The 72,089-nt window shown below is 43.2% G+C and overlaps 1 protein-coding gene across 1 annotated transcript; it reads left to right on the top strand.

Moving 5' to 3' along the window:
- The first annotated feature begins 26,973 nt into the window (after window positions 1-26,973).
- epdr1 (ependymin related 1) lies at window positions 26,974-55,279 on the top strand. Its single transcript, XM_078539779.1, has 3 exons — window positions 26,974-27,310; window positions 49,210-49,418; window positions 54,412-55,279. Exons 1-3 carry the CDS (start codon window positions 27,033-27,035, stop codon window positions 54,600-54,602), a joined length of 678 nt encoding a protein of 225 aa, XP_078395905.1. The 5' UTR covers window positions 26,974-27,032; the 3' UTR covers window positions 54,603-55,279.
- Window positions 55,280-72,089: the final 16,810 nt, after the last annotated feature.

Consider the following 72,089-nt stretch of genomic DNA (forward strand, 5'->3'; position numbering starts at 1 on the left):
GGTATTAGCTTAACACCTAAACCCTGAGGAAGAAAAGTGTAATCCAGAAGGCATGCAGGTTGGCTTAGCTAGGATTCAGTTGCAAATGAAACAGGTGGAATTGGAGAAAGAAATGTAAAAAATTGAATTTGAGAAAGAAAGAGATTTCAAAACTTGAACTTGAAAAAGAAATGGAAATATGAAAACTTTAACTTAAGTTCAAGAGTAAAGAACAGGAAAACTAAGTTTCAAAGAGAAAGAAAAAGAGAAAAATTAGAAATCGAAAATCTTAAATTCCAGAGAAAAAAGGAAGAAAGGAAATTTGATATTAACAAAGAAAAGCTTAGATTACATGAACAGGAAGTTGATTGAATTCCTAGTTTTGATTTGGCAAGGAATATTTGCCTAGTTCCTAAATTCAGTGCGGAAGGAGTTGAAATGTATTTTGTGTCATTTGAGAAATTTGCTACAAAGCTATGTCTACAGGAATGCTGGACAGTTTAATTGCAAAGCATATTCGTGGGGAAAGGGGTAGAAGTGCTTTCAGATGTGCAATCTAGGGATTATGATACAGTGAAGAATGCTGTTCTCAATGCATTTGAGTTAGTGCTGGAAGCTTATAGACAAAAGATTAGAGATCTGAAGGAGAAACAGAATACGCCTTTTATGGAATTTGCTATAGAAAAAGGAGATGACATTTTATAGGTAGTATCGGGCTACGAAGAATGAGCCAGATTTTGAAAATCTTAGAGGGATGATCTTAATGGAAGAATTTAAAAATAGTGTCCCTTTTGGAATAAGGTCCCAACTTAATCACTGAAAAATTTCTAAGATAAGGACCACTGCAATTATGGCTGATGACTACGAATTATCCCACAAACATGTAAGTAGCAGTAGACCATTGTTTGCAAATCCATATAGAAACTGAAGTGTTAAAGGATCTGATAATGAACAGAATAATGGTTACAGTGAGGAAGATAGCAGAAATGAAAAACAGATACACCTCAGAGTATTGCTGAAAAAATAGACTGTCCTGCATTCGTCAGAATACCAATATAAGGGGGAAACAACATTTTATACTGTATGTGAAGAGAGTGCTGATTGGTTGGCAAGTGGCATTCCCATGAAGAATGCACCACTGATAGTGACTGACAGTTAACTGCAAAGAACAGGGCCCTGTGTATTAACATATGTAGCTTCCAGTACACAGAAATGTGCCACATTGCAAGCCTGACTGATAAACTTAAATTGGCTGTCAGCATAATTCTTAGCACATCGAGGATTATTTAGCAAATGTTGTTCAATCGTGGAATCACATCTAACGTTGGACACTGTGTTTTGAGTTTTACAAGGACGGGCTAGTTGGATATGATCTGTATCCTGCCCATTGCAAACAAAGGATGGGACCTGCTGTTTGATACGATCTGCCAGTCTTTGGGACGTACAGCCTACATACCTAGCATCACACTGGCACTGAAATTCATACGCCACATTACTCATTTGTGTGATAGGCAGAAGGTCCTTTTGGCTTGGCAGCACAACCCTGTTAGTGGCGAATACCACTCATGTTGTTACTGCATAGTAGCAGTGTGAAACAGCTAGCTTCACCTGTTGCTCAAATTTTTGGGTTACCTTGCTCTTTCAGGGTAATCTGAGGTAAAAACAAAAAGCTAAAAGCTACTGCGGATGCTGGAAATCCAAAACAAAAACAGAATTACCTGGAAAAACTCAGCAGGTCTGGCAGCATCGGCGGAGAAGAAATCAGTTAACGTTTCGAGCCTTCATGGCCCTTCGGCAGAACTGGAGCATAGTTAGAAGAAGGGAGAAATATAAATTGGTTTAAGGTGGGTGGGGGGGGGGGGGGGGTGGGGGTGGTGGGGAGAGACACATTGAGGGTGTGGTGTGGTGATTGTGGAGATGAGCAGATAATCAAAAGATGTCACAGACAAAAGGGTCAAAGAGGTGTTGAAGGTGGTGGTATTTGTCTGAGAAAAGTGCTAATTAAGAATGGAAGACAGGATATTCAAAGTACAGCTCTAGTGGGGGTGGGGTGGAAAGACTAAAGGTTTTAGTTTTAGATTTAAAAATAATGGAAATAGGTGGGGAAAGAAGAATCTATATAAATTATTGAAAAAAAAGCGGGGGGGGGGGGGGGGGGAAGAAACGGGGTGGGGATTGGGGGGAGGGGGAGTTTAAGATCTAAAGTTGTTGAATTCAATATTCAGCCCGGAGGGCTGTAAAGTGCCTAGTCGGAAGATGAGGTGCTGTTCCTCCAGTTTGCGTTGGGCTTCACTGGAACAATGCAGCAAGCCAAGGACAGACATGTGGGCAAGAGAACAGGGTGGAGTGTTAAAATGGCAAGCGACAGGGAGGTTTGGGTCTTTCTTGCGGACAGACCGCAGGTGTTCGGCAAAACGGTCGCCCAGTTTGCGTTTGGTCTCTCCAATGTAGAGGAGACCGCATTGGGAGCAACGAATGCCGTAGACTAAGTTAGGGGAAATGTAAGTGAAATGCTGCTTCACTTGAAAGGACTGTTTGGGCCCTTGGACGGTGAGGAGAGAGGAAGTGAAGGGGCAGGTGTTGCATCTTCTGCGTGGGCATGGGGAGGTGCCATAAGTGGGGGTTGAGGAGTAGGGGGTGATGGAGGAGTGGACCAGGGTGTCCCGGAGGGAACGATCCCTACGGAATGCCGTCAGGGGGGCGTGAAGGGAAGATGTGTTTGGTGGTGGCATCATGCTGGAGTTGGCGGAAATGGCGGAGGATGATCCTTTGAATGCGGAGGCTGGTGGGGTGATAAGTGAGGACAAGGGGGACCCTATCATGTTTCTGGGAAGGAGGAGAAGGCATGAGGGAGGATGCGCGGGATATGGGCCAGAAACGGTTGAGGGCCCTGTCAACGACCGTGGATGGAAAACCTCGGTTAAGGAAGAAGGAGGACATGTCAGAGTAGCTGTTTTTGAAGGTAGCGTCATCAGAACAGATGCGACGGAGGCGAAGGAACTGAGAGAATGGGATGGAGTCTTTACAGGAAGCGGGGTGTGAGGAGCTGTAGTCGAGGTAGCTGTGGGAGTCGGTAGGCTTGTAATGGATATTGGTGGACAGTCTATCATCAGAAATTGAGACAGAGAGGTCAAGGAAGGGAAGAGAAGTGTCAGAGATGGACCATGTGAAGATGATGGAGGGGTGGAGATTGGAAGCAAAATTAATAAATTTTTCCAGGTCCTGACGAGAGCATGAAGCAGCACCGAAGTAATCATCGATGTACCGGAGAAAGAGTTGTGGGAGGGGGCCCTTCACTTCCTCTCTCCTCACCGTCCAAGGGCCCAAACACTCCTTTCAAGTGAAGCAGCATTTCACTTGCATTTCCCCTAACTTAGTCTACTGCATTCGTTGCTCCCAATGCGGTCTCCTCTACATTGGAGAGACCAAACGCAAACTGGGCAACCGTTTTGCGGAACACCTGCGGTCTGTCCGCAAGAAAGACCCAAACCTCTCTGTCACTTGCCATTTTAACACTCCACCCTGTTTTCTTGCCCACATGTCTGTCCTTGGCTTGCTGCATTGTTCCAGTGAAGTCTAACGCAAACTGGAGGAACAGCACCTCATCTTCCGACTAGGCACTTTACAGCCCTCCGGGCTGAATATTGAATTCAACAACTTTAGATCTTAAACTCCCCCTCCCCCCATCCCCACCCCGTTTCTTTACCCCCCCCCCGCTTTTTTTTCAATAATTTATATAGATTCTTCTTTCCCCACCTATTTCCATTATTTTTAAATCTAAAACTAAAACCTTTAGTCTTTCCACCCCACCCCCACTAGAGCTGTACTTTGAATATCCTGTCTTCCATTCTTAATTAGCACTTTTCTCAGACAAATACCACCACCTTCAACACCTCTTTGACCCTTTTGTCTGTGACATCTTTTGATTATCTGCTCATCTCCACAATCACCACACCACACCCTCAATGTGTCTCTCCACCCCCCCCCACCACCCCCCGCCCCCCAACCCACCTTAAACCAATTTATATTTCTCCCTTCTTCTAACTATGCTCCAGTTCTGCCGAAGGGCCATGAAGGCTCGAAACGTTAACTGATTTCTTCTAAACTGAGGTAGATTGGGTACTTTTCAGGGCCAAAAGTGACGACCTTAGACCTGTCCATGAGTTTGTGTGATATACAGCACGAAATGATCTGATCAGGGTAGCCATTATACTGCAGGATGCCTTGATTCACCCTATTTCAGCATCAAGCTTACATGGTAAGCAAATGGCTCAGGCCCTATACACAAGGTTGTCGATAAGACCAATCTAATAGCATGTGGAACTGTAAGAATCTCAACATGTATGTTGACCAGTGAAGGTAGGCTTGCGGTAGATTTCTCAATTTGTATGCCAAAGGAGGGGAGTTCATTTGACTGCTCTATCTCATAGCGGAATTTGAGCACATGATGGAGCCCATTAAGACATGTTAGGAAATTGTTACGTGTAGCTACGGATTTAAATATAGCAAACGTATCATCCACATATCGGAAATATACGAGGGGTAGGAGGCCAGATCATTCCATCGAAGACACGTTTCTCATGGAACCCAACAAAGATGTTTGTGAGAGCTGGGCCTAAAGGGGATCCCATGGCAACACCATCTATTTGGGCAAACTTGGTGTCATTAAAACTGAACTCAATGCACAAGTTACCAAGTTCATAAGTTCAATAAATACTGATTCATGCAACGGTTGGGGGTGGGGGGTGGGATGGGGTCTACATCGCCATGATTTAGTGCTGCAGTGCAAATATTTATGGTCTCCTTAAGTGGAACATTGGTGAACAGGCTAGCAATGTCAAATGAGCATATGGATACAGCATTGCTATTGATATGCAAGTCCTGTATGGCCTTCGCAAATGTGAAGGAATCCTTCACCGTGTATGTGGAAAACTTGGTAAAACTGGCTGTAACAATTCATCCAACTATTTGGCCAATTCATTTTGTGCAGAGCTGGTCATAGATAAGATGGGGTGTAGAGGGACATCAATTTTGTGTCTTTGGCAGCCCATAAATACATGGTCATAGCAAACTGTGAGGATGAACCCTGTCATATATATCACATGGTAGCTCATCGCTCATACACAAGTACAACAAGCATTTTTTTTAACACAAAACAAAAATTGCTGGAAAAACTCAGCAGGTCTGACAGCATCTGTGGAGAGGAAGACAGAGTTAACGTTTTGAGTCCGTATAACTTCTTCAGAACAGCATTTTTTTTAGATTACTTTCAAGCAAGGCTGTCTGGTCATGCTAAGTGGCAAGTCCAACGGATACGAATTTGGACCTGTCCTTAAGAATGGCGTGCATTTTGTTGATATAGTCACGCTTGTTTCAATGACTATTCCCATCCCTTTGTGAGGTTTACTGATGTGTCTGTTGAGTTGGTCTTAAGGCCTCGCAACGCTGTAAGACATTCGCGGTGCATGTGAAAGTCGGACAGTTTGTTCGGAATCCCGGAATATGCATGCGCTAGTAGATCAGCTAGGCGCGCTTTCAAGGATTCAGCATCTTCAATGGACGCTGGTTTGTGGCGGGATAGTTGACAGTTGCTGTTTTCCCCCTTATATTGGTATTCTTGCAAGTGTCCTAATGAGTGCCAGACAAAAAGCTTAGGCATGTCTCTTTTTTCAGCAATACTCAAGTTCTGTGCTACCAAACGACTACGCCTCAGGCTCATAGATGTTTACAGCCAGAAGGAGGCCATTCGGCCCATCATGTCCACGCTAGTCAACTAAGATCTGACTACACTAATCCCATTTTCCAGCGTTTGGCCCATAGCCCTGGAGGCTATGGCAACACAAGTGAGCATCTAAATATTTGTCGAATGTTATGACACTTTCTGACTCAACCACCCTTTCAGGGAGTGAGTTCCAGATTCTCACCACCCCCTGGGTGAAAAAGTTCCTCCTTAACTCCCCTCTTAGCCTTCTACCTCTTCCCTTAAATCTATGCCCCCTGATTATTGACCCCTCTACTAATAGAAAAAGTGCCTTCTCAACCACCCTATCAATGCCCCTCATAATCTTATACACCGCTGTCAGGTCCCCTCTCAATCTTTGCTGCTCCAAGGAAAACAACCCCAGCTTATCCAATCTTCCCTCACAGTTCAGACCTTCCAGCCCAGGCAGCATCCTGCTAAATCTCCTCTGCACCCTCTCCTGTGCAGTCACACCCTTCCTATAATGTGGTGACCAGAACTGCACACAGTACTCCAGTTGTGGCCTTACCAGCATTTTATAGAGTTCCAGCATAACCTCCCTGCTCTTGTATTCTACGCCCCAGCTAATAATCCCATATGCCTTCTTAACGACCTTATCTGCTACCTTCAGGGATCTGTGGATATTCACACCAAGGTCCTTCTGACCTTCAGTACTTTCCAGGGTCCTACCATTCATAGTGTAATCAGAGTAGTGAAAAAGACCGTATGGAGGAAAAGTATGATTCAAGGGGACCAACATGCTATTATTGCCATAAAAGAGAAGGCAGATTGTTGGAAATTAAAAGTCAAAATGGTAGTATTTGCGGGTATGTATGGTGTCATTGCAGAAAATGTTGTACCCTGTAGGTGGCATTTGTGACAAACCAGTAGTTTTGAAACAAAAACAGAATTACCTGGAAAAACTCAGCAGGTCTGGCAGCATCGGTGGAGAAGAAAAGAGTCGACGTTTCGAGTCTACATGACCCTTCAACAGAACGGTTCTGTTGAAGGGTCATGTGGACTCGAAACGTCGACTCTTTTCTTCTCCACCAATGCTGCCAGACCTGCTGAGTTTTTCCAGGTAATTCTGTTTTTGTTTTGGATTTCCAGCATCCGCAGTAGCTTTTTGTTTTTATCTCAGTAGTTTTGAATATGTTTACTATCAGAAAAGACCAGAGCATAGATAATTATGAGGATGTCCTGATCAACAATGAAGTCTCCACATCTTTGTACAGTAAAGCAGGCAAACAAATGAATATTCTTAGAGCTACAGAGTCAGCTGAATTATTGATGGTGGTAGGTGAAGAAAACTTCCTCTCAAAGATATGCTACTTAAGAAAGTTTTGATTAAGGATATGAATGAAGGCTGTTTAACTGCTCTGTTGCATAAAGTTAATTTAAAATGTGGTTTAATTTTTAGCATTGTAGTTATGGGAGTTATGTGTAAGTTGCCTATTAATGGTGTGGATTTCATACTAGGAAATGACCTTGCTGGAGATAAGGTATCGCTATCTCAGTTGATGTCAGAAAAGTCTAGCAAAGCTGTTGAAACAGAAACTGTAGAGGGGAAATCATGTGGCATGCAAAAACCTAAGATTATCTGTACTCTTGCTATTGTGATTACTGTTTCAATTAAAGATGTGTCCAATGAGTCAAAAGTTCAGACTGCTGAGATTAAAGAGACAGTGGAACAACAGACTGACAACAAAGAATTAATAGCATCTGGAAATTAATTAAAGCTGTTTGAATTAAGCCTGCTGGCAGAACCTAAGCAACAGATATTAAAGCAGATAATAACAGCACTCAAAACTGATGATGGAACAAGGAAAGCAGTGCTTTAAAATCAATTGATTCTGCTGTAACTAATAATGAAGCCATGGAGCTATGAAGAAGGATACATGTTCTTGAACAGAAATTAAAACTTCAAAATGAAGAAGCAATCCCTCTTGCTAGAAAAGAACTAGACAAGGCCGGTATTGAATGGGAAAATGAAAAACAAAGAGAATTTAAAAGAATTTGTGAACTTCTGAGAAGAGTATCAGGATTTTTTTGTCTGATCATCAAAATAACAAGGTTATTAAAGTGGCTAAGGAGGATGTTACTTGGCAAAAGAACAAACTGCTTGCCTAGAAGGAGGCAGTGTTAAATCTAGATCTTCTGGAGATAAACACTGAAAGTTTAAATCATGGGAACAAACTTAAAGAGAACAGCAATCCTGCATTTAAACAGGGGAAGGACAATTCAGTTTAATGGTTGGATGAGACTTTCTTTACAGACTTGGACATTAAAAAACCTGCAGTCATGAAAGGGCATGGAGATCCAGAGTTAGAACCTAAACAAGGTGGATCAAAGACTGTGTTAAAGGCCAACACCCTGATAACGATGGTGTTTTTGATAAAGTTAACCAGACCAAACCAGACACATAACCACACTCAGTGCCATGCGCCGCCATATGAACACACTCGACCTCTCCTTCCAGCAGCACCGCCGCACCCTTTTTCAAAGCTGTGCGTGCCCCCAGTTTCATTTTATTCTTCGCCTCATCCGTCGCCTCAACAAGAAACTTTTTCTCTTTCTCTCAAGTGCTAAGGAACGCAAGCTCCAACAACTCATCGACACCAACACCCATCTGGGACCCTCCACCCCTGCTTGTCCCTCCGTCCCCACCCCATCTTCCAATCCCAGCCCCAGCCGCATATTCACTATACCCCGTGACCTTCCCCTCTCCGACGCTGAACGTTCAGTGCTCAGCAAAGGACTTAGTTTCATACCCTTACGCCCCCATCTCAATGAATTTCGGGCTCGGCATGATGTTGAACTCTTCTTCCGCCGTCTTCGTCTCCGTGCTCACTTCTTTGGGCAGGAGTCCTCTCCCCGTTCAACGGATCCTTTTACCCACCTCCAATATTCTCCCTCCACCTGGACCCCTCCCTCTGGATTCTTACCTTCTCTTGATCTTTTCATTGAGAACTGTCGGCGTGACATTAGCCGTCTCAATTTCTCTGCTCCTCTCACCTATTCTAATCTGTCTCTCTCTGAACTTACTGCACTCCGTTCTCTGAGGTCCAACCCCAACATTGTCATCAAACCCGCTGACAAGGGTGGTACTGTTGTTGTCTGGCGCATTGACCTCTACCTCGCGGAGGCTGAGCGTCAACTCGCAGACACTTCCTCCTACCTCTCCCTGGACCATGACCCCACCACAGAACATCAAGCCATTGTTTCCAGGACTGTCACTGACCTCATCTCCTCTGGAGATCTTCCTCCCACAGCTTCCAACTTGATAGTCGCCCAACCTCGGACGGCCCGCTTCTACCTCCTACCCAAAATCCACAAACAGAACTGTCCTGGCAGACTGATCATGTCAGCCTGTTCCTGCCCCACGGAACTCATTTCTCGTTATCTTGACTCCCTTCTCTCTCCCCTTGTCCAGTCCCTTCCCACCTACATCCGTGATTCCTCTGACACCTTACGTCACATCAACAATTTCCGGTTCCCTGGCCCCAACCGCTTCCTCTTCACTGTGGATGTCCAATCCCTCTACACCTCCATCCCCCACCAGGATGGTCTGAGGGCCCTTAGCTTCTTCCTTGAACAGAGGCCCGAACAATCCCCATCCTCCACTACTCTCCTCTGTCTGGCTGAAGTTGTTCTCACACTGAACAATTTCTCCTTTAACTCCTCTCACTTCCTCCAAATAAAAGGTGTGGCTATGGGTACCCACATGGGCCCCAGCTATGCCTGTCTCTTTATGGGGTATGTGGAACATTCCTTGTTCCAGTCCTACTCCGGCCCCCTCCCACAACTCTTTCTCCGGTACATCGATGATTACTTCGGTGCTGCTTCATGCTCTCGTCGGGACCTGGAAAAATTTATTAATTTTGCTTCCAATCTCCACCCCTCCATCATTTTCACATGGTCCATCTCTGACACTTCTCTTCACTTCCTTGACCTCTCTGTCTCAATTTCTGATGATAGACTGTCCACCAATATCCATTACAAGCCTACCGACTCCCACAGCTACCTCGACTACAGCTCCTCACACCCCGCTTCCTGTAAAGACTCCATCCCATTCTCTCAGTTCCTTCGCCTCCGTCACATCTGTTCTGATGACGCTACCTTCAAAAACAGCTACTCTGACATGTCCTCCTTCTTCCTTAACCGAGGTTTTCCACCCACGGTCGTTGACAGGGCCCTCAACCGTGTCCGGCCCATATCCCGCGCATCCTCCCTCACGCCTTCTCCTCCTTCCCAGAAACATGATAGGGTCCCCCTTGTCCTCACTAATCACCCCACCAGCCTCCGCATTCAAAGGATCATCCTCCGCCATTTCCGCCAACTCCAGCATGATGCCACCACCAAACACATCTTCCCTTCACCCCCACTGACGGCATTCCGTAGGGATCGTTCCCTCCGGGACACCCTGGTCCACTCCTCCATCACCCCCTACTCCTCAACCCCCACCTATGGCACCTCCCCATGCCCACGCAGAAGATGCAACACCTGCCCCTTCACTTCCTCTCTCCTCACCGTCCAAGGGCCCAAACACTCCTTTCAAGTGAAGCAGCATTTCACTTACATTTCCCCTAACTTAGTCTACTGCATTCGTTACTCCCATTGCGGTCTCCTCTACATTGGAGAGACCAAACGCAAACTGGGCGACCGCTTTGCAGAACACCTGCGGTCTGTCCGCAAGAAAGACCCAAACCTCTCTGTCGCTTGCCATTTTAACACTCCACCCTGTTCTCTTGCCCACATGTCTGTCCTTGGCTTGCTGCATTGTTCCAGTGAAGCCCAACGCAAACTGGAGGAACAGCACCTCATCTTCCGACTAGGCACTTTACAGCCTTCCGGGCTGAATATTGAATTCAACAACTTTAGATCTTAAACTCCCCCTCCCCCCATCCCCACCCCGTTTCTCCCCCCTCCCTTTTTTTTCAACAATTTATATAGATTCTTCTTTTCCCACCTATTTCCATTATTTTTAAATCTAAAACTAAAACTTTGTTAGTCTTTCCACCCCACCCCCACTAGAGCTGTACCTTGAGTATCCTGTCTTCCTTTCTTAATTAGCACCTTTCTTAGACAATATCACCACCTTCAACACCTCTTTGATCCTTTTGTCTGTGACATCTTTTGATTATCTGCTCCTATCACTGCTTGCTTATCTCCACAATCACCACACCCTCAACTTCTCTCTCCCCCCACCCCCCCACCTTAAACCAGCTTATATTTCACCTTTCTCCTAACTATGCTTCAGTTCTGCCGAAGGGTCATGAAGACTCGAAACGTTAACTGCTTTCTTCTCCGCCGATGCTGCCAGACCTGCTGAGTTTTTCCAGGTAATTCTGTTTTTGTGTTGTACATAATTTTCTAACCCAGGACATGGAAAAGTTGTAAAACCAGCATCGATGGGAGAGCTGTAACAAGCAACCAAATGGATGAAAAACAACAAAGCTTCTGGCCCCAATGGTATTCCAGCTAAGTTCTTCAAAGCTGATGGGCTTAAAGAATCCTCCACCACCCCGCCCCTGACTTCAGGAATGCGACAATTGTAATAATCTTTAAGAAGGGATATAATTTGGGCTGTGAAAACTATCGAGTTATGTCCCTCTTGTCCACAGTGGGGAAAATACTGACATGCATTGTCCTGAATCGCCTGCTTCCTGTGGCCGATGAAATCCTCAAAGGAACAGGGTGTGGCTTTAGATCTTCCAGAGGAACCTTTGACATGGTTTTTGTTGCCAGACAAAAACAGTGTGTGGCTTGCAAGCAGAGTGAACAGAGATTGGTGAGTGGAGCATTCGGTTAAGGGAGAAAGAGGTGCTCTTTTTTAAAAACTTTTATCTAACTTTGGTGCAGCAGGAGCTGGTTGCAGAGTAACTGGTAAGCTATTCTACTTTTAACAAATAGTCTGTAAAGTTAAGGTATGGCAGGGCAGCTCGGCTGCATGGAATGTACAACCTGTGGCATGTGGGAAGTCATGGATGCACCATGTGTCCTAGGCAAACATATCTGCAGAAAGTGCCACCAGCTGTGCAAGCTTGAGCTCCGTGTTTCTGAACTCAAGCAGCAGCTGGAGTCACTGTGGTGCATCAGCGAGGCACATAATTATGTGGATAGCACATTAGGGGGGTGGTCACACTGCAGGTTAGGAGCATGCAGGCAGATAGCGAACGGGTGACCACCAGGCAGTCTAAGAGAACCAGACAGGTAGTCCCCGGAGATGATCTCACTCGTTGATTAGTTTTCCCTTTTGGATGCCAGTGAAGGCAGTGGTTCCTAGAGAAGTGTAGTCAGAGTCAAGTCCATGGCGCCACTGGTGGCTTAACTGCACAGGAAGGAAGAAAGGTGGAAGAGCAGTAGTGATAGGTGATTTGTTAGTTAGGGGAACAGATGGTGTCTTTGTGGACATAGACGTGATTCCAGGATGGTATGTTGCCTCCCTGGTGTGAGGGTCAAGGATGTCACAGAGCAGCTGCAGGACATTCTTCTGGGGGAGGGTGAACAGCAGGAGCTCGTGGTCCACATTGCTACCAACGACCTAGGGAGGAAGGGGGATGATGTTCTGAAATCAGATTTTAGGGAACTAAGAAGATTAAAAAGCAGGACCTCAAAAGCAGTAATCTCAGGATTACTCCCAGTGCCACGTGCTAGTGAACATAAGGATAAGAGGATTGAGCGATTGAACATGTGGCTGGAGAACTGATGCAGGAGGGAGGGCATCAGATTTCTGAGGCACTGGGACTGGTTCTGGGGTAGATGGGACCTGTAATAGATGGACGGATTGCACCTCAACAGCACCGTGACTAATGTCCTCGCAGGGAGATTTGCTACTGTTGTTGGGGAGGATTTAAACTAGATTGGCAAGGGGGTGGGAAATTCAGAGGGAGTTCAGACTGGAGGGAAGCAAAACTGGTAACAGGAAGTAGAAAAGTAGCAAGCAAAATTTGAAGACAGACGAAGCAGAAGCAAACATCAAATAGGATCAGAATGCCAAATAATGTTATAAAGGCGAATTAAAAGCGCTCTATCTGAATGCATGCAGCATTCGTAACAAGGTTGTTAAAGTCACAAATTGAGGTAAATGGGTATGATTTAATTTCCATTATAGAGACATGGTTACAGTGTGACATTTAGGAAGGATAGGCTGCATGTAACATGGGTAATACAGTAATAATGGGTGATTTCAATTTACATATAGGCTGGGTAAACCCAATCAGAGTGTGTATGAGATGGGTTTCTGGAGCAGTATGTTGAAGAACCAACTAGGGGTCGGGCTATTTTAGATTTAGTGTTATGCAATGAGAAAGGGCTAATTAATAACTTTGCTGTAAAGGAGCTTTTGGGAAATAGTGACCATAATATTATAGAATTTCACATTAGGTTTGAATGTGATAAAGTTCAATATGAAACTACGTTCTTAAATCTGAACAAGGGAAACTATAAAGGTATGAGGGGCAAGTTGGCTATGATGGATTGGGAAAATACACTAAAAGATTTGACTGTAGATAGGCAATGGCTAGTATTTAAAGAAGTGCTACATGTTCTACAACAGATATACATTCCCCTAAGGCACAAACACCCAATGGGAAGGGTGAATCAACTGCAGCTAACAAAAGAAGTTAAAAGATTTCATTAGATCAAAGGAAATGGCTTATACAAATGCCAGAAAAAGTGGTAAACCCAAGGATTGGGAGCAATTCAGAATCCAGCAAAGGATGACCAAGAAACTGATCAAGAAAGGGAAAAGAATACGAATGCAAGCTAGCGAGAAACATAAAGGCAGACTGTAAAAGGTTCTTTAGGTATATGAAAAGGAAAAGATTATTAGGACAAATATGGGCCCAATACAGGTGGAGACAGGAGAACTTATAGTGGAGAATAGGGAAATGGCGGAGTAACTAAACAATTACTTTGTGTCTGCCTTCAGGGAAGAAGACACAAAATCTCCCAGAAATACTGGGCAACCAAAGGACTTGTGAAACTGAGACGCTGAAAGAAATGAATATTGGTGAAGAAGTAGTACTTGAAAAGTTAACTGGGTTGAAGGTTGATAAATCCCCTGGACCAGATTAGCTACATCCCAGAGTGATGAAGGAGGTGGCTATAGAGATGGCGGATACATTGGTGGTTGCCTTTCAAAATTCTATGGATTCTAGAAAGGTTCCTGCGGACTGGAAAGTAGCAAATGTAATCCCACTATTTAAGAAGGGAGGGAGAGGGAGAATGGAGAAGTAGAGACCTGTTAATTTGATGTCATTAGTAAGGAAAATGTTAGAATCTATTATAAAGGATGTGATGGTAAAATTGGGCAGAATCAACATGGATTTATGGAGGAAAATCATGTTTGACAAACCTGTTAAGAGTTTTTTGAGGATGTTACCTGTAGCATAGATAAAGGAGAACCAGTGGATGTGGTGTATTTGGATTTTTAGAATGCTTTTGATAAGGTATCACACAGGAACTTAGTAAACAAAATTAGAGCAAATGGGATTGGGGGTAATATACTAGTATGGATTGAGAATTGGTTAACAGTCAAAACGCAGAGGGTAAGAATAAAGGGCCATTCTCAGGCTAGCAGGTTGTTACTAATGGGGTACCACAAAGACTAGTGCTAGGGCCACAGTGCTCACAATCTATATAAATGATTGGGATTTGGGGACCAATTGTAATATTTCCAAATTTGCTGAAGACACAAAACTAGGTGGGAATGTAAATTATGAGGAGGATGCAAGGAAGCTTCAAGCAGATTTAGACAGACTAAGTGAATAGGCAAGAACATGGCAGATGGAATAGAATGTGAATAAGTGTGAAGTTATCCACTTTGATGGAAAAAACTGAATATTTCTTAAATGGTGAGAGGTTGGGAAGTGTTGGTGCCCAAAGGGACCTGGATGTCCTTTTTCATGAGTCATTAAAAGCTAGCATGCAGGTGTAACAATCAGGAGGGAAGGCAAATTGTATGCTGGCCTTCATTGCAAGGAGATTTGAGTACAGGAGTGAAGATATCTTGCTGCAATTGCACAGAGCCTTGGTGAGACTGCACGTGAAGCATTGTGTACAGTTTTGGTCTCCTTATCTAAGGAAGGATATACTTGTCATTGAGGGAGTGCAATAGAGGTTCACCAGGCTTATCCCTGGAATGGAGTGATTGTCTTATGAGAGATTGAGGAAACGGGGCCTGTATTCTCTAGAGTTTCAAAAAATGAGAGGTGATCTCATTGAAACTTACAAGATTCTTAAAGGGCGTGACAGGGCAGATGTAGATAGGATGTTTCTCCTAGCTAATGAGTCTAGAACCAGCGGACATAATCTCAGAATAAGGGGTAGGCCATTTAAGACTGAAATGAGGAGGGATTTCTTCACTCAGAGGGTGGTGAATCTTTGGAATTCCCTATCCCAGAGGGCAATGGAAGCTCAATCATTGAGCATGTTCAAGACAGAAATTGATAGATTTCTGGACACTAATGACATCAACGGATATAGAGATAACGCAGGAAAGTGGCATTGAGGTAGATGGTCAGCCATGATCTAATCGAAAGGAGCAGGTTCAATGGGCTTAATGGCCTACCCATCTTCCTATGTTGTTATGTTCCTATGTTCCTAAGGAAAATGTTGAGCACATCAGGAACTCTTCAATGCATGAATTGGCCTGACCAAAGCATTTGACTCAGTAAATCATGAGGCTCTGTGGATTGTGCTCCAAAGTTTTGGATGTCCAAGAAACTTCATCAAAATCCTGCAATTGCTTCATGATGATGTGACTGCAACTGTCTTGAGTGGGAAATCTGAAACATTTGCCTTCAAAATCCAGACCAGGGTCAAGCCAGACTGTATAACAGTCAAGGGGTATGGGGAGAGAGCGAGAGTATGGTGTTGAGGTAGAGGATCCGCCATGATCATATTAAATGGCGGAGCAGGCTCGAAGGGCCAATGACCTACTCCTGCTTCTATTTTCTATGTAACAGCCCCCATACTATTTATAATCTACCTGACAATGGCCATTCACCCCATCAAATATCAACAGCCCTCTGGTGTCAGTATTAAATACAGCCTAGATGGTAAACTCTTTAACCACCACGCAAAACAAAACCAACCACCACAGACATACATGATCTACAGTTTGTAGATGACAGCCGTACCATTGCCCCCTCTGCACCAAATTTGCAAGTAGTCTTGATCTCTTCAATACCGCATACAAGAATGTCATGGAGCCATTAATGTATATAATATTTTGGAAAATATTTTTCTTTTAAAAGTAGGGTTTAGTCTGCGGCTGTGTCTTAATTGGATTGAAGCCAGCTAGTCTGGGTGCTTTGATGTGTACTAGTTTTGATATGTAAGGGAGATATCATACATTTGCATTTTTTGAATAGAGCATTCAAGAAGTGGGGTGAAAACTTGATGCCTTTCTAACAGATACCATGCAATATGTTTATATTACTAATAAAATTGGTACAATAAATGAGGTTTCATTGTTAAAAGGTAAAGTTCAAAGAGACTGGTGAGACAATGAGAATTAACATTCAATCAGTGGTGGTAGGTATAGCTTCAGTAGTTTTCGGGTGTGCAGAGCAGAGGCAATGTAAGATCAAAAGGCAGCTGCAAGCCTCCAACCAGCTCCACAGTGAAAAGAATCTCATTTTGAATTGGTAAGGTGAAAATGCTTTGCCTGGTGTTTGGGTAAGCCTATGGGTTGCTGTTGTCTTAACAGAGATTAGTTTGGGAATTTGTTAAAAATTATGATAGTAGTAATTTGTAGCCATGTGTGCATATATTGTAACCTGTGTAAATTAATAAAATGTTTCATTTAGTTTAATGTAAAACCTTGAGAACTAGTGGTCTGATTCCTGAGTTTAGAGTCGTATCTCAAACATAATACTTAAAATTACTGTTTATGACAGTTGTTTAAAGTTTCCCTCTGGGGCTTTTAAATAACTCTGCTTTACCAACTGCATCGGTCATAACAAGAATCTTGGTTTGTCTATGAATGGTGCCAAAATAAAACTCATATATTGAACCACGACAGGTCATTCAAATATTCCACCTTCCATATATGTTGAAGGAAAGACTCCGAAGTATGTTGAGCACTTCCCATACCTCAGCAGTCACATCTCCCAAAAGGCCACCACTGACAAGGAGATCCAACATGGGAACAGCTGTGCCAGTTCAGCCTACTACAAACTTTGCCAGCAAGTGTTTGACAACAAAGTCCCCAGCAAGTCGTCAAAAGTCCTAGTATACAGAACAGTTGTCATCACCACACCCCTGCACTGCAGTGAGACCTGGACTATGTATCAGCGACACAGAGCACGAGAGAAATTCCATCAGCAATGCCTCCACCACATTCTCCGGAAGGCCATTGAGCAAAACCTAGTGTTCTTCTTGAAGCCAGTTCCGCAAGCATTTAGGCAAAACTCCTGCAAAATTAAAAACAAAAAGCTAAAAGCTACTGCGCATGCTGGAAATCCAAAACAAAAAAAAAAAATTCCAGGTAATTCTGTTTTTGTCCTGCAAAATTAACTTTGATGGATGGAACAGTGTCTAGGTGGCAGAAAAGTGTCTTCCCCACTAGGTCTTGTTTTCTCAACTCTCAAATGTCCAACATTCTGGTGAGCGGAGGGGGTACAAAGGAAATGCTTCAAAGACACTCTGAAGCTCTCCTTCAAGTGCAGCAACAGCATTGACATCAACAACTGAGGGGATCTTACTACCTACCAATCATTCAAAATGCCGACAACTTGTCCATCAACTTGTCCACCTGCATTATTCTTTGAGTCACAATGTCTTAATAATGAGGCAGAGTGGCGACAGAAAACAAAAGAAAAATAAATAAATCCTGCATTCCAGATCCCACTACTTTGTGGGACATCCTGCCTCATGTTCCCTAAGATCTGTGGATCGCGAATTGGCCTATTCCATCACATGAAGCCCTACAGCAGAAACTCACAACCCTGAATAGACATCATCCTCGAATTGAGGGGTAGCCAACAATGACGATGAGCAAGTTAGTTAATAACGTGTTTACAATGTTATATTTCAGTCGCATCATAGAAAATTATTACCGTGGCAATAATTTTATCTTTTAGGAGGGAGGGGTTCTGAATTGTATATGTATGCAGCGTGGGGTCATCGGTTGCATTGAAACATTAGCAAGGGATATCTACAATAGAGGGCTGTGGAGGCCAAGTCACTGACTTGGAAGGAAATAGATAGATTTCTAGACTCTAAAAGCATAAAGTGGTATGGGGAGAGAGCAGGAGTATGGCGTTGAGATAGTTGATCAGCAAGGATCATATCGAATGGTGGAGCAGGCTCGAAGGGCCGAATGACCTACTCCTGCTTCTAATTTTCTATGTATCTATGCACTGAGGTCAACACTGGTAGGATGGCGGCTGCCATGGAGACCTTGATCCAGGACATTGATCCTGCACTGATGCTCAGGCACAACTCCATCGCTGATGCCACAGTTGGCCTCCAACAGTGTGTACGTGAGAGGGGTGCCGGGTAGCTCGATCTCACTCCAGCTGCCCCTTCTCCTCAAGGAGTCAGCCAGGGGCCCTTGGGCAGCCATAGGGAGGAGGATCAGCAGGTGCACACCCCCTGGGCCATCCATCCAGGTGACTCCAGGGGTGTCTGGCCCATCCGAATCTCCTCTTCCTGCAACCCAGCAGATCTAGCTTCACAGGCTGAGGAGGGTATCACTGCCACACAGCGGGACTGCAAAAGCAGGCCAGAGCCCTCCAAGTCTCAGCCCTCCAGAGAACACACACCAAGGTCATCACAGACTGGGCGTAGCAGTCAGCAAGCTGCCTCCATCTCTGCTCTGGATGTTCGGGGAGCACCAAGATGTAGCAGCAGGATTAGGAAAGTTAAGAAGATGTAGCTGCACAGCCTGGGCACGGGTGTTAATCAATTGTACATACTATTCACTATTGTCAATAAACTCCCAAGAATGTCTCCCTGCCTATGGCTCCTTGTTCTGATGAGCAGTGTTCTTGTCACTCAGGTGTGAAACCTTTCTGCATTTGATAAAGGCAGGTGTCTCAGTCCAGGGCCTCTTCCCTGTGCTCTGTGCGGCCTTCAGACCAAAGTGAAGGTCCAGCCTCAGGTTCCATGAACACATTACTGATGTCTGCACCTCGATGGTGCTTGTCATTGCTGCCAGGGTGTAACAGGCAGGCACTACAGAGTTCCGTCATTCTCTCTGTGCGCTCTCATCACCTTTAAGATGGAGTTGGCCCCCATCTCTTCAGCATCTGTGACCAGTGACACTGTGCTCCTTAAGGGTTCAGGTGCTGAAGGCGGACAAAGGATCAGATGCTTCTAAAGTTTTATGGCTGCATTTCTATGATATGATTCTGATCACAGAGCGCAAGCGAGCTGCCCTTGGCCAGACAGGAGTCAGACATTCTCAGAGGCTATATGAAGATCAGTGGAGCGTCCTCACTGCATGTCGTCATCATCCTCCCACAATCGAGCAACCATTAGGGTCTCCACTGCGTCTCCATGACAGGAGCATTTTAACATGGGGTATTTGCGCTGCAGTAAGCCAAACTGGAGTCAAACGTTCACAGATGCAATGTGAGGATTTATGGGGTCACTTCACTGCATGTTGTCATCATTCCCCACAAATCTAGCAGTTATGAGGGCCTCCTGAGCGCGCATGCCTCATCTAGCCAGTGCGAGAGCCTCATCCCCATCATCGTCACCACCGAGGACTCCCTCACCCTCATCCCCGTCGGCATCCTCATCGGAGGAGACGTGCAGCTCCCCCATCTTGCCCTCATCCAGCTCCTCTCTCCGTTGCAGCACCAGGTTGTAAATGGCGCAGCAGACGATGATGATGCTTGACACCCTCTGCAGACTGTATTATAGGGCTCCACCAGACCGGTCCAGGCACCAGGACCTCATCTTCAGCATCCCGACGGTCTGCTCCACCAAGTTGTGACCTGCTGCATGAGCCTCATTATAGCATCGCTCTGCTGCAGTCTGAGGCCGCCGCACTGCTGTTATCAGCCACGTCCTCTGCGGGTAGCCCTTGTCCCTAAGGAGCCAACCCTGCAGCTTCTGCGGACCCTGGGAGACGTCAGGGATCTGTGACCAACTGAGGATGTAGGAGTCTTGGACACTCCCTGGAAACTGTGCGCACACCTGCAGGATGTATTTCTGGTGGTCGGACACCAGCGACAGAGATCTGAGAGCCATGTCAGTGCAGTCAATTGCGCCCTGCACCTGTGGGAAACCCGAGATCTGGGCGAATCCAATCACTCTTGCATCCTGGATGTCCAGGTCCCAGGCGAAGTGCACAAAGTTGTGTGCCCTCGCAAAGATGGCATCCATAACCTCATAGATGCATTTGTGGGTGGAGGCCTGTGAGATCCCAGAGGTCACCTGTGGAACCCTGAAAGGAGCCACTGGCGTAAAAATTGAGCACCACAGTCACTTTCATGGCCACTGGCGATGGATGCCCTCCATGGCGCCAAATCCTGCAGTAGCTGATGTGACCAACCAGTTCCTTAGACATGTGCAGTTTTCGGCGATACTGGTTCTTGGTCATCTGCAGGAATGAAAGGCGTCGTCTATAGACCCTGGGTGTTGCTAGGCGCTGACCAGCGACAGCTTGCTGTGGCTCTTTGGTGGCGTGTGTGGAAGCCCGGTTGCCCCTTCTTCCTAAGCTTGTTGCTCCTGCCTCTGCGCAGCCAGGCACCCCAGTTGCTCTCTCCTCCATCATCTTCGCTCTCTGCAGGCCATCAGGTATACAGCTAGTTCACCAGGCTCTATGATCCTGATGTACTCCTCCTGCAGGATGAAAGAGAGACACGTGGTTAGCATGGGTGTACTAAGAACCTGTCCTGGTTATGTCTGAAGGCCCCTTAACGCTTTCTGGAGCGTGCTGGCCACCACTTGGATGGCCAGAGATTAGTGCACTGCATGGCTCTCTGAAACCCCACCGCCTCTGCCCCACTCCACCCGACCAATTGGCGGCAGCTTTGCCCATTGGACTGCATGTTGTGCTTTCAGCTCAGATGCAGGTATTCTCCTAACCCATGCTGCAAGGCTGCACTGCTAGCTTGAATCATCGGGGAGATTGGTCCAAACCGGGGTGATGACATTGCAAGGGGCTTTGAGTGCCTCCAGCAGTGACTGCTCTATGGCCAGCTTTAGCAAGGAAATTGTACAATGTGTGTGATCGTCCAACTGTTCTGCAGTCCACTAAAATGCTCATGACTTTGCAGTCTGTGCTGGGGAGGGGTGAAAGGCTTTGGAGCACCTAGTGGCACTTTGATGCCTCTGCGTTGCTTGAGTGAGCAGATAAGCTAGAAGCCTGACTCCAATCGTATCAATGTGGCTGTGTCTGAACTGTCTCAGCTGCAGAGGAATGGTCACTTTATACAGGTTAACCGAATGCATGGCCCCTCGCCCACCCTACCACCCGCACCCCCCCTCCCCTGCCCCCCGAATGCTTGTGCATTCAACCGCAAGGCAGCCCTTGCACCCCACCCCCCCCCCCCCACACAAGTCACCTCAACGGCAGGGCTGCCCTTGACACCCCCCATAATGCTCCTCAAGCTTGAAGTCCAACAGGCAACCCTGGCGAGTGCTGCACATCATTGCTGTGTACTCACCTCCAAGTTCCCCTCAAAGTGCAGCCCACCAAGTGCATGCCTTTTATGTGCTGTCGTGAAACACATGGACGCGTGATCCAGTGGGGGTGGGGGAAACGATTCCAGCAGGCTGGCCTAATAGTGGTATGCAGTTGCATTACAATGAGGTTCCCAACGTCCGATGGCAGGAAACCCAGCTTGCCATCAGCGGGCTGAGCAGACGATCGCTAACTGGTTTCACGCCACTGTGAAAGCGATCATGCCATATTGTCCACTGATGCCACCAAACACGCCTGACGCCAGCAAGCACGAAAATCCCGGCCCATGAAAAACAAATAAACTGCTAATTCTGCTAAGTGATTATACTTCAAAAGCAATTAATTGACTTTCGAGTGCTTTGGGACATTCTCAGAGCATGAGAGGTGCTATATTAATGCAAGTTCTATATTATTTATAGTTCAATAGCAAAAGCTATGGCAATCTGAACAATAGAACTGGTTGTAGCAGAAGCATTTCTCTGCAGGTTGAGGAGGTAGGAAGTTTCATTACTAACAGGAGGATGTAAATAGCAAGTGACAAACTTACATTGTTTTTTTTACATATAATCACATGGATTGTACAGCACAGAAATATGCCATTCAATGTAACTTGTCTGTGTTTGTGTTTATACTCCACATTAGACCTCCCAATTCAATCTGCCTAATTTCAGCCTTTCAGCATACCCTGGTATTCCCTTTTCCCTCACGTACTCATTTAATATCATTTTAAATGCATCTAAATTATTTGCCTCAACCATTTATTGTGGCAGTGAGTTCCACAGCCCAATTACTGAGTAAAAGATATTTCTCCTTATTTTCGTATTGGATTTATTAATAATTATCTTGTATTTATGGCCCCTGGTTTTGGATTTTCCCACAAGAGGAAACATTCTCTTCACATCTACCCTGTCCAATCCATTCAATTTTAAAGACCCTATCAGCATCACTTTCTCCAGTGTTTCTGTCCTTTTTATAGTATGGAGACCGGAACCATGCAGCCTCATTAGGGTCCTACATAAGTTTAACATGACCTCATACTTTTGTATTCTATACCATAGGAATAAATCCCAGTGCATTAATAACATTTTTAATTGCTTTGATGATGTGATGTTGCTTTTAAATGATTTGTTCACTTGCATTGCTAGATCCCTTTGTTCTGCTATTCATTCAGTTGCTTATTTTCAAAGGTACAGGTTATATTTCTATTTTCCTTACCAAAGTACACCCATTCATTTCAATATATATATATCTATTAATCTGGTGTGCTGCCAAATTGCCAATTCTCAGCAAGGGTAGCTCCGCATCAGGAGCACTAAAAACAATAATTTGTCTCTTGGTTAATTCCAAAAAAAAAACAATGGGCAAAGAAATTTGGGGAAGCCCACTCTGCAGAGGTGGGGTAGAAGGTATCTCCCAACTGCCTATAAAGCCTACTAAGGATCCTTGCCCAAATTGTGCGAGTGCTGTCATGACCATACATAGGGCAGGCTGCCAGGACCTGCAAGGGAGCATCAACATTTGCCCCTGGTCTTTTCACGAGGGGTCTGGACAGATAGTGAGGAACTGTTCCCATTGCTGGAAGGGCAGCTTTAAGGTGAATGGCAAAAGAAGCAAAGGAGACATAAGGAAAAACCTTTTTTACACGGTGTGTGGTTAGGATCTGAAATTCACTGTCTGAGAGTGTGGTGGAGGCAGATTCAATTACGGCTTTCAAAAAGGAATTCAATAATTATCTTAAGAAAAACAAATTGTGCTACAGGGAAAGGGTGGAAGAGTGCAACTCGCTGAGTTGCTCTTCCAGAGCCGACATGGATAAAACAGGTTGAATGGCCTCCTTCTGCATTGTAACCATTCTACATCACATTTATATACATTAAAGTTCTTTTGCCACAAGTTTATGAAGTAACTGCATGCATAAGATTTTTACTCTACCACTAGCCCTATTTTTATGCCTACATTGAAATTTTAGTTTAGTTTTAATCTCTATACTTATCCATGAAACCTTATTCTTTGAAGCACGCTCTTAATATCATGCCCAAAACCTTGGTTAGGTAACTGAGTACTGTGTACAGTATTTGGCCTGTCATTACAAAAAGAAAGAGGAACATGACTTACGAGCAGGAGTAGGCCATTCAGCCCTTTAAGCCTGCTCCACCATTCAATAAGATTATGGCCGATCTGGTTGTGGTTTCAACTTAAGGTTATAAAAACCTTAAAACAAATTAAGCATAGATTCACCAGGATGATGCTAGGGATGGGGAAATATAATTAAGAGGAGAGATTCAAAATACTGGCACTATTTCCACCAGACCAGAAGAGGCTAAGGAGAAATTTAAATTGAGCGTCTTTAAATTATGGAAGAGTTTTGAGAGAGTAAATAGGGATAAACTATGTTCTCAAGTTGGGGAGCCATGAATTTCCAATTCTAAGAAAATAACAAGGCAGGCCAGGAAAATTTTCTTTACACATAGGGGTCCTGAAACACAAAATATATTATAACAGAAGTGGGTCAGGCAAAAACCATTGCATCTTTTAAAGGAAAATTGGAGAAATATTTTAAGCAGAGAAAGATACAAGGCTATGGGGAGTGGTACATTGGGATTCATTTTGGATTGCTTTAGCAAAGAGTGCACAGCCATGATCACCTCATTCTGTGTTGTAAATATTTATATTTCAGTTCAGATTGCTGAAAAGACCAAAGAATGCAGGAAAAAAGCACCTAGGTTGATCCTTGGTGGTCCTTCAGTTAAAAGACTGAATAATGTGGAAAAATTAGAGAAATTTGGATTTTGAGCCTGGCTGGATTTTATAGAAATGAGAAAACAGGACCAGCTACATACTGTAGATGTTGGTGTATAAGTTGACCTTTGAAGCCTCCAAAAATCATTCCAAAAATGGGGGTCAACTTATATGCTATGTATCAAATGTGAACAACAGGTGTGGGTGGTCACCATTTTGAAATATGTAAAAAAAAAATCAGTAGTTCATACTAAATTAATGTGGCTCAGTATGTCGAATAAGTTAATCGTAAAAAGATACTCGTAACCACAAAGTGTTTTAAAACGGTCAAATTCGTTGTCTTCGGCATCTGACACAAAGAGCTCATTGAATTAATTCTGAGTCACTTTGACTATGGCATCATCGTAAGGATCGCACTCTGGATCAAAGGGAGTGCTTTCACTTTCAGAATCCTCTCTACACCACAAATCATCTTCTTCTCCATCCATTGAAATGGATATTCTGCATTTTTTGAATGATCTGACAACAGTTTGTGCGCTAATAGCATTCCCATGATTTGATGATGAAATCACACAAAACATCAAGCCAGGCCCAGGCAATGTGCATATTTCCACTCTTTGTGAAGGTTTTTTTCTCTATCAATCATCAACCTATTTCATTTGACACAAATATGATCCTTGAATGGCTTGTTGAGGCACACATCTAAAGGTTAAATTGTGGATGTTAGACCCGCTGGTATAACTGCAATGTGGGTATTATTTCTTCACAGGCGCCTCTTGATCTCATCAGTTAACATGTCCCACACTAATAAGCAGCATGCTTTATGTAGACCACATAAGGAGCCTATTCCACACATTATTGATCCATAACTTCACTCCATCCTCATCTTGCCAACTGTTGTCATGGATATGCACAACAATTCCTGCAAGGAACATGATTTTCAGTGTGGTTTTATGTTTGAAAATGACTATTTAATTTTGTTCCATCGGCCATACAGGCTAGTGTCACCATGAATCTTGTCTTCTCATGTCCTGTGGTTTTCACTAGAACTGTTTTCAAACCTTTCCACTCCACAGTTCAGTTGCTGGGCATACCAAAATTCGTGAACGTTTCATCAATGCTGCTGATGTGGCATAACGGGTACTCATGTTTTTTGTCGCTGTCTGATGACGAATTGCTGAAAACTGGTAATTTTGGCAGAGGTCTTTTGGTAGTCTCTGAGCGATCTTTGTTTACTTCCGCAAAACTAGATATTTTCATTCCATAAAGTAAGCTAGCCACCAACTAGCTATTGCTCTGAAATATTTGCTGGACTCAGGGTTTGATTTGGCCCACTTTAGTTCATATAAATGCATTACATTTTTGGTGACAATGAAACCATTCTAATGATTTTCCAGGACCCATTCCAAAACATTCTTCTCAAGGACAGATCAGTGGCTGGTCCCTGGTCACATGGCAGATTTGGTCTTTGATCCTCTTCAGGGAAGATCCCTTCTTCCATTTTCACACCAGTTTTTAACTACCATGAATTCCCTCACTGTAGCACAGTTACTTGACCAACTGTTACAACTTTTAGCTTTAAACCAGCTTCATTCATTTTGTTGAAAGACTTATTTCTCTTCATTGTTGCCACACAGGGTCTATTGTGTGTTTTTTCATTCATTCACAAGATGTGGGCTTCGTTGGCTGGGTCGGCATTTCTAGTCCATCCCTAGTTGCCCTCGAGAAGGTGATGATGAGCTGCCTTCTTGAACCACTGCAGTCCATGTGGGCACACAACTCCCGTGCATCTTCACAACACCCGCTTGATCACTTGTACCCAGTTATAGCCAGAAATAAAACATGCATTTGTGGAGTGAAAATTTGAAACTGACTACGAATGTGAGTATTCCATGTACTGGCTGCAAAGAGGGGGTCGACTTATATGTTGAATATATGCAAAAACACAATTTTTGGAGTCAGGAAAATAGCTTATATGCTAGGTTGTATACTGCAATTACGGTAAATACTGTGGCTATTAGATAAGGTCAGAGACTGGATATTCTGTAGTGAGTGACTCACCTCTTGATTCCCCAAAGCCTCTCCAACAACACTACAAAGCATGCCAGGAGTGTGATGAAATACTATCCACTTGGGAGAATGGATGCAGCTTCAAAAACACTTCAGAAGCTTGATACCAGCCAGGACAAATCAGACCGTTGACTAGCACTTCATCTATTAGCCTAAACATCCAGCCCCTCCACTGCAATGAGTAGTACATACAGAGTGCAATGGAGAAACCTGCTAAGCTTTCTTGACGAGACCACCCAAGCCCACAATCTTCACCACCTTGAAGAACAGCAACCAATACATGGTAATAGCACCACCTTAAATTTCACTGTATCCCAATGTGGGCATCTATCACCATTCCTTCAACATCACTGGGTCAACATCCTGGAACTCCTTACCTAAAAGATGTTTAATATATTATGCGGATTGTTAGCCTGATTTTTATCATGTACCTGCAGCCTTCATGGTATGACCAGAGGTTCCAGAGGGGAGCTCATCACCACTTTCTCAAGGGATAGGTAATAAATACCCAGTGTTGTCCTTGACACTCAGTCGTCGAGAATGAATAAATAAGTTATATGAGATTGTTATCGGAATGGGGGAAAAAAAATTTTTTTTAATTACTTTGAATCAAAGATCATGATTAGAAGAATGGCCCATCATTTGGAAGTGGTCCAAGGTATACTTAAGAGTGAAAGACCGTGTTGCCTCAGACCAGCCCAGTGTCTCCCTGACTCCATCAGTCTTCCCGCCCTCAGGTATCAACCGTCTCCACCTGGCGCGTGGCCGCGGTCACGCGGGGCCGGTGACGCGGGTCACGCGGGGCCGGCCGTTAGATCGGGAAGCCTTTGGGATTTTGGAGGCTAACGGTCGGTGATGGCGGCTGTCGGCTCAGGCTCGGGCCCGCTTTCGGTGCGGTTCCTGCCGCTGCTCTGCTGTTGCCTTGCCCCGGTCTTCGGCATCCCCCGAGCCGCCCGGGACTCGGAGCTCTCCCTCCAGCCCAAGCCGTGCCTGGCCCCCGAGCAGTGGGAGGGCAGGGCCGTGGTGTACGAGCACAGCACGGGCAGGAACAGCAGGGTGCTCCTCTCCTACGACGGCAAGAACCAGCGGGTCCGAGTGCTGGACGAGAAGAAAGGACACATCCCCTGCAAAAAGTAGGTGCTGGCAGCGCGGGTATTGCGGTTTGCAGGCGCGGCCGCCTCCTCCTGTTTCTATTTCACTGTCCCGGTTATTGGCCACCCACCCCCGGTCTCTAATGCAGCCCAGCTTCGGGGAGCAGAGGGGCGGCTGAGGCTCTGAGCAAAGAGCCGCCTTCACCTGACACACACTCCCAGCCAGAAACTGCTTCCCACCAGCCGCCTCCCACCATCACTATGTCCTTCCCATCATGTGCTCATTCGCCTTAACCATTCCTTCTGGTCCTGACTTCAAACATGATATTTTCACCACTCCTTGGGTTAAATGACTGTGTGTCCTCTGAATTCACTGTTGGATTCGCTACAGATCTTCCCCCACACTCAATAAATATCCTGATATTACAAATCCAGGAAGGCCATTTGCTCCATTTTCAGTTCAGCCTCAACTGTTTGCTATTAATAGATGACTCAGATGAGGGTAGAGAGCCACATATCTAAGTTTGCTGATGACACAGCAATGTTCTGGCAGCACAGGAGGAACCATAACATTGGAGATATTAAGATTAAGTGAATGGGCAAACCTGTGAGCAAATGTGAAGTCATTCACTTTGGACTAAAAACTGATAGAACAGGGTACTTTTGAAATTGTGAATAGCTAGAAATAATGGAAGTATAAAGAAAATTGGGTGGGGTGTCCAGGTACAAAGATCATTAAAATGTCATGAACGGATGCAGGAAATAATCAAGAAGGTTAATGGAATGCTGGCTTTTATATCTGGAGGACGAGGATTCATGGGGGTAGAAGTCTTGTTTCAGCTATACAAAGCCCTGGTTAAAGTACACCTAGAATTCTAGACACCACACCTTAGGGTAAAAGCAAAATACTGCAGATGCTGGAAATCTGAAACAAAAATCATCATCTAATGAAGAGTCATACAGACTCAAAACGTTAACTCTGTCTTCCTTTCCACAGATGCTCAGACCTGCTGAGTTTTTCTAGCAATTTTTGGTTTTGCCTTAGAAAGGGAATATTAGCCTTGGAGGGGGTTAGTAGAAGTTACCTGGACTTGCAAGGGGTTAAGTTATGAAGAGAGTTCACACATATAAGGATTTAGAAAGTCAAAGGTGATTTGATCAAAGTTTTCATGATATTAAGGGGAATAGATAAAGAGAAACTATTTTCACTGATTTAGCTATGCCCCCAAGTCCTATATTTTCCAAAAGAATTGAAGACCTTTTGGGAGATTAGTTAGGAAACATTTCTTCATGCAAGATGTGGCAGAAGTTTGGAACTCTCTTCTGCGAATAACAGTTGATGCTAGATCTGTTAATTTTAAAACAAATTGATTTTTGTTAGCCAAAAGTATTAAGGGATATGGGGCAAAGGTGGCAGTATATGAAGTTAGGTTGCAGATCACCTCACTGAATGACAGAACAGGCTGAAGGCACTAAATGTTCTATTCCTTTTGCTATGTTCCTGTCCTCCCAGAGCAATCCCGCAGTCCTCTTACTGCAGCATCCAATACTTTCTTAAATGATTGTAGCGTTTAATTCCACCCCCCCCCCCCCCAACACACCCAGAATCCCTGTAAGCCATTCTACACATTGATCACTGCACTGAGAGAGAGAGAGGGAAAAAATTGCTTAAATGGCTATTTTTTATATCAGTGCGAGGTGATACATTTTGGTATAAAAGAATGAGGAGAGACAAGACATGCTGAATGATATAATTTTCAAGAGGGTGCAAGAAGAAAGAGATCTAGAGATGTTTGGGCACAAATGTTTATAAGTGCCAGGACAGTTTAACAAAGCTTTTGTTAAAAAAAATATGGAATCCTGAGCTTTACAAGTAGAAGCTATGAGTGCAAAAGTCAGGAAAGTATACTAAACCTACATAGAACACTGGTTTGACCCTAGTTGGTGTATTATGTCCAGTTTCAATTTAGGAGGGACATGAAGGCTTTGGAAGGGTTATAAAGCGATTTACTAGAATGGTTCCATGGATGAGGAATTACGGGTACATGGAGAGCTTGGAGAAGCTGGTCTTGTTCTGCTTACATCAGAGAAGGCTAAGACTAGATTTGATAACAATGGTCAAAATCATGACAAGCTTAGATAGACTAAATAAACAAAAACTGTTTACAGTGGCTGAAGAGTCAAAATCCAAAGGGCACAGATTTAAAGTGATTGGCCAAAGAACCAGAGACAACATGAGGAAAAACTTTATTACGCAATGAATGGTTAGGATTTTGAATGCACAGCCTGCAAGGGTGGTGGATAGAGAGTCAATAGTAGCCTTCAAATGGAAATTGGGTAAATACTTGAAAGAGAAAAATGCAGGGATATAGGGCAAATGGGACTAACTGGTTTGGTCCTTGAAAGTTCGAGTTGAGAATCGACAAGCCAAATAGTTTCCTTCTGTGCTATACTATTGTCTAATTCCACGAACCTGTGTCCCCTTGTCCTGTTCTCAGTTTTAAAGTAATATCCTAGATTTACCATATCCATTACCTTAACACTCTTGTACACCTCCAAGATCTTCACAGAAACCTCTTAAAGCTGAAATACCCTTGTTTTCCCTGAATTTCCCCTCAATTCATTGCATCAAATAAAGTATGTGACCTTCCCTATGCCCTAGTTTATTTTGACATAGAAGAGACTTGGGAACAAAAATGGCTCTCCCTTATAAGACCTGAGGGCTGGCATGATTAGTACATGTTGTGTGGAGGATATTTCTTTGAATGAAGAAACCATACAGCAAATACTTTGTTACTAAATGCAATGCTGGAGGCTTCCAAAGTTGAGATGATAAAATAGTTTTGTTAAGACCACAGAAATGGTGGATTTGCTACTTAACAGTCAAACAACATCCCCTGGTCCTCGCTGTAGAGGATATAAGTAACATGCAAGAAATAGCTGTAAGTCAGGTGTTAGAATCATATCTCCCATGACTGAATTTTTGTTTTACAAAATGGAAGGACCTGGAATGATCTGGTCATCTGGATGCTAACCTGGGATTTTTTTTTAAAGAAGGTCATAAGTTAACCTTGGAACTCAAATGACCTATATGGTACTTGAAGGAGTTGTTTGTGTTGAACTGCAAACCTTCTTACTTAATGAAAAGCTGGGAGACAAAAAAGGCAGTCACATGGCAGAGGAAAAAAACTTAAGGTTGTGAACCTGCTTGTTTTGAAGGCAGTCTTGGCTGGAAAACAAGCTGAGGAAAGAGGGCTGCCTTGACTGGCTCCCTCTCTCTACCTTACCTGAAATTGTGTGGTTATCAACCTGTAGCCAGAGAACCCTCATCTGAGTGTGACCAGTCTGCATTTGGACCTGCAAAGCTTAGACCAGTGGTGAGAACTTTCAGACATCCGCATGGACCAGCAGCCTGTCTTTACACGAGAATACTCTAGATTGACAGCGTTGAGACCCTGCAGACTTTATCCTTTTTTATAACGCCAATCCCTCAAAGCCCATCTCTGAAGAGAGACTCTACCTGTTTGTCCTTTGTTTGACTCTGTGTGTGCTGGGGGAATTCTTTAAGAAGAGATAGATAGATATACTTCTGGATTAGAATTGTGTGTAAACCAGTACTTGCAACTTGTTAAAAGAAGATTTGTTTTAAAATAAGTTAATCATTGAGTTTTTGAAAGTCTGGTCAGAGTATCTTTTCTTCAGGGCATTGGAGGTATAGGTACACAGTTGGTCATTTTGATATGAAAATTAAACATTTAAATTTATGGCAGGCCTGAAGAGTAGTGGGGCTTGATAATTCTCACACTCCTCCCATCATGGTCATAACACAGGAAATGGAAGGGAGTGAAGAACTCAAGAAAATTACAGTCACCAGGGATGTGGTACTGAACAAATTGTTGGAGCTGCAGGCTAACAAGTCCCTGGGTCTTGAAGGACTTCACCCTAGGGTCTTAAAAGAAGTGACTATTGAGAAAATTGATGCATTGGTTTTAATTATCAAAATTCCTGAAATTTGGGGAAGGTTCCATTAGTTTCGAAAATAGCAAATGTAACTCCTTTATTCAAAAAGGGAGGGAGACAGAAAGCAGGAAACTATGGGCCAGTTAGCTTAACATCTGACTTAGGGAAAATGTTAAGAGCTATTATTAAGGACATTATAGCAGGGCACTTGAAAAAATTCAAGGTAGCCAGGTAGAGTCAAGGTGGTTTTGTGAAAGGGAAATCATGTTTAACCAATTTATTGGAGTTCTTTGAAGAAGTAACATGCTGCTGTGGATAAAGGGGAACCGGTGGATGTTGTCACGACTCACTGGGGATAGTGTGCTGTAATACCAAGCCCCACTGTTCCCCGAGCCATGACAAATGTGAAAAAGTTTGATCAAACCACCAGATTGCCCCAATTCTACCTAACTGTTTAATTTAGGTTAACAGAATATGAGCACCAGGTTTGTAATCTAAATAAGTAAATAACTGTACATTGAACAAACAGTTGTAACCAGTGACAAAAGAAAGAAATATGAACTGCTAATTACTAACGCTATAACTTAAACTCTACCCCCTTCTTAAATCCCTAAACACACACATACAAGACACATAAGACACAAAAACATGGATTTTAAGGGTGGGATAAAATAGTTCAATAGCACCAATTCCGGAGTACAGGATTCGATGGGTTGATTTTTGATTCATGTCTTCTAAATTCCTTGCAATCCTTTGTTGATGACACGAGGTGGTCTTCCAGCACTTTCAGTATTTAGTTCACTGGTTGAGTACTTGCCTTTCAATGTCTCTAACAATGATTTTCCCCTTTGCCTCTTGACAGGGGTTTTCAGAGAAAGCAAGTTAAAGAGATATGAGAAGAAAAAGCCAGCTAGCTGCTATTGTGGAATTACTGGAATCTTCCACACACGGGAGAGAGAGGTTTTAGGTCTTGTTCCTTTCAGGCTAGCTATTCAGCTGCACTGCCCTCGCACAAAAACCTGATCACCTGGTCAGGAGCCAATTAAAATGCTGTTGTCAGGTAGCTCCCTTGGTCCAGGACTCCTTTCCGGTACCATCCTGTCTTTTGTGGCACACTCCTTTCCAGGACTGCAACATTGTATATATCCCTTATCCTGTCCCAGTGGACATGGCTTTCAACCTGCAGCCATTGTAATTTTAATCCACAATCCAACAGAAACTAAAAAGACATGTTCTTTACAAAGCACTGTACTTAGATTTCCAGAAAGCATTTGATAAGGTGTCACATCAAAGGCTTGTTTTTTATTCATTCATGAGGTGTGGCGTCACTGGCTAGGCCAGCATTTATTGCCCACCCCTAAATGCCCTTGAGAAGGTGGTGGTCGTGAGCTGCCTTGTTGAACCGCTTCAGTCCATGTGGTGTAGGTACACACACAGTGCTGTTAGGGAGGGAGGGAGTTCTAGGATTTTGACCCAGCAACAGCGAAGGAACGGCGATATATTTCCAAGTCAGGATGGTGTGTGGCTTGGAGGGGAACTTCCAGGTCATGGTGTTCCCATGTGTCTGCTGCCCTTGTCCTTCTAGATGGTAGTGGTTGTGGGTTTGGAAGGTGCTGTATAAGGAGCCTTGCAGAAAATAAAAGCTCATGGTGTAGGAGGTAACACATTGGTATGGATAGAAGATTGGCTAGCTAACAGGAAACAGGTTAGTCCTAAGTGGGTCTTTTTCTGGTTGGCAAGATGTAACGAGTGGTGTGCCACAGGGATCAGTTCTGGGGCCACAACTTTTACAATTTATATAAATGACTTGGGTGAAAGGACTGAAGATATGGTTGCTAAATTTGCTGATGACACAAAGATAGGTAGGAAATTGTGAAGAGAACATAAAGCTACAAAGGGATATAGGTTATGTGAGTGGGCAAAGCTCTGGCAAATGGAGTATAATGTGGGAAATGTGAAATTGTCCATTTTTGAAGGAAGAATAAAAAAGCATATTATCTAAATGGTGAAAGATTGCAGAGCTGAGATGCAGAGGGATCTGGGTGTCTTAGTGCATGAACTGCAAAAGGTTAGTATGCAGGTGCAGCAAGTAATTAGCAAAGCTAACAGTTTATTGTGAGAGGAATGGAATATAAAAGAGAGGTTATGCTTTAGTTGTAGAGGGCACTGGTGAGACTACATCTGGAATACTGTGTACAGTATTGGTCTCCTTATTTAAGGAAGGATGTAAATGCATTCGAAGCAGTTCAGAGAAGGTTTACTAAACTAATACCAGGAGTGGGTGGGTTGTTTTATGAAGAAAGTTTGGGCAGGCTAGGCTAGTACTTGCTGGAGTAAGAAGCAACTTGATCCAAATTTTTAAGATCCTGAGGGGTATTGACAGACTGGATGTGGAGAAGATATTCCCTCTTGTGGGAGAATCAAGATCTAGGGGTCACTGTTTAAAAATAAGGGGCCACCCATTTAGGTCAGAGATGAGGAAGACATTTATTCTGAGGGCAGAGTGTCTTTGGAGCTACCTTCCTCAAAGGGCAGCAGAAGCAGAATGTTTTAAAGACAGAGGTAGACAGTTTCTTTATAAACGATAGGATGAAAGGTTATTGGGGGACAGATGGAGGGTACAGTCAGATCAGCCATGATCCTATTGAATGGCGGAGCAGGCTTGAAGGGCCGAATGGCCTACTCCTGCGTCTAACTCGTATGTTCCTCCCTGATTATCAAGATTAAAATGTCTGCTTGCACCTCAGGTTGCTGCCAGACAGTGTTTAAATGCATGCTTCCATGTTGAATGGCCTTTCATTGTAGCAACAGGATTTCCACCGGTGAGGTTTAGCTACGGGGTATGTATTTTTTTAATTCATTCATGGTATGTGGGCGTCACTGGCTGGCCCAGCATTTTTATTGACCTTAGGAAGGTGGTGGTGAGCTGCCTTCTTGAACCGCTGCAGCCTATGTGGTGGCGATACACCCTCAGAGCTGTTGGGGAGGGACTTACAGGATTTTGACCCTGCTATGTGAGACAAGGGAGGAGATTGCAGGAGAGTATTCCATCACACTCCTGACTTGTGCCTTGTGGATGATGGACAGGCTTTGGGGAGTTAGGAGATGACTTACTCATCACACTATTCCGAGCCTCTGACCTGCTCTTATAGCCACGGTATTTATATGGTTAGTCCAGTTCATTTTCTGGTTAATGGTAAGCCCCCAGGACGTTGATAGTGGGAGATTCAGTGGTAGTAATGCCATTGAATGTCAAGGGTTAATGGTTAGATTCTCTCTTGTTGGAGATGGTCATTGCATGGCACGAATATTACTTGCCACTTGTCAGCCGCAGCCTGGATATTGTCCAGGTCTTGCTGCATTTGGATATGGACTGCTTCAGTATCTGAGGAGTCACGCACGGTGTTGAGCATTATGCAATTATCAGCGAACATCCCCACTTGTGACCTTATGATGGAAGGAAGATATCGATGATGCAGCTGAAGATGGTTGGGCTGAGGACACTACCCTGAGGAACCCCTGCAGTGATGTCCTGGAACTGAGATGATTGACCTCCAGCAACCACAGCCATCTTCCTTTGTGCCGGGTATGACTCCACCCAGCAGAGAATTTTCATCTGATTCCCATTGACTTAGTTTTGCTAGGGCTCCTTGATGCCATATTCGGTCAAATGCTGCCTTGATGTTGAGGGCAGTCACTCTCACCACCTATCTGGAGTTCAGCTCTTTTGTCCATTTTTGAACCAAGACCTAGAGTATATTCAGATTTTAGGAAAGACTTCCCAATTAATTTAGTACGATTAACCAAAAAAAAATGACCAGTGATGGTGCCAAATAATTTGTGGCTAAAACTTTGAGGATCAATGGCAGGGACATTGGGAGGAGGATAAAATAAAAGAATTGCCATTTGCTGCATGTAGGAAAAAGGGGAAACATTTCACAATGTTTATTCCTGGACCTCTGCTTCATAATCCCATTTGGTTTCTTAAAATTCCACGGCATAAATGACATTTTCTACCAAAAAAGAAATCACCTCACACTTAATTATGCTGAATTTTATTTGGCATTTAGCCATATACTGTGCAAGCCATTTACATTTTACTGTATTTTGGTATAGTCCTTTTATTATTAGTTGCTCCCCAAATTTCAACACCATACACCTGATTCATGATTCCAAATCATTTATGTACATGGTCAACGACATTGATACCAGTGCAGGTCCTTGTATTACACCACTTCCTACTTCCTGCCATTTTAACTCCTATTTTTTTGTTTCATAGCGGAATAGGTTGCAAGGTGGCTATCTACCCCTTGATTCCTTACACCATATGGCACCTTTATTGAAAGTCCATGGGTAACATCCCCCCCACCCATCAGGGGGGGATGTGCGGGAGCGGGTGGGCGGCCATTTTACGTGGGTGGGCCAATTAAGGCCCGCCAAGCATGATGTCCGCCAGGAAGCGGTGTGGTGTGGAGTGGGGTGGGTGGGGGGGTTGGGGGGAGTGGGGGGGTGGGGTGGGGGGGGGGTGGGGGGGCAGAATTCTCTCAGCTGGGCGTGTGCTCTTTTGTGCATGCGAAAGAGCACACAACTTCCTGAGGCATTGTGCTGCCTCGGGGAGATTGAATCCAATTGAAAACTTCAAATAAAGGTGATTTTTAAAAATTTCCCTGCCTTGTCCCCTCATGTGATGACACTGTCACATGAGTTGGGATATGTCCATAACTTTTATTGAAACATTTCATAAAAATTTAAATACCCTCATGAAACTTCATCCCAAATGGATGAAGTTTCATATTTTTTCCAAAGTCCGTCTGGGTTCCCAGCCTGCCCGCCAACTTTAAGGTTGGACGGGCAGGTCCATTAATCATCTTAATTAGTTTTTTAACGGCCTTAATAGGCCGTTGAATGTTCAGCCGCGTGCCCACCGAACTGAAAATCTAAATGATGCGGGGTGACGTCAGGACGCATGCCCGACGTATCCCTGCATCATTTTACATGTTGGCGAGCAGTCCCCGCCCCCTGCTCGCCAACTGGAAGATGCTGCCCCATGTGTACCAAATCCACAGCATTACCTTTGTCTACTCTTTGAATTCTTTGGAAGAAGTCCTAATAGATTTGATTAAGCATGACCTTCCTATTAGAAATTCTTGCTGATTATTTTTATTATATTTTTCCACTGAGGTAACTGGTCTGTGGTTCCTTCAATTATTTGTAACTCCCCTTATGAAGGTAGGAGTTAAATCTGCTCACCAATCCTCTGGCACTATTGCTTTTCCTTTTGATTATTTTTATACAAATATGCTAGTACTTCTGCTATTGTTTCCTCAGTTTATTTTGAATATCTGGCGCTGCAGTCCATCTTGTCCCGGGAATTTGTCCTCAAGTTTGCCTAGTTTATCTTGTAACTCCTTTCCTTTTACCTGGTTGCCATATCTTTCTTGACATCTTCTGTTATCATTTCTACTTTAGTAGCTCTTCAGATGCATTCAAAATATGAGTCTTTCTGCCATTTCAGTTTCATAATGAAATGGAAGGGATATTGATTAAGATATTAGCCTGTCTATATCTGGCATACTTTTACAAATCTTCGACACAATTGACCATACTCCTAATTTAATGGTGTCAGCAATTTCTAAATCCAGATTTTTATGCATATGGTAAATAAGCGGTGTAAACAGAAGGCCATTGGTGGAAAAATATAGTTAACTGGGCATAAAAATAAAATGCAAAAAAAGTAAATTTATTGATCTTCATTTTAGAAGGTCCAATGCAAATTGTTGCCGGTTGAGTATTAAAGATCTCAGATCTGGAGCCAACCAGAGAGCAGGCTTATACTAGACCTGGTATTGCACACCGAGATAGGATTAATTGATTGCCTCATAGTGAAGGTTCCCTGAAGTGGCAGCGATCATAATATGGTTGAATTTTACATTCTGTTTGAGGGAGAGAAGAGTGTCCAAGGCTGGTATTTTAAACTTAAATAAGGGCAATTATGAGGGCATGAAAGCAGAGCTAGCTGGAATGAACTAGCAAAGTAGGTTAAGGGATAAAAACAAAAAACTACTACGGATGCTGGAAATCCAAAACAAAAACAGAATTACCTGGAAAAACTCAGCAGGTCTGGCAGCATCGGCGGAGAAGAAAAGAGTTGACGTTTCGAGTTCTCATGACCCTTCAACAGAACTGAGTAAAATTAGGAGAGGGGTGAAATATAAGCTGGTTTAAGGTGGGGGGGTGGGGTGGGGGAGAGAAGTTGGGGGGAGATGGTTGTAGGGACAAGCAAGCAGTGATAGGAGCAGATAATCAAAAGATGTCACAGACAAAGGAACAAAGAGGTGTTAAAGGTGGTGATATTATCTAAGAGAATGTGCTAATTAAGAATGGATGGCAGGACACTCAAGATACAGCTCTAGTGGGGGTGGGGTGGAAAGACTGACAGGGCATTACAGGTACAGATTTAAAAATAATGGAAATAGGTGGGAAAAGAAAAATCTATATAAATTATTGGAAAAAACAAAAGGGAGGGGGAAGAAACGGAAAGGGGGTGGGGATGGAGGAGGGAGTTCAAGATCTAAAGTTGTTGAATTCAATATTCAGTCCGGAAGGCTGTAAAGTGCCTAGTCAGAAGACGAGGTGCTGTTCCTCCAGTTTGCGTTGGGCTTCAGTGGAACAATGCAGCAAGCCAAGGACAGACACCTCTTTGTTCCTGCTTGCTTAGGGACTGCTTGCTTGTCCCTACAACCACCCCCCCCCCCCCCCCACCCCAACTTCTCTCCCCACCCCACCACCATCCCCTCCCCCACCTTAAACCAGCTTATATTTCACCCCTCTCCTAATTTTACTCAGTTCTGTTGAAGGGTCATGAGGACTCGAAACGTCAACTCTTTTCTTCTCCGCCGATGCTGCCAGACCTGCTGAGTTTTTCCAGGTAATTCTGTTTTTGTTTTAGGTTAAGGGATAGGTCAATAGAGATGCAGTGGCAGTCATTACTGGGATCTTTCAGAATACACAGAATAGACACATTTCAGCAAAGAAAATTTCCAAGGGGAGGACCCAACATCCATGCTTCACTTAAAAAAAAAGTTAGTATCAAACTTAAGGCAAAAGCATATAATTATGCAAAGATGGGCGGCAGGTCAGAAGTTTGGACAGAATGTAAAAAACAGCAAAGAATGACTAAAAGATTGATAAGGAGGGAAGAATCAGAATATGAAAGAAAGCTAGCTAGAAATATAAGGACAGATATTTTTAAAATATCTATAGAAACTATAATTAACAAAGTGAGCATTGGTCCTATAGAAAGTGAGTATGGGAATTAATAAGTGAAAAGGAAGAGATGGCAGATGAACTGAACAGGTATTTTGCATCAGTCTTCACTATAGAGGATACAAGTAACATTCTAGAAATGGCTACAAATCAGGAAATAGGAAGGAGGAACTCAAGAAAATTACAATCAACAGGGAAGTGGTACTGAACAAATTGTTGGAACTGCGGGCTGACAGGTCCTAGGGTCCTGATGGACTTCATCCTAGGGTTTTAAAAGAAGTGGCTAGTGAGATGGTTGATACATTTGTTTTAATTTCTGAAAATTCTCTAGATTCTGGGCAGATTCCATTAGATTGGAAAATAGCAAATGTAACTCCTTTATTCAAAAAGGGAGAGAAGCAAAAAACAGGAAATTACAGGCCAGTTAGTTTAACATCTGTCTTAGGGAAAATGTTAGCTATTATTAAAGACGTTATAGCAGGGCACTAGGGAAAAATTCAAGGTAATCAGGCAGAGTCAACGTGGTTTTGTGAAAGGGAAATTATGTTTGACCAATTGATTGGAGTTCTTTGAAAAAGTAACGTGCTGTGGATAAAGGGAAACCGTTGATGTACTGTACTTAGATTTCCAGAAAACATTTGATTAGGTGCCACGTCAAATATTACTGCAAAAAATAAAGGCTCATGGTGTAGGGGGTAACATATTGGCATGGATAGAAGATTGGCTAGCTAACTGGAAACAGAGGGTAGCCATAAATAGGTCTTTTTTCTGGTTGGCAAGATGTAACATATGAATTAGGAGCAGGAGTAGGTCACTCAGCCCCTCGAGCCTGCTCTGCCATTCAGTCAGGTCATGGCTGATCTGATTTTAACCTCAACTCCGCTTCCCTGCCCACCCCCAATAACCTTTCACATCCTTATTAAGAATCTATCTACTTCTAGAAACTATAATTTGGGACAGCATTCATTGTCATATGAACAAATGTGGGTTAAATAAGAGAGCCAGCATGGATTTCTTAAGGGAATATCGTGTTTAACCAACTTGCTGGAGCTTTTTGAAGAGTTAACAGAGAGGGTTGATGGGGCAAATGCTGATGTGCGTGGACTTCCAAAGGCATTTGAAACAGTGCTGCAAAACAGACTTTAGAAAAATTCTAGCTCATGGAATAAAAAGGACAGTAGCAACATGGATACAGAACTAGTTGAGTGACAGAAAACAAAGTAATGGTTAATGGATGTTTTTTGGGTTAGAGGAAGGGTTGTAGTGGAGTTCCCCAGGGATTGATACTGGGGCCCTCACTTTTTTCCTGATCTAAATTAATAATCTAGATTTGGTGTACAGGGAACAATTTCAAAATTTGCAGATGATACAAAACTTGGAAGCATTGTAAACTGAGAGGAGGACAGTGTAGAACTTCAAAAGGACACAGACAAGTTGTTGAGATGGGCAGATAGGTGGCAAATGAAGTTCAATGTGGAGAAACATGAGGTGATAGATTTTAGTAGGAAGAACATGGAAGAACAGTGTAAAATAAAGAAAGGGTACTACTCTAACGGAGGCACAGGAGCTGAGGGTGTATATATGCATAAGGATGTGAAAGGATATCGGGGGTAGGTGGAAATGTGGATTTAAAATTACAATCAGATCAGCCATGATCTTATTGAATGGTGGACCAGGCTTGAAGGGCCGAGTGGCCGATTCGTGTTACTAATTCGTATGTTTGCATAAACCCACTTAACTTGATACAGTTATATCAACAATAAGATGGTAAATGATTTCTCTACATGGTTTCAGCCATTTATGTACAATGACTGAATTGAAAATGCCAATATTATGCAAGACTTTGGACAATGATTTTTAATTGCATAGAAAATTCTAAGTTTAATTGGCTGAAATATGTTTTGTCTTAAATTTACCATTAATGTTCAGTTTCAAAGTCTGCATCTGGTTATATATATATATAAAATAGAAATTTACTATACAAAATATGAAACTAATGCCTGTTTATCAGCTGCAATTAATTGGCTGTGTGGGAATTTAAAATACTTCTACATGCCTTTCTGTTTATGAACCCACCCCCACACTTAAATAAAGCACTACATGATATTTGAGCTGACCACAGGTTACAAGACAATCACCCAGGTTTCACCCATTAATCTTATCCATCTGTTTTTCCATCAGTCTTTGTTTTGTCTGTTTTTCATATTTAGAATTCTCTCACCCGTCTGTTTCATACTTCCATCTCCTAACAGTTCAGCACTGGCCTCTGTAACCTGGTTACGGAATGTCCAAATATTCTTGACAAAAAATAGAATCAAATAAAATCAATTTGGGTTTTATGGTAATTCGTACTAGAGTAAAAGTGTGCCTTTTAGTCTAACGTGTGTGTATTGTCTGTCTTTCGAACAAACAGCTTGTGCTATTGATCAGAATGAAGCCAAAACATATTAGGAAGATCAAATATGAATAGGACACCAGATTTGTAACCCTTAATGTGATGAAACTCAGATAAAATTACAAGATCTAGAAATTGGAGCAAAAGTAATAGCAAGCTCGCGGTGTACCCTATTAATGTATGAAGAGAAACAGCAATTTGTGCCAATAGAGATACACCGCAAGTTGTGAATCTCCACAAATTGTTGGGTGAAATGCACCTTCCACCGGCAAAACAGGAGCTTGTTTATATCTGCCCTTTGTACAGCTAAACATCAAAGTAGAAGCATTTTTGTTAGCTTAGTTTACATCTTTACTCTTTGAACTGCACTAAAGCAACTCCAGACCGTTATCATACCTTTTTGCTACTTGGTGGCAGCAGCCCAGTGCAAAAGGGCCTAAGACATACTTTTCTAGCTTTCAGTATCTCCTCCTTCCATTGTGATTTCTCATACCCTTGCAGTCTCTTGTGCAGACCACTTATTCATGTTGCTGTGTGCTGGAATAAGTATATTATTACCAGGCAAGTAGACACAAGAAACGTTGTTTGCATGAACAGTGTTTACTACACTGCCAAGATGAAAGCACATTCTGCAAAGATGTTTGTAATGATCATATCTGTTTATGGAATTGTAATTAATTAATATGCCTCTTAAGATGAGATTTTCAAATTTAAACAATGTGGTCAAGGATATGCTCACTTAAATAAGTCCTTGCATTGTTTTTTATTATTTGGAGGCACTGACTTGGATGCAGCTATTTATGCTTTTTAGGGTGCTTCTAATTAGATTCCTCTTGATCATGGTCGCAAACAATTATTAATTATTTACCACAGAGAGATATTGCAAGGTTGTATAACCAAGATTTATGTATATATTGTAGACATCAAAGTTTGTAATTGTTTTAAATCTGAATCAGTGTGATAATTTTTCACTGTTATTGGATAGTAGCATTAGAAGCTATTCCAGATCGTTTTGAGTGGGGGAGGCCACTTACCGAAGGGTTGTGATTAAAAATATCCTTTTTGTTTCCTATCTGTCAGTTAAAGACTTTGGACTGATTCACATCAAAGACGAACACCACGCTTATTTTTGTCTCGTTTTAGCAGCATGGGGTAATCTAAAATTACCTTTTTCCTCTGCAATGGAAAATTCTCAACAGTGACAATGTTATATTTTTGTACCAATATTATTTTAAGTTATGCCCTTCTGAATACTGTTGTCAGTCACAGCATTGTCGAAGGCTTATTTGACAAAAGACACTCGTTATTAAATAAGCAAATATGTTTGGGGAGGCTTTGTGTCTAAATGATTGGAGCAACATCTTGCTTCTAGAGACTTATGTCTCTAATGGCTGAAAATATCCAGTCTAGGCAGAGTAATTGAATTGCCGAGCAGCCTTGTATCAAACAACAATTTACATTTATCTAGCTTCTTTATTATGGGAAAATATCCCAAGATGCTTTGCAGGAGCATAATGAGGCAAAATTGGAACATAACAGGAAATTGGAGCAGGAGTAGGCCATTCAGCCCCTTGAGCCTGCTTCTGTCATTCAACCAGATCGTGGCTGATCTTCTACCTCAACGCCATTTTCCTGCACTATCCCCAAATCCCTTGATATCTATTGATCACTCTCTTCCATCGTTGCCCCCCATTCACCCATTAGCTCACTGAGCTACATTAGCTTCCAGTTCAACAACACCGATTTTAAAAGTCTTATCCTTACTTCTCTCTTTCTCTCTCTCTCTCTCTCTCACTCACACACACAACAAATAATCAGGTTTCCTGATACTATTAGTAATTAAGCCACCTTTCAAACAGTACTGATACTGAACAGGCCAATATTTTCAGATGGAACAGGGCTCTTGAGAAATATAAGACAAAAAAGATGGATATGATCTGGCATCTTGTTACCATTCTAATCTAAAACCCAGTTGATCAGTTAGAAAGCCATCATCTGGCCTAAATATTGTTTAATGCGTGCATGACATCGGAGTTAGGCTTAATCCTGCTCTCCCTCTGACCACACAGGCATTTTCCATTAAGCATTCACTAAATCATTAGAATTGGAAACCCAACCAAAGAAGAAGCTATTGAGTATTGATTAAAAACTTGTTTAAAGAAGTAGGTTTTCAGCAGGGCCTTAAAGGAGAAGGGAGGAATGGAGAGAGTTAGGGAGGAATTAGAACATTGGGCCAAGATGGCTATGAAGACATGGATGCCAGTGGTTGGGTGAAGGGAGTGATGCATAAGAAATAGATGCAGAAGTAAACCATGTGGCCTCTTGAGTCTGCTCTGCCATTCAACACGACCATGGCTGATCCTCAGCCTCAAATTCGCTTTCTTGCCCGCTTCCCAAATCCCTTGATTCTCTGGGAGACCCAAAATCTGTCTATCCCAGCCTTAAATATGCTCACCGATAGAGCATCCACGACTCTCTGGTGTAGGGAATTCCCAAGACTTACAATCCTCAATTTAGGACTGAGATGAAGAGAATTTTTTTCATTACCGACTCTTTATACTGAGACTGTGGCCCAGTGTGTAAGTAGACCTGGGTAGTAGGTTTTAATGTAACTTGACATTGTTAGATTAACTTCATGTTAAATTCATTGTAATAAGCTAACAAGGTCAAAATGCAGCTTTGTGCTAACAATGAGATAAGCTATTTTGAGCTCCCTTACTTTGATAACCCTCGATTAATTTGAGTGATTATTACATAATCAGGAACTAGCCAGAAACAGATGATTGCCAAAGTAGTCTACCTCAATTAAGTCATAATTGAAGAAATAGTAATTAATCAAGTAGTTATGTTTTAAAAGCGGCTGTAAGATTTCTGCTTTGGATAAGTATCAAATCAGATATTTTGTGCTAAGCTCAGTGTAAGCCTTGACCAAAATGGATAATAGACAATTGTGCAAAGTCAGATAACCAAAGACATTGAGAAAGAAACATTGTCCCTTTGAAAGGATAATGCATGTAGGTAGTCAAACTGCAATTTAAACAAACCAATAATTAAATTAGCCAATTATGAAATTACATAGACATGGTCTGAGATAAAGTATTGATAATTTAGGGGGATTAAAGTAAAGGCTATGAACAACATCTTTGCTAGCTCCTGAGGCAGAATTTGAAGAATTGCTGCCAACGAAGGAACTGGATGACAACCTACTACTTCAATGACCTGATCACTCATTTGAAGCTGTAAGGTCTATTTTTCATTTTAAAATAAACTTTCTCTTCTAATTTACTACTCGAGTCCATCTTCGCCTTACAGTTATGTCTTGTTTGAACCAGTACATTTATTGGATTTTATTGGATTAATTTGAAGTCAGATAATTGTATAATTAAGAATTAAGTTAAATTAAAATACTCTATATAAAGAAACTGAAGTGTTGTAGATTTCTTAACAAGGGGAAACAGCCTTTCAGTGTCTACTTTGTCAGGGCCCTTCAGAATCTTTTACCCATCATTGAGATCACTTCTCAATCTTCTAAACTCCAAAGAGTATAGGACCAATTTCCTCAGAGCTTCATCCCACAGGCAGTCTAGTAAACATTCACTGTACTGCCTTCCTTAAACAAGGAAACCAAAACAGTGTGCACTTTCTCCAGGGAAATTCCTGTGCAATAGTAGCAAAACTTCCTTATTCATGCACCCCAATTCCCTTGCAATAAAGATCTGCATGCCATTTATCATCTTAATTGCTTACTGTGCCTCCATGCTAACTTTCTGTTTTCCTTGTAGGAATACAATCAAATATTCCTATTCTTCTACCAAAGTAGATAACCTTACATTTCCCCACATTATACTCCATCTGCCACCTTGTTGTCGAATCATTTAACCTGTCTATATCTTTTTGCAGCCTCTTTACATCCTCACAGCCACCTAGCTTTGTATCGTCAGTAAACTTGGATATGTTACTCTTAGTCTCTTCACCTAAGTCATTAACGTAGATTTGAAATGGATGAGGTCTCAACACTGATCCTTGCGGCACTCCATTAGTTACTGCCTGCCAACTCGAAAAAGCGTTGGGACTGGGGCTATATATGCACAAATCAATGAAGGTAGCAGGGCAGGTCGAGAAAGCAGTTAGTAAAGCTTACAGGATCCTGGGCTTTATAAGTAGGGCATAGAGTACAGAAACAAGGAAGATATGCGAAGTCTGTATGAAACAATGACTCGGCCTCAACTGGGGTATTGTGCCCAGTCTGGGCACAATCATTAGAAAGAGTGCAGAAAAGATACACAAGAATGGTTTCAGGATGAGAAACTTCAGTTACATGGGTAAATTGGAGAAGTTAGGGGCTGATCTCCTTTGAGAAGACAATATTAAGAAGGGGTTTGGTAGAGGTGTTCAAAATCATAAGAGGCCCAGACAGAGCAGAGAGAAAGAAAATGTTCCCATTGGTGGATAGAGAACCAGAAGAAGAAACAGTGACATGAGGAAAAATATTTTACACAGCACATGGTTAGAACCTGGAATGCACTGCCTGAGAGTGGTGAAGACAGATTTATTCCTGACTTTTGAAAGCGAATTGGACATTTATCTAAAGATAAGACGTTTGTAGGTTTACAGGGAAAGATGGGGGAGTGGGACTAGGTAAGTTGCTCTTGCAGAGAGCTGGAACGGATATGATGGGTCAAATGGCCTCCTGTGCTGTGACCATTCAATGATTCAAACCCTAGTCTATGCTTCCTGCCTGGTAACCATTCCTCCATCTATGCAAATATATTGCCCCAATGCTGTAAGCCTTTGTGTATTAACTTCTTATCAAACACCATTTCCCTTTCGTAAAATCATGTTTACTCTCTCTGATCTAAGAGGGCAGAGTTGGAACTTTGGAGTTTCTGGGAGGATTTTGGGGTTAGAGAAGGATACAGAGACAGAAGTGGGACCACAGAAGTACAAAAGCAAAGCACTGCACTTGCTGGAAATCTGAAATAAAAGAAAAAGTATTGGAAGAGCTCAGCAGGTCAGCAGCATCTATGGAGAGAAACAAGAGTCATCTTTCAGGTCGAGTGAGCTTTTATCAGAACTGAAGAAAGATAGAAATGTAAGAGTTTTTAAGCCAATAGAAAGGTTGGGGTTGGTGGCAGGAAGAACAAAAAGGAAGCTCTGTGATATGATGGAGGGCAGAAAGGATTAAATAACAACAATATTTCATGAAGCAACAGCCAAAGAATGGTAATGGTATCACAACTGACTGGGATAGTATGCTGCAATATCAAGCCCCACTGCTCCCGGAGCTGCGACAAATGTGAAAAAGTTTGAGCAACCTACCTAATTGTTTAATTTAGGTTAACGGAATATGAGCATCAGATTTGTAAACTTAATAGGTAACTGTTTATTGAACAAACTGTTGTAACCAAATATGGATTGCTAATTTCTAACACTAACTTTTACACTACCCCCTTCTTAAATCCCTATACACACACATACAAGACACATAAGGCACACAAAAACATGGATTTTAAGGGTGGAATAAAACAGTTCAATAGCACCAATTCCTGAGTACAAGATTTGATGGGTTGATTTTGATCGATGTCTTCCCAAATTCCTTTCAGTTCTTTGTTGATGACACAAGGTGATCTGCCAGCACTTTGTCTTTAGTTCACTGGTTGAGCACTTGCCTTTCAATGTCTCTAATAGTGAGTTTCCCCTTTGCCTCTTGACAGGGGTTTTCCAAGAGAGAGTAGGTTATAGAGTTATGAGGAGAAAAAGTCAGCTAGCTATTATTGTAGAATTACTGGAATCTTACACAGAGGAGAGAGAGGTTTTAGGTCTTTTACCTTTCAGGCTAGGAGCTGTTCTGCTGCACTGCTCTCACCAACCCTGGTCACCTGGTCAGGAGCCAATTAAAACATTGTTGCCAGGCAGTTCCCCGTTAGACCAGACTCCTCCTCCGGCACCATCCTGTCTTTCATGGCACACTCTGTTCCAGGACAGCAACATTGTATATATCCCTCACTGTTCCAGTAGACATGTCTTTCAAACTGCAGCCATTGTAATTTTAGTCCACAGTCCAGCACATATAAAAAGATATGTTCTTTACAATGGGTTTAGTAAAGAAACGAAGGTTGCACCCAAATGTGGTGTGAATTGCTACATGGAGGGATGCAACATGAAGGGATGATCATAGAATTGTTACAGCGCAGAAGGAGGCAATTCAGACCATCATGTTTGCACCGGCTCTCCAAACAAGCACCTTAAATCTGTGCCCTCTGGTCCTCGACCCTTCCACCAATGAGAACAGTTTTCTCCTTGTATACGCTCTCTTGGCCCTTCATGATTTTGAATACTTCTATCTAATCTCCTCTCAGCTTTCTTTTCTCCAAGGAAAGGAGTCCCAACTTCTCCAGTCTATCTTAAAAACTGAAGTTTCCCATTCGTGGAATTATTCACGTAAACCTCTTCACATTTTTCAATGCTTTCACATCTTTCCTAAAATGAGATGCCCAGAACTTTATGCAATACTCCAGCTGAGATCTAACTAGTGTCTCATTCAAGCTCAACATAACCTCCTTGCTCTCGTACTCTGTCCCTGATTATAAAGCCTTGGTACTATATGCTTTTTTAACCACTCTCTCAACCTGTCTTGCCACCTTAAATGATTTATGCATATAAGCACCCAGGTCCCTCTGCTCCTGCACCCCCTTTATTTTATACTGTCTTTCCATGTTCTTCCTACCAAACTGTATCACCTCATGTTTCTCCACATTGAACTTCATCTGCCACCTATCCGCCCATTGCACCAATTTGCCTATGTCCTTTTGAAGTTCTACACTGTCCTCCTTGCAGTTTACAATGCTTCCAAGTTTTGTATCATCTGCAAATTTTGAAATTGTTCCCTGTACACCAAGTCTAGATCATTAATATGTATCAAGAAAAGTGAGGGTCCCAACACCAACCCCTGGAGAACCCCACTACAAATCCTCCTCCAGCCCGAAAAACATCCATTAACCATTACTCTGTTTTCTGTCATTCAGCCAGTTTTGTATCCATGTTGCTACTGCTCCTTTTATTCCATGAGCTATAACTTTTCTCTAGTCTGTTGTGCAACACTGTATCAAATGCCTTTGGAAGTCCATGTACACCACATCAGAACATTTCCCTCATCAACCCTCTGTTACCTGTTCAAAAAACTCCAAGTTAGTTAAGCATGATTTTCCCTTAAGAGATCCATGCTGGCTCTCCTGATTTAACTCTCATTTGTCCATGTGACGAAGAATGCTGTCCCAAATTACAGTTTCTAGAAGTAGATAGATTCTTGATAAGCAAGGATGTGAAAGGTTACAGGGAGTAGGTAGGAAAGTGGAGTTGAGGTTCTGATTGAATGGCAGAGCAGGCTTGAGGGGCTGAGCGAGCTACTCCTGCTCCTAATTCGTATGTTATTAAGTTTCCCCACTACCAAAGTTAAACTGACTGTTCTGTAGTGAAGAAAGAAACAAGACAAGACCAACCCAACAAAACAGTGAGAGAAAAGAAAAAACACACAAGATGAAAGCAGAGGCTACGATCTGAAGTTGTTGAACTCCGTGTTGAGCCCAGAAGGTTATAAAGGGCCGAGTCAAAAGATATGGTGCTGTTCCTTGAGCTTGCGTTGAGTTTCACTGGAACACTGTAGCAGGCAATGAGCAGAAAGGTCAGCATGGGAACAAGTACCACAGCACCACAGAAATATTTGAATACAAGGGTAAGAATTTTTAAATCTAGGTGATGGTGAACCAGGAATGAATCTAGGTGAATGAGCACAGGGGTGATGAGTGAAAAGGGACATGGTGTGGTTAAAATGCAGATAGCAAAATTTTGGATGAGCTTAAATTATTGGTGGGTAGGAAAGGGAGATTGGTCAGGGGAGCATTGGGATAGTCAAGTCTGGCATAGAAATGCATATTTGAATATTTGAGTAATGGATGGGCTGAGACAGGATGGATTTTTATGGCGGACATGTCAGTCTTTGTGATTAGGAGATTATGGAATGGAAGCTCAGTTCAGGGTCAAGTAAAATGCTGAGGTTGTGAGCAGTCTGATTCAGCCTGAGAACGTAGCCAGGAGTGAGATGGAATTGGTAACAGGGGACCAGTTGTTGTGGCAGCAGCTAAAAATAATGATTTATATTAAATGGAGGAAATTGCACATTATCCAGGTCTATATGTCAGACTGACAAAACAGAGGTAATGGAGGGGCTGAGTAAAGTAAGAGTTGTGTGTAAAGAAAATTCTTTCTTTACTAAGTTACAGAGATCTGGTTATATTTTATTCCACTCTTTCGTTCCTTCTAGATTTTATGAATACATTTATCTATTTAAAAATCCAGTCCTTTTCAAGATTGAGCAAGTGACAAAGCATTGCTCCAAACTACCCCTCATTCAGCCATGGGATCCATATGACATCCCTGACAACTCTACCTATGAAGATGAGTACAACATTGGTGGACCAGGAGACCAGATTAAGGTCCAAGAATGGTCAGATCGAAAACCTGCTCGTAAATGTAAGTAGCATACATTTTGTACAGTTGCAATAAAGTGTTATCTGATTTATACAGTGCAGAAGTATGAAGGGCACATAGTTTTAGGGTATGGTAGCAAAGTGGTAATGTTACATTTAATCTGGAGTCATGAGTTAAAATCTCTCATAGCAGCTGGGGAGTTTAATTTCAATTAATTAGATCAATCTGGAATAAAACATGAGTAACGGTTACCATGTAACTGCTGGATTGTCGTAAAAACCCATCTTGTTCACTAATGTCCTTTAGGAAGGGAAAACTGCCATCCTTACCTGGCCTGGTATTTGTGACTTTAGATCTACAGAAATGTGGTTGACTCTTGGCCCAGCAAGCCATTCAGTTGTATGCAAGATGGTGGCTCACCACCATTTTCTCAAAGGCAATTAAAAATGGGCAATAAGTGCTGGTTTACCAGCGATGCACGCATCCTGGAAATGAATTTTTTAAAAAGTTGTTGAGCTATGGATTTCGCCAGTCACAATACAATTTTGCTTTACAAGTAGGAACCGGGTTAACACCATATAATTTAACACCAACAAAAACGAAGGCATACAAAGCGGCAAAACTAGTGGTAGGCCAGAGGATTGGGAATTTTTTAGGAACCAGCACCGGAAGATTAAAAAGCTAATAAAGAGGGAGAAAATTGATTATGAAAGTAAATTGGCAAGGAATATAAAAACAAACATCAAGAGCTTCTATGGGTTCATAAAAAGAGTGGCTAAAGTGAGCATGGGACCCTTGGAGGATTCAAATGGAGATTTGATAACCGGGAAATGGTGGATAGTATAAACCAATCTTGCATCAGTCTTCACAGTGGAGGACACTATAAACATCCCAAAGGTATCAGATAAGCAAGGAGCTAATGGGAGAAAAGATCTTGTAACAGTCTCTATCACAAGGGACAAAGTATGTGACAAACTAATGGAACTAAAGGCAGACAAGTCACCAGGTCCTGATGGCCTGCATCCAAAAGGTTTAAAGGAAGTGGCTGCAGAGATAGTAGAGGCCTTGGTCGAAATATTCCAGAACTCACTGGATTCCGGGAGGGTCCCAGCGGATTGGAAAATCGCTAACGCGATGCTGCGTTCAAGATGGGAGGAAGACAAAAAGCAGGAAACTATAGGTCAGTCAGCTTAACATCTGTCAATAAGCAGAGTTGATAAAAGGGAACCAGTCAATGTAGTGTTGGGAAAATAGTAGAGTCCATTATTAAGGAAGAAATAGCAGGACATTTAGAAAAGCTTAACGCAATCAAACAGAGTCAACATGGTTCTGTGAAAGGGAAAGCATGTTTGACAAATTTGCTAGAGTTCTTTGAGGATATAACAAGCAGATTTGATAAAAGGAAACCAGTAGATGTAGTATATTTGGATTTCCAGAAGGCATTCGATAAGGTGCCACATAAAAAGTTATTGCACAAGATAGGAGCTCAAGGTATTGGGGGTAATGTGTTAGCATGGATTGAAGATTGATTAATGCACAAGACAGAGTTGAGATGAATAGGAGTTTTTCAGATTGGAAAGCCGTAACTAGTGGAGTGCCACAAGGGTCAGTCCTAGGGCCTCAATTATTTATTAATGACTTGGAGGAGGGGGCAGAGTGTAATGTATCCAAATTTGCTGACGATACAAAAATAGGTGGGAAGGTATGTTGTGATGAGGACATAAGGAATCTGCAAGGGTATATAGATAAGTTGAGTGAGTGGGCAAAAATTTGGCAGATGGAGTTTAATGTAAGAAAGTGTGAGGTCATGCACTTTTGTAGGAAGAATCAAAAGGCAGACTATTATTTAAATGGAGAGAGACTCCAATAAAGTGCAGCACAGAGGGATCTGGGTGTTCTTGTGCATGAAACACAAAAATGTTAGCATGCAGGTGCAGCAAGTAACTAAGAAGGCAGGTGAAATTTTGGCCTCTATTGCTAGGGGGAGTGTGGGGTCTAGAACCAGGGACACAGTGTCAGAATAAGGGGTAGGCTATTTAGGACTGAGATGTCACTCAAGGGGGTGAATGTTTGTAATTCTCTACCCCCAGAGGGCTGTGGGGACTCAGTCATTGAGTATGTTCAAAAAGGAGATCAATAGATTTCTACACATTTAAATACATCAAGGGATGTGGGGATAGTTTGGAAAAGTAACATTGAAATAGAAGATTGGCCATGATATTGTTGAATGGCAGAGCAGGCTTGAGGGGCTGAATGGCCTACTGTTATTTCTGTTTCTGTGAAACTTTCTATTCCAGGAGGGTAAACACTGATATCTTAAAGTCTTATAAACAGACTTTGTTTCCACTAAATGGGCTATTGACAGCTGCAATAATATCTCACCTTCACCTTACAAATTTTAGAAATTTTAACTTTGAAAATGGCTTAAAATGAACCTTTGTTTGTACATTATGTACATTCAAGCTAATAGAGAATATAATGGCCTGTAACTTCTGAGCCCCAGAGCAGTGTAACTGGGGACACCCCAAGGTGCGCTGGGGAACAGAACCCGCCCCAGCCCCTAGAAGTTCCCAGGTAAGGTTTGCACGGCAATTGCCTGGGAAGCGCAAACATCCCGTGGGCAGTTGCCCTGCACTGGGAACCATTCGAAAATACAATTTAAATCTTCGGATGGCTCCAACTGTTACATCAATAGTTACCCAAAAAAAGTTAGAATTAAAACTCCTTCTAACTTCTGGGTAACTACTGTACAGACCCACACTGCCCCCGCCATAGAATTCCCCCTGACCCAACTCCCAACTCTCAGCCACCCCCCCCACCCCCACTTCAAGAGTCATCTTTGCTCCAATGCACCAGCGCTCAGATAAAGGCTTCAGGAGTGCGCTGTGTTGCGCTGCACAGTTCTCACCCTGCCTGCTTCGGAAGGTCAGGCGAGACTTATGAAAAAAATTTAAAGGTAAGAAAGTAGGAGCAGAGTGGCAATCTGACTGATTACCATTCTGTGGAAGTTCAGGCTATATTCAGAATGTATTATATAAATGCTGACTGTAGCAGTGATTTTTGAGTTCAGTTTATACTATCTGGTGTACATAGAGTAGAATTTTTTTAAATAACTAACAACATGTTAACTAAATAACATGTTTTCTATTTTGCCACATAATCTTGTCACTATTCATTTCTTCCCTCTCTGGTACTTTGCTTAAAGGAGCCCTAGCAAAACTAAAGTCAGTGGAAATCAGGAAAATCTCTACACTGGTTGGAGTCATACCGGACACAAAGGAAGATGGTTGTGGTTGTTGGAGATCAATCATCTCAGTCCCAGGGCATTGCTGCAGGAATTCCTCAGAATAGTGTCCTAGGCTGAGCCATCTTCAGCTGCTTCATCAATGACCTTCCTTCCGTCATAAGGCCAGAAGTGGGGATGTTCGCTGATGATTGTGCAATGTTCAGCACCATTCACGACTCAGATGCTGAAGCAGCACATGTCCGAATGCAGCAAGACCTGGACAACGTTCAGGTTTGGGCTGATAAGTGGCTAGTAACCTTCACGCCACAAGTGCTAAGCAATTTCCATCTCCCAACAAGGCAGAATCTAACCGTCTCCCCGTGACATTCAATGGCATTAACATCACTGAATCCCCCACTATCAACATCTGGGGGTGTTGCCATTGACCAGAAACTGAACTGGACCAGCCATATAAATACTGTGGCTACAAGGGCAAGTCAGAAGCAGGGAATTCTACAGTGAGTAACTCACCACCTGACTCCTCAAAGCCTGTCCACCATCTAAAGGCACAAGTCAGGAGTGTGATGGAATACTCCCCACTTTCCTGGATGAGTGCAGCTCCCACAACACCCAAGCTTGATACCATCCAGGGCAAAGTAGCCTGCTTGATTGGCACCACATCTACCACCTTAAATATTCACTCCACCACCGATTTGCATTGAAAGCAGTGTGTATCACTACAAGATGCGCTGCAGTAACTCGCCAAGGCTCCTTCGACAGCACCTTCCAAACCCATGACCGCTACCATCTAGAAGGACAAGACCATGCAGATGCATGGGAACACCACCACCTGGAAGTTCCCCTTCAAGCCACTCACCATCCTGACTTGGAAATATATTGTTCCTTCACTATTGCTGGGTCAAAATCCTGGAACTCCCTCCCTAACAGCACTGGGTGACTATCAACACTGTGAGTGTACCTACACCACATGGACTGCCGCAGTTCAAGAAAGCAGCTCACAATCTGGAGGCAGTTAGGAATGGGCAACAAATGCTGGCCTAGCCGGTGATGCCCACATCACATGAACAAATAAATAAAACTTTGTACTCCCTATTTCCTACTTCAATTCTTCACTATTCCTCTATCATCAAATTTTCTTGCTGCTTTCCCAGGTTTCAGTTGCTCTGGTGAAGCCCACAGCTTCCCTCTGCTTTCTGATATTCTCCAAATCTATTGGGGTACTTGTCACTGGCTCCTTATAAGCAGCAGCCCTAAGTGCGCCATCTTCCCTTTTTGCTGACCTTCCTGCTGCATGCTAATCTCCCACTGCTCATCCCTTGAACTCTGACGGTGGATCAAGAACAAGGCCCTTGTCATTGTGACCTTATTGTGGAAGATTGCATGGCCTTCTCAAAGAGATGACTCCAGCTTGCCCTTTAGTCAACTCTCCCTGCATAGTGGGTACCACCAGCCCCAACCCACCAGTTACAAACTATGACCCTTATCACCAAATCTCAACTTGGTCTCTCTTGCCCAACTCCTTCGGCATCTTCTCCTTTCAGCACCTCACCTCTGTCAATGTACTTCTGCCAGCAGAGCAGGATCAAATACTTTACCAATCAATTTTTAGGAGCTCCAAATTACCATTACTGAAACAGTGCAAAGTAACATCCAGTATTTCAATCCTATTTATAATTTCATGATTGCTGTGTTATCCTCTAATTTCATTTTTTAATTGGCAAATTGAGTAATCTTTCTCCACCCTGGGAACATATTTTCATGTTTCTTTATTTCTGCTTTTTTTCACAGTTGAAAAATGGGTTGGAGTCTACACAGTTAAGGATTGTTATCCAGTGCAAGAGACATACACGAAAAGCTATAACGTAACAACATCCACACGGTTTTTTGATCTGCAGCTAGGGATCAGTGACCCATCTGTGTTCACCCCACCCAGCACCTGTCAGCTAGCCAGCTCAGAAGAGGAGAGCAGCGACTGCTAACTGTAGGTGCTGGCTTAGGGAACACAACATTGGTTATCAAGTGCACCTGCCACTAACAACCTTTTCTGTTCTTTTGTAAGAGTTGTCACCTCCTTTTGGTGTCTCAGGAAGCTTTCAGTTCACTTCTCTCTGTGGGAGTTGGAGTTCCTCCATATACAATTAACTCTGCTGATTGATGTGTTGCTTCCAAGAAAAAAAGCAAAGTTTCTGCCTGCAGCTTCTGTCGTTTGTGTGTAAACATGCCTTAGTGATTAGCATGGCTAAATCTATCTGTTAATTATCTGCCACATATTAACAGAACTGCTGCAGACTTCTACAAGTTACTAAATATAGTTGTCTCTTTATATCCTTTTAATTTTTTGGGCAAGCATTAATCCCAAGGAAAAGTAACCGGTTACAAATAGCCCTAAAATAAAAGCAAAATACTGCAGATGTTGGAGATCTGAAATAAAAACAGTGTCAGAAAATGTCAGCAGGTCTGGTCATCTGGGCGAAAGAAAGAGTTTGTTTCATGTCCAATATAACTCCGAAGAAGATTCATATTGTACCCAAAACATTAACTCTGTTACTCTCTCCACAAATGGTGCCAGAACTGCTGACGCTTTCCAGCACTTTCTGTGTAAATTGTCCTATCTAGTTATTCACAGATGAATGAATGTCAATATATAATGCCTGAGGTGGTCTTATAGCATTTGGGTGTATTACAAGCACTGTTTTAGTACATTTAGAAAGTATTGCTGGAATAAGACATTTTGTAAAAGCTTTTTATCTCGCACTCATCAGGGCAATGGCACAGATACCAATGTCAGGGGAAGCAACAACTTTATACTGTATGAGAAGATTGCTGATTGGTAGCGGCATTGCCATAGAGTATGCACCAGTTAATGGTGACTGACAGTTAACTGCCAAACCTTGCTTGAAATTTTAAACCAGGCAGCTTGGCTGATCAGTCAAGTTATTGCCCAGAGGAATGACCAGCGAACGCCTCTCTTATTTTGTTTAGCTGAAACAGGTGCAATGTGTGTGCATGTTCTTTCTGTCTGCAAAGAACAGGGTCCTATGCATTAATATACGTAGCTTTCAGTACAAGCAAGTGCGCCACACTATGAGCCGGACTGACTATCTTAAATTGGTTGTCAGTGTAATTTTTCGCACACTGAGGATTATTTAGCAAATGTTGTCCAGTCACAGAATCACATTTAATGTTGGACACCCATCTTTTGAGTTTTGCAAACATGCGCTGTTTGGGTATGGTCTGTACCTTGCCTGTTGTGAGCAGCAGAAGGGGCATGCTGTTTGATGCGATCCATCGGTCTTTGGGATGTACGGCTGACATACCTAGCATCACAATGGCACTGAAATTCATATACCACATTACTCGTTCGTATGATAGGCAGAATGTCTTTTTGGCTTGACGACAGCATTCTGTTAGTGGTGAATACCACTCATGTTATTACTGCACAGTAGCAGCGTGAAACAGCTAGTTTCACCTGTTGCTCAAATTTTTGAGGTACCTTGCCCTTCCAGGGTAATTGGAGGTAGACTGTGCACTTTTCAGGACCGAAAGTGATGACCTTAGGCCCATTCGTGAGTTTGCATGATATACAGCATGATATGATCTGATCAGGGTAGCCGTTATCCCGCAGGATGTCTTTGTGCCCTATTTCAGCATCAAGCTTGCATGGTGACAACCAATTTAAGATTGTCAGTCAGGCTCACAGTGTGCTGCATTTACGTGTACTGGGAGCTACATAAATTAATACACAGGGCCATGTTCTTTGCAGTCAGAAATAACATGTACATACATTGCAACTAAAACAAAATAAGAGAGAGGCGTTCACTGGTTCATTCCTCTGGGCAATAACTTGACTGATCAGCCGAGCTGCCTGGTTTAAAATTTCAAACAAGGTTTGGCAGTTAACTGTCAGTCACTATTAACTAGTGCATTCTCCATGGCAACGCCTCTGCCAATCAGAGTCCGCTTGCCAACCAATCAGCTCTCTTCTCATACAGTATACAGTTGTTGCTTCCCCTGACATTGGTATTCTTGCGATTGCCCTGATGAGTGCGAGACAAAAAGCTTCGGCAAAATGGCTTTTTACAGCAATACTCAAATTCTGTACTACCAAACGGCTATGTTTGGAAAGGGTAAAGCTTTCATTCAAACAAAAAAATCCTTTTAGCCTTGAGGGACAAATGAAATCTCTGGCCTTTTTCTTGCTTGAGGGAGAATATATTTAGTTGTTTTTCAATGTAAAAATTGCATTTGCTGCTTGAATACTGTACAGTTAATTATTAAAAGGGGGGAAATTTGCGTCACGGCATTTCAAGCGGTGCTGTGCAGATATGTCAATGTCCCCAGAATGCAGACAGTGCCGAGGGCTGCTACCTGAACTGATGCAAGTCTGCATCGATGTTATATGAACAAACTTCTCCCAGAAGCTGACTTGTGTCTCCAGAGGAATTGAGGTTGTTCAACATTTTGCTTTGTTCTCCTAAATACTGCACAGTCTCCCATCTTCCAAAAAAAATGACCAGTTTATTGCACTTTGAAGGAGTGCTTTAATGAAGTTGAATGAAAGAACTATTGGTTCCCACTGCATCTTTTGAGAGAGTGATTCTCATAAGGGTGCATTAGTTTGCAAGTTGAATTATGCATGCAGTAAGTTCTTACTATATTTAATGTGCAGTGTATATGTTACTTGAATGTAATTAGAACCAATAACATTAAATCTTTCCTCAACCATGACTGGTTCTCTGTGCAGACATTTTTTTTCTTGTACTTGAAGTATAAGCAAATGTTTAGAATTCAAATAATGTACACAAATAATATTGAGCATACTACATCGCTCAGGCAGTTTTCATTCTTTGCTTGCCATGAATAGGTATTGAATGCACGTCTCTCCACCTAGTTAATTATTTTTTAAAAAACACAACACACAAAATATGAGCAGGAGTAGACCATATGACCCTTCAAGACTGATCTACCATTCAATATGATCCTGGCTGATCTTAGGCTTCAATTACACTTCTGTGTCCAATATTCCTTGATTCCCTTAGAGACCAGAAATCTGTCTATCCCAGCCTTAAATGTGCTCAATGATGGAACACCCACAACCCTTTGGGGTGGAGAATTCCAAAGATTCACAACCCTTAGAATGAAGTAATTTGCACCCATCTCAATCCTAAATGATCAGCGCCTTGCCCTGAGACTGTGCCCCTGCATTTTAGATTCCCTGACCAGCAGAAACAATCTGTCTACCCTTCAGAATTTTATGTTTCAGTGAGACCACCTCTCCTTGTAAACCCTAAAGAAAGACCCAATTTGCTCATCATAGGACAACCCCCTCATCCCAGGGACCAATTTGGTGAACCTTCACTGTACAGCCTTCAATGAAAGTATTTTTTCTCAAATGTGAAGACCAAAACTGCACCATACTCTAGATGTAGTCTCACCAAAACCCTGTACAACTTTAGCATGACTTATTTATTCCTGTACTCTAATCCCCTTGCAATAAAGGCTAACATGCCATTTACCTTCCTAATTGCTTGCTGTACTTGTATGTTAACTTTTTGCGTTCCTTGTATAAGCACACGAAAGTCTCTTTGAACATTCACACTTAAGTTTCACACCTTTTTAAAAAAAATATTCAGCTCTTTTACTCTTTCAGCCAAAGTGATTAACTTTACACTTCCCTACATTATAATCCATCTGCCATCTTGTTGCCAACTCCCTTAACCTGTCTTCATCTCTTTGCAGCCTCTCTGTTCTCCCCACAGCTTACCTTTCCACATAGTTTTGTATCATCAGCAAACTTAGATGAAGAGACAGAGTAATGTATGTAAGTCATTAATATGGATTGTAAAAAGCTGAGGCCCCAGCACTGGCCCTTGTGGTAGTACACTTCACTACCTGCTGACTTGGAAAAAGTCCCATTTATGCCCCCCTCTGGTTCCTATCTGTTAATCAATACTCTATCAAAGCTAATATATTACCTCCAACTCCATGCACACTTATTAACTTTTTGTGTGGCACCTTTTCGAAAGTTTTTTGGAAATCCAGCAATCGATGGAAGCTGTCCGTTTTGATGGTAAGATGTTTTGGCTATAATACTGCTACATACAACTTACAAAAAAGGAGAAGGAGGCCACAGCCCCTCAAGCCTGTTCCACCATTCAATAAGATCAGGCTGATCTGACTAATCTCACTTTGAGTTTCTGCCTACCCCCCGATAACCTTTCACCCAAGAATCTATCTACCTCTGCCTTAAAAAATATTCAAAGACTCTGCTTCCAATGCCTTCCGAGGAAGAGAATTCCAAAGGGTGGAACTGTCATGGCAGACGTGAGCGGACAATATGGAGAGAAGGCCAAAAATCGGTTTCATGCTGTTGTGAAACCAGTTTGCAATCGTCCGCTCCACCCGTCAATGGCGGATCACATTTCTCGCCGTCCAACGTTGGGAACTTAATGCATTTGCATTTCGTTATTGTGCCCTGAAGCTGGAACCATCCCCAATGTCAAATTTACTGCCCACGTCAGCGTGACTTCAGAACGGCGTGGTTCACGACTGCCTTTAAAAAGCATACACATGGCGAGCTGAACTTTGAGGGGAATTTGGGGGTGAATATACACAACCTTGCTCAGCGCTGGCGAGCATCGCCTGTAGCACATCAAGGAAGGGGTAAGGTGCATTTGGGTGGGGCACAGGTAAGTCACATTTTTGCTAGCTAGCTTTAAGTGCAGTGCCTGGACAAGGGCTGCAGTGTGGAGTGGGGGGATGGGGTGGTGGGCAAGGCAGTACAGACTGAAGTAAATACATGAACACATGCGGGGTGGGGGGGAATGAGGGAAGTGGCCACATACTTCGAAAAGCTTGTGAAAAGTGAGCATTCTTCCGCAGCTGAGACTATTCAGCTGCAGCTCCATTGACACTTGGAGCTGGGCCTCTGAAGCATTTCTGTCCACTTAAGCAACGCAAAAGCATGAAAGTGCCACCAAATGCTCCAGAACCTTTCACCCCTTGGGCACAGATTGCAAATTAATGTGCATTTTAGGGGGCAGCAGAACAATTGGCCAACTGGGAAAGTGGTAGAATCCCCTTACAAAAGGTGGCCATGGCGCACTCAATGGTGGAGGCGCTCAGAGCCCGTGCAATGTCTTTATTAAGGTTTGGACCGTTATCCCTCACACTTCAAGCTAACAGTGCAGCCTTGCAATGCGGGTCAGGCAAATGCCTGTGCCTGAGCTGGGAGCACAGCATTCAGTCCAGTGGCCAAAGCTGCCGCTAATCGGTCAAGTGGGGAGGAAGTGGGTAGGGTTTCGGATGACCATGAAGCACACTGCACACTGGCCATCCAAGTGGTGGACAGCACTCTGGCATACGTGAAGGGGCCTTGATACTTTTTTATTCATTCATGGGATGTGGGCTTTGCTGGCTGGGCCAGGATTTATTGTCCTTCCCTACTTGCCCTTGAGAAGCTGGTGGTGACACTTAACCAAGAGAGGCCCTTTGGGCACATATGCTAAACCATGTGTCTCTCTCTTTGATCCTGCAGGAAGAAAACATCAGGATCAGCGAGCTTGGTGTTTTAGCAGAATGCCTCATGGCTTACAGAGAAGAAATAAAAGAGTGCGGTGGAGAAGCACCTCAAGGTGAAGGCGGCAGGGCCTGCTGTGCACACAGCTGAAAATCCACAGCCGCCATTCGTAGACACCTCGCTAGACCCAGGGTCTATAGACGGCTCCTGTCATTCCTGCAGATGACTGAGATCCAGTGTTGCTGAAGACTACGCATGCCTAGGGAACTGGTCGGTCACATATGCCAGCTGCTGCAGGATTTGGCATCACAGGGACATGGAGGACATCCACTGCCAGTGGCCGTGAAAGTGACCGCAATGCTCAACTTTTACACCAGTGGCTTTTTCCAGGACTCCGCAGGTAACCTGTGTGGGATCTCACAATCCTCCATGCACAAGTGTATCCAGGAGGCCATGGACGCCATCTTCACAAAGGCACAGAACTTTGTGCATTTCACCCAGGATCAGGAAAGCCAGGAAGCAAGAGTACTGGGATTTGCGCAGATCTCTGGTTTTCCATAGGTGCAGGGTGCCATCGACTGCACTCACATGGTGCTTAGATCTCTGTGGTAACAAGCAGTCAACTACATCAACCACAAGGGCTTCCGCTCACTGAATGTTCAGCTGGTGTGTGACAACCACAAATGCATCCTACAGGTCTGTGCACAATTCCCAGGGAGCATCCATGACTCCTATATCCTTAGCAGGTCTCAGATCCCTGACATCTTCCAGGGTCCACAGAGGCTGCAGGGTTGGCTGCTCAGGGACAAGGGTTACCCACAGAGGATGTGGCTGATGACGCTCATGCGGCAGCCTCAGACTGCAGCAGAGCGACGGCACAACAAGGCCCATGCTGCGACCCAGACTTTGGTGGAGCAAACGATAGGCTTCTTGAAAATGAGGTTGTGGTGCCTCTACAGGTCCGGTTGAGCACTGCAATACAGTCCCCAGAGTCTGCCGTGTATCATTATAGCTTGCTACACGCTCCACAACCTGGCACTGCAGCGGTGGGAGGACTTGGCTGAGGAGGAGATGGAACATATGAACATACAAATTAGGAGCAGGAGTAGGCCACTCGGCCCATCGAGCCTGCTCTGCCATTCAATAAGATCATGGCTGACCTGATTTTAACCTCAACTCCACATTCCCGCTTACCTCCAGTAACCTTTCACATCCTTGCTTATAAAGAATCTATCTACTTCTATAATTTGGGACAGAATTCATTGTCACATGAACAAATGAGGGCACGGCCACAGAGTAAAGGGAAGACCTTTTAGAACAAAGATGAGGAGAAACTTCTTTATCCAGAGAGTGGTGAATCTATGGAATTCATAGCCACAGAAGGCTGTGGAGGCTAGGTCATTGAGTGTATTTAAGACCGAGATAGATAGGTTCTTGATTGGTAAGGGGATCAAAGGTTACGGGGAGAAGACGGGAGAATGGGGTTGAAAAACTTATCAGCCATGATTGAATGGCGGAGCAGACTCGATGGGCCGAATGGCCTAATTTCTGCTCCTAGGTCTTATGGTCTTATGGTCTAAATGTGGGTTAATTAAGGTGAGCCAGCATGGATCTCTTAAGGGAAAATCATGTTTAACAAACTTGCTGGAGTTTTTTGAAGAGGTAACAGAGAGGGTTGATAAGGGAAATGCTGCTGATGTGGTGTACATGGACTTCCAAAGGCATTTGATACAGTGCTGCACAACAGACTAGAGAAAAGTTATAGCTCATGGAATAAAAGGAGCAGTAGCAACATGGATACAAAACTGGCTGAATGACAGAAAACAGAGTAATGGTTAATGGATGTTTTTCAGGCTGGAGGAGGATTTGTAGTGGAGTTCTCCAGGGGTCGGTGTTGGGACCCTCACTTTTCCTGATACATATTAATGATCTAGACTTGGTGTACAGGGAACAATTTCAAAATTTGCAGATGATACAAAACTTGGAAGCATTGTAAACTGTAAGGAGGACAGTGTAGAACTTCAAAAGGACATAGGCAAGTTAGTGGAATGGGCGGATAGATGGCAGATGAAGTTCAATGTGGAGAAACATGAGGTGATACAGTTTGGTAAGAAGAACATGGAGAGACAGTATAAAATAAAGGGTACGACTATAAAGGGGGTGCAGGAGCAGAGGGACCTGGGTGCTTATATGCACAAGTCATTGAAGGTGGCAGGATAGGTTGAGAGCGCAATCAAAAAAGGCTCTAGTATCCAAGACTTTATTAATAGGGACAAAGCACAGGAGTAAGGAGGCCATGCTGAGCTTAAATAAGACACGAGCTAGGTCTCAGCTGGAATACTGCGTGCAGTCCTGAGCACCGCATTTTAGGAAAGATGTGAAGGCATTGAAAAATGTGCAGAAGAGGTCCACGGGAATGATTCCAGGGATGAGAAACCTCAGCTATGAAGATAGATTGGTAAAGTTGAGACTCTTTTCCTTGGAGAAAAGAAAGCTGAGAGGAGATTTGATAGAGTATTCAAAATCACGAAAGGCCCAGAGACACCAGATAAAGGGAAAACTAAGAACTGCATGTCTCCTCCAATGAGGAGGACGTCAAAGGGGATGACAGTGATGAGATCCTCGAAGGCAAGGATGCCGGCAATGAGGCTATTGCACTGGCCAGACAAGCAAATGTGCTTGTAAGACCCTCATAGCCGCATAATTCATGGAGGAAGATGACGAGATGCAGTGAGGACAGTCCTGACATCCTCACCTTGCATCTGTGAATGACTCCTGTGTGGCTGATGGCAGCGCAGATAATCTCAGTGTTCAGGCTCATGTCATGGAGGCGCAGCAGAGGCCCTAATAGTCAGTAGATTCCAAAGGATGATGACAACATACAGTGAGGCCACTCCAAAGATCTTCACATAGCCTCTGAGAATGTCTGACTCCTGTCTGGCTGAGGGCAGCTCGCTTGCGCTCTATGTTCAGGGTCATATCATGGAAACACAGCCGTAAAACTTTAAATGCACCTGATCCTTTGTCAGCCTTCAGCACCTGTCCCCTTCAGGAGCACAGCGTCACCGGTCACAGATGCTGAAGAGTTGGGGGGCCAGCCCCACCTCAAAGGTGCTGAGAGCACACTGAGAGAATGAGGGAACTCTGTGACACCTGCCCACGACACTCTGGCAGCAATGACCAGCACCATCGAGGTGCAGGCATCAGTAAAGTGTCCAGGGAGTGTGAGGCCAGACCATCACTTCACTCTGAAGGTTACACACTGCATAGCAGAGAGGTCCTGGACTGAGACACCTGCCTTTATCTTGTACAGGAACCAAGGTTTCACATCTGAGTGACACGAACACTGCTCATCATAACAAGGAGCCATAGGCAAGGAGACATTCTTGGGAGTTTATTTACAATAGTGAACATTATGTACAAGTGATTAACACCCATGCCCGTGCTATGCAATTATGTCTTCATAACTCCTTTAATTGCTTTTTGATTTAATGTTAGTAAGTTTCATTTAAATTTTGTCTTTGTTTTTGCAGTTTCCCCTTTAAAGGCCCATTTTAACTTTATCTCTGATTTTGTAAATTTAGTTTTATTTGTTTGTAACAAAAAGAGTTACATCCTCTTAACCTTCCTAACCCTACCACTATGTCTTGGTGCTGCCCCGACATCCACAACAGAGGTGGAGGCAGCCTGCTGACCCTGCTGACTGCGAAGCCATGTCTATGATGACTTCAGTGTGCGTACTCTGGAGGGCCGAGACCTGGAGGGCCCCAGCCTACCTTAGGTGTCCTGCTGTGGTCCAGCTGCACCCTCCTCAGCCTGTGGAGCTGGAGCTGCGGGGGTCACAGGAAGAGAGGATTTGGATCGGCTGGACATTCCTGGAGTCACCTGGGTGGATGGCCCTGGGGTGTGGAGCTACTTGTCCTCCTCCCTATGGGTGCCTTACGGCCCCTGGCTGACTCCTTGAGGAGAAAGGGAAGCTGGAGTGAGATTGAGCTGCCCCGTACTCCTCTAGTGTGGACACTGTTGGAGGCCAACTATGGTGTCAGCAATGGAGTTCAGCCCGCGCAACAGTGCAGGACCGATGTCCTGGACCAAGGTGTCCATCACCTCAGACTGAAGGCGGACAGATTCCTCCATCATACCTTGCAATCTGAGGAGTGCACCAGATACTCTTTCCTGATGTTCCCGTGATTGTCTTTGCAGCTCCACTGAGGACCAAGTCCAGAGGCTTATCATCTGACTCAGTTTCCTAGCCTCCAGCAGTCCTCCAAGTATGACCAAAGATGTCCCTGCCTCCTCCTGCTGTGGAGCAGATTGTGGGCTGTGCTCACCAGATTGTGATCCTGAGGCTCTTGTATACCTAGGTCCCCCCGAGGTGTGTGTCGCTGCGCTGGTGGAGGGTGTGGGTTAGCACCGTGATGGGTCTTCACTGATGCTGCCCTCAGGGCCCTCATCCAAGGTGCTCTCGGCATGGGGTTTGGGGTCAATGTGACCTGAGGGCAGATGTGCCTAGGACAGAACCAGAAATTATTATTGCTTGCCGGCCACGTTGAACACAGAACATTGGACTCAGAGTAGCATTGAGAAAGGGATGATGTGCTGCATGAGCCTCACGTGGGTGTTCACCACTGACCTCACCATCGCCGCAAGAACGGTCCATGTCATCTCCGGCCAGCTCCAACACGTGATTCTCGAATGAAATGAGGACCTTGATGTCTGGCACTACCCCGAGTCTGGGACCTCTCCCATTGATTGCACACAATCTTGTCCTGCATAAAGACAGATGTAGAGAGTGTGAGCAAGGTGCATGCCTGGCCAAATGAGAAGGATACCAGGAGTGTGTGTGTGCTGCGAGAGTAAAACGTCTTTTTTCACACCTGCTGCTGCACTTAGTGCAAATCTGGGACAATTCCGCTCAAAGACTCACAACACTCTGAGAGAAAAAAATTCTCCTCATCCCTGTCCTAAATGAGCGACCCTTATTTTTAAACTGTGATTCCCAGTTCTAGATTCTCTCACAAGAGAAAACATCCTCTCGACATTTACGCTGTCAAGACCCCTCAGGATCTTACCTTTCAATCAAGTCGCCTTCTATTCTTCTAAACTCCAGCAGATACAAGCCTAGCCTGTCCAACCTTTCCCCATAAGACAACCCACCCATTCCAGATATCATAAAAGCAAAATACTGCAGATACTGGAAATCTGAAACATGTTCATTCCTGCTGTTAGTTCAGTAAACCTTCTCTTAACTGCTTCCAATGCATTTACATCCTCCCTTAAATAAGGAGACCAATACTGTGCACAGTACTCCAGATGTGGTCTCACCAATGCCCTTTATAACTGAAGCATAACTTCCCTACTTTTGTATTTAGTTCCCCTCGCAATAAATGATAACATTCTATTTGCTTTCCTAATTACTTGCTTTACCTGCATACTAACCTTTTGCAATTCATGCACTAGGACACCCAGTGCTGTTAGGAAGGGAGTTCCAGGATTTAGACCCTGCGACAGTGAAGGAAAAGTAATATACTTCCAATTCAGGATGGTGAGTGACTTGGAAGGGAACTTCCAGGTGGTGCTGTTCCCATCTATCTGCTGCTCTTGTCCTTCTAGATGGTAGTGGTCATGGGTTTGGAAGGTGCTGTCAAATGAGCCTTGGTGAGTTCCTGCAGTGCATCTTGTAGATGGTACACACTGCTGCTGCTGTGCATCAGTGGTGGAAGGAGTGAATATTTGTGGATGTGGTGCCAATCAAGCAGGCTGTTTTGTCCTGGATGGTGTCAAGCTTCTTGAGTGTTGTGGGAGCTGCACTCATCCAGGCAAGTGGGAAGTATTCCATCACACTCCTGACTTGTGGACAGGCTTTGGGGAGTCAGGAGGTGGGTTACTTGTCGCACGATTCCTAGCCTCTGGCCTGCTCTTGTAGCCACAGTATTTATATGGCTAGTCCAGTTCAGTTTCTGATCAATGGTAACCCCTAGGATGTTGATAATGGGGAATTCAGTGATGGTAATGCCATTGAACATCAAGGCGCGATGGTTGGATTCTCTCTTGTTGGAGATGGTTATTGCCTGACACTTGTGTGGCGCGAATGTTACTTGCCACTTGTCAGCCCAAGCCCGAATATTGTCCAGCTCTTGCTGCATCTGGACACAGACTGCTTCAGTATCTGAGGAGTCGTGAATGGTGCTGAACATTGTGCAATCATCAGCAAACATCCCCACATCTGACCTTATGAGGTAAGAAGGTCATTGATGAAGCAACTGAAGATGGTTGGGCCCAGGACACTACCCTGAGGAACTCCTATAGTGCTGCCCTGAGAGAAGAAATTCCTTTGCATCTCAGTTTTAAATGAGTGCCCCCTTATTCTGTCACTATGTCCCCTAATTCGAGATTCCCCCACTAGTGGAAATATTTTCTCAACATCTACTCTGTAAAGCCCTCTCAATCTTGTACTTTTCAATAAGACCACCCCTCATTCTTCTAAACTATAATGAATAAAGGCCTAACCTGTTTATCCGTTCTTGATAAATCAATCCCTTCATCCCAGGAATCAGCCTAATGAATCTCTTTTGAACTGCCTCCAATGCCAGTATATCTTTAAATACAGGGGACCAAAACAGTACACAGTACTCCAGTTGTGGCATCACCAACATCCTGTACAGTTGAAACATGACTTCCCTAATTTTAAACTCCAACCCCCTAGCAATACAGGCCAAAATTCCATTTGCCTTCTCAATTACTTGCTGCACCTGCATAGCAGCTTTGTGTTTCATGCACAATAACACCCAGATCCCTCTGTGCTGCATTTTTTTGGAATCTCTCTCCATTTAAATAATAGTCTGCCTTTTGATTCTTCCAATCAAAGTGCATGACCTCACACTTTCTTACATTAAACTCCATCTGCCAAGTTTTTATCCACTCACTCAACCTGTCTATATCTCCTTGCAGATTCCTTATGTCCTCATCACAACATGCCCTTCCATCTATTTTTGTATCGTCAGCAAATTTGGATACATTACACTATGCCCCATCCTCCAAGTCATTAATATAGTTAGTAAATAATTGAGGCCCTAGGACTGACCCTTGTGGCAATCCACTAGTTATGTCTTTCCAACCTGAAAAACAGCCATTAATCCTGACTCATTGTCTTCTGTGTGTTAACCAATCCTCAATCCATTCTAACACATTACCCCCAATACTATGAGCTCCTGTCTTGTGCAATAACCTTTTATGTGGCACCTTATCGAATGCCTTCTGGAAATTCAAATACACTACATCTACCAGTTCCCCTTTATCAACTCTGCTTGTTATATCCTCAAAGAACTCTAGCAAATTTGTCAAACATGATTTCCCTTTCACAAAACCATGTTGTGATTGTGTTAAGCTTTTCTAAATGTCCTGCTATTTCTTTCTTAATAATGGACTCCAGTATTTTCCCAGTGACAGATGTTAGGCTGACTGGCCTATAGTTTTCTGCTTTTTGTCTCTCTCCCTCCTTGAACAGGGGTGTCACATTAGCGGTTTCCCAATCCGCTGGGACCCTCCCGAAATCCAGTGAGTTCTGGAATATTTCGACCAATGCCTCCGCTATCTCTGCAAGCACTTACTTTAAAACCCTTGGATGCAGGCCATCAGGTCCTGGTGACTTGTCTGCCTTTAGCCCCATTAGTTTGTCAAATACTTTGTCCCTCGTGATAGAGACTGTTACAAGATCTTTCCTCCCATTAGCTCCTTACTTATCTGATATCTTTGGGATGTTTATCGTGTCCTCCACCATGAAGACCGATGCAAAATATTGATTTAAATTATCTGCCATTTCCCTGTTGCCCATTATCAATTCTCCAGTCGCATCCTCCAAGGGTCCCACACTCACTTTAGCCACTCTTTCTTTTTATATACCCGTAGAAGCTCTTGCTGTTTGTTTTTATATTCTTTTGCCAATTTACTTTCATAATCAATTTCCTCCCTCTTTATTAGCTTTTTAGTCATTTGCTACTGGTTCCTAAAAAATTCCCAATCCTCTGGCCTACCATTAGTTTTCGCTGCTTTGTATGCCTTCGTTTTTGATTGGATGCTCTCTTTGACCACCTTTGTTAACCACGGGTGGTTCATCCTTCTCATTGAGTCCTTTTTTTTGACCGGGATAAATTTTTGCTAAGCGTTATGAAATATCTGCTTAAATGTCTGCCATTGCTCATCCACTGACCTTCCCCTTAGTCTATTTTCCCAGCCCGCTTTAGACAACTCTTTCTTCATACCTCATACCTTAATTAAGTTGAAGACACTGGTTTGAGACCCGAGTTGCTCACCCTCAAACTGAATTTGAAATTCTACTATGTTGTGATCACTACCCCCTAGAGGATCCTTAACAATGAGCTCTCTTATTAATCCCACCTCATTACACATTATCTAAAATAGCCTGTTCTCAGGTAGGTTCTGCAACATATTGCTCTAAGAAACAATCCCCGATGCACTCTACAAATGCGTCTTCCATGTTACCCCTGCCAATCTGATTTGTCTAGTCAATATGCAGATTAAAATCACCCATGAGAATTGTAGCACCCTTCTTACATACATCCATTATTTTCTGATTTATACTTTGTCCTGTAGTGAGACAACTCTTCGGGGGCCTATATACGACTCCCACCCGTGACTTCTCCCCCTTGCTATTCCTTATTTCCACCCAAATGGATTCCACATCATGATCTATTGCACTTATATCACTACTCACCACCGCACTGATACCTTCCTTTATTAACAAAGCTACGCCACCTCCTTTTCCTTTTTTCCTATTTTTCGGAACGTCGAATACCCTTGAATATTGAGTTCCCAGTCTTGGTCACCCTGCAACCATGTTTCTGTAATAGCTATCAAGTTATATTCATTTATTTCTATTTGTGCCGTCAACGAATCTATCTTGTTTCAAATGCTGTGTGCATTCAAATAAAGAGCCTTACGCTTTGACTTCTTACCATTATTGTTCATTCTGGTTCTGATTTCTGCTGCACTCTTCTGTTTATATTTTCTGCCCCTTCCTATCACACGTTATCTTTCACCTCTTCACTACCCTATATCTCTGCTCTCTCGTTTCTTTTCGATTTTTTAAACTTCCCCTCAATTGAACTCTCCCCCCCACTAATTAGTTTAAAGTCCTATCTACAACCCTAGTTATACAATTTGTCAGGACACTGGTCCCAGCACGGTTCAAATGAAGCCTGTCCCAACAGAACAGCTCCCTCCTTCCCCAGTACTGTTGCCAGTGCCCCATGAATTGGAATCCATTTCTCCCACACCAATCTTTGAGCCACACATTTATCTCTCTAATCTTACTTACCCTATGCCAATTTGCACATGGTTCAGGTAATAATCCGGAGATTATCATCTTTGTGGTTCTGCTTTTTAATTTAGCCCTGATCTGCTCATAGTCCTTCAGCAGAACCACTTTCCTAGTCCTACCTATGTCGTTGGTACCTACGTGGACCACAGCAACTGGATCCTTCCCCTCCCACTCCAAGTTCCTCTCCAGCCCAGAAGAGACGCCCTTAACCTTGGCACCAGGTAGGCAACATAGCCTTTGGGACTCTCTGTCTTTGCTGCAGAGAACAGTATATATTCCCTTAACTATGCTATCCCCTATTACTACTACATTTCTCTTTTCACCCCCCACTTGAATGGCCCTCTGTACCGTAATGCTGTGGTCAGTTTGCTCATCCTCCCTGTAGTCTGTGCCCTCGTCCACACTGGGAGCAAGAACCTCATACCTATTGGACAAGGGCATTGGCTGAGGCTCCTCCAAAGCTAAATTCTAGATCCCCATTCCTGCCTCACTCGCAGTCACACCCTCCTGCCCCTGACTACGTCCAAATTTGATGTAATTAATCTAAGGGGTGTGACTGTCTCCTGAAACAGAGTGTCCAGGTAACTCTCCACCTCCCTGATGTGTCGCAGTGTCTGCAGCTCAGACTCCAGCTCATCAACTCTGAGCCGAAGTTCCTCGAACAGCCAACACTTGCTGCAGATGTGGTCATGGTGCATCGCACTGGCTTTCAGCAGCTCCCACGGTCTACAGCTGCAACACATCGCCTGCTCAGCCATCTCTATTCTATTGAATTAATTAATTTAGGTGTTAAATATTTTAAACGTGAATTTCTTAACTGTACTTTTCAGCTGTAATAATTTTTCCTGATTTAAACCACTTGGCCAAACAAAAGAGACATGGAAGAGAGACCCACCAATCACCTACCTGGTTTCCTTTAATGTCACACTTCGGCTCTGACAGGTAGAAACAGGTCTTCCTCTCGCCTCTAGGTGCTGCTGACTGCCCGTCCCAGGGTCCGCCTCTTGCATTCTCCTCTCTTATTTTCCACAGTAGTCTTTGATGTGGCACCTTATCAAATGCCTTCTGGAAATCTAAGTACAGTACCTTCACTGGTTCCCCTTTACCCACAAAACATGTTGTTTCTTCAAAAAACTCCAGTAAATTGGTTAAACATGATTTCCCTTTCACAAAACCACGTTGACTCTGCCTGATTACCTTGAATTTTTCCAAGTGCCCTGCTATAACGTCCTTAATAATAACTTGTAACATTTTCCCTATGACAGATGTTAAGCTAATTGACCTGTAGTTTCCTGCTGTCTCCCTCCCTTCTTGAATAAAGCAGTTACATTTGCTATTTTCCAATCTAATGGGACCTTCCCCAAATCTAGGGAATTTTGGGAAATTAAAACCAATGCATCAACTATCTCATGAGCCACTTATTTTAAAACCCTGGGATGCAGTTCTTCAGGACTCAGGAATTTGTCAGCCCGCAGCCCCAACAATTTGCTCAGTACCACATCTCTGGTGATTGTAATTTTCCTGAGTTCCTCCCTCTCTTCCATTTCCTGATTTACAGCTATTTCTGGGATATTACTTGTATCCTCTATAGTGAAGACTGATGCAAAATACCTGTTCAATTCATCTGCCATCTCCCTATTTTCCGTCATTAATTCCCAGACTCACTTTCGATAGGACCAACGCTCGCTTTAACACTTTTTTAAAAAATATCTATAGAAACTCTTACTATCTGTCTTTATATATCTAGCTAACTTTCTCTCATTCTCTAATTTTTCCCTCCTTATTAATCTTTTAGTCATTTTTTGCTGTTTTTTTTTATATTTTCCCAATCTTCTGACCTGCTACTTATCTTTGCACAATTATATGCTTCTTCTTTAAGTTTGATACTATCTTTAACTTTTTTAGTTGACCATGGATGTTGGGTCCTCCTCTTCGAATTTTTCTTTCTCATTAGGATGTATCTTTTCTGTGTCTTCTGAAAAATCCCCTTATATATCTGTCACTGCATCTCTATTGACCTATCCCTTAATTTACTTTACCAGTTCACTTTAGCTAGCTCTACTTTCATTCCCTCATAATTGCCCTTATTTAAATTTAAAATACTATCTTAGAGCCACTCTTTTCTCCCTCAAACTGAATGTAAAATTCAATCATCTTATGATCGCAGAAACCTAGGGGTGCCTTCAAGGGTGCGGTCATTGATTAATCCTATCTCATTGCATAATACCAGGTCGGGTATAGCCTGCACTCTGGTTGCCTCCAGAATGTGCTGTTCTAAGAAACTATCCTGAAAACATTCTATGATGTGTTCTATGATTCTATCTCGGCTACCTTTGCCCATCTGATTTTTGCAGTACATATGTAAGTTAAAACCGCTCCCCCCTGATTATTGCCATACCCTTCCTGACAAGGTCCCATTATTTTTTTCCTTTATTCCCTGCCCTACCATGTGATTACTTTTTGGGGGGCCTGTACAGCATTTGCACAAGTGACTTCTTGCCTTTATCATTTCTCCTCTACACCCAAACTGCTTCTGCTTCCTGGTTTCCTGAATTTAGGTCATCCTTCAGCACTGTGCTAATACCATCATTAATTAACAAAGCCACC

This window comes from Cetorhinus maximus, chromosome 4, assembly GCF_964194155.1.
Source record: "Cetorhinus maximus chromosome 4, sCetMax3.hap1.1, whole genome shotgun sequence".
NCBI lineage: Eukaryota > Metazoa > Chordata > Chondrichthyes > Lamniformes > Cetorhinidae > Cetorhinus > Cetorhinus maximus.

Bases quoted from the DNA above. Each gene is read 5' to 3' on its own strand.
- epdr1 (XM_078539779.1), top strand. From the start codon at position 27,033: ATGGCGGCTGTCGGCTCAGGCTCGGGCCCGCTTTCGGTGCGGTTCCTG. The intron at 27,311-49,209 runs GTAGGTGCTGGC...CGTTCCTTCTAG, and splicing joins GGACACATCCCCTGCAAAAA to ATTTTATGAATACATTTATC. The intron at 49,419-54,411 runs GTAAGTAGCATA...TTTTTTTCACAG, and splicing joins TCGAAAACCTGCTCGTAAAT to TTGAAAAATGGGTTGGAGTC.